We start from the raw sequence: 72,089 nt of genomic DNA on the forward strand, positions 1-72,089 counted from the left end.
GGAAGGGGGACGGGGAGGAGAGACCCCACAGGAGGAAGGGGGACGGGGAGGAGAGTCCACACAGGCGGAAGGGGGACGGGGAGGAGAGACCCCACAGGTGGAATGGGGATGGGGAGGAGAGACCCCACAGGAGGAAGGGGGACGGGCAGGAGAGACCCCACAGGAGGAAGGGGGATGGGCAGGAGAGACCCCACAGGAGGAAGGGGGACGGGCAGGAGAGTCCCCACAGGAGGAAGGGGGACGGGCAGGAGAGATCCCACAGGAGGAAGGGGGACTGGGAGGAGAGACCCCACAGGAGGAAGGGGGACGGGGACGAGAGACCCCACAGGGGGAAGGGGGACGGGGAGGAGATACCCCGCACGGGAAAGGCGACGGGGAGGAGAGACCCCAAAGGGGAAAGGGGGACGGGGAGGAGAGACCCCACAGGGGGTAGTGGGACGGGGAGGGGAGATCCCACAGGGGGAAGGGGGACGGGGAGGGGAGATCCCACAGGAGGAAGGGGGACGGGGAGGGGAGAACCTACAGGAGGAAGGGGGACGGGGAGGGTAGATCCCACAGGAGGAAGGGGGATGGGCAATTGAGACCCCACAGGAGGAAGGGGGACGGGGAGGAGAGATCCCACAGGAAGAAGGGGGACGGGGAGTAGATCCCACAGGAGGAAGGGGGACAGGGAGGGGAGATCCCACAGGAGGAAGGGGGACGGGGACGAGAGACCCCAAAGGGGAAGGCAGACGGGGAGGAGATATCCCACAGGAGGAAGGGGGACGTGGAGGATATACCCCAAAGGAGGAAGGGGGACGGGGCCGAGAGACCCCACAGGCGGAAGGGGGACGGGGAGGAGAGATCCCACAGGAGGAAGGTGAACGGGGCCGAGAGATCCCACAGGGGGAAGGGTGACGGGAAGGAGAGACCCCACTGGAGGAAGGGGGACGGGCAGGAGAGACCCCACAGGAGGAAGGGGGACGGGGAGGAGAGACCCCACAGGAGGAAGGGGGACGGGGAGGAGAGTCCACACAGGCGGAAGGGGGACGGGGAGGAGAGACCCCACAGGTGGAATGGGGATGGGGAGGAGAGACCCCACAGGAGGAAGGGGGACGGGCAGGAGAGACCCCACAGGAGGAAGGGGGATGGGCAGGAGAGACCCCACAGGAGGAAGGGGGACGGGCAGGAGAGTCCCCACAGGAGGAAGGGGGACGGGCAGGAGAGATCCCACAGGAGGAAGGGGGACTGGGAGGAGAGACCCCACAGGAGGAAGGGGGACGGGGACGGGAGATCCCACAGGAGTAAGGGGGACGGGGAGGGGAGATCCTACAGGAGTCAGGGGGACGGGGAGCAGTGACCCCACAGGAGGAAGGGGGACGGGGAGCAGAGACCCCACAGGAGGAAGGGGGACGGGGAGCAGAGATCCCACAGGAGGAAGGGGGACGGGGAGGAGAGACCACACAGGAGGAAGGGGGACGGGGAGCAGTGACCCCACAGGAGGAAGGGGGACGGGGAGCAGAGACCCCACAGGAGGAAGGGGGACGGGGAGCAGAGATCCCACAGGAGGAAGGGGGACGGGGAGGAGAGACCACACAGGAGGAAGGGGGACGGGGAGGAGAGACCCCTCAGGAGGAAGGGGGACGGGGCCGAGAGACCCCACAGGAGGAAGGGGGACGGGGAGGAGAGACCCCACAGGAGGAAGGGGGACGGGGAGGAGAGACCCCAAAGGAGGAAGGGGGACGGGGAGGAGAGATCCCACAGGAGGAAGGAGGAAGGGGACGAGATCCCACAGGAGGAAGGGGGAAAGGGCCGAGAGACCCCACAGTCGGAAGGGGGTCGGGGAGGATAGACCCCACAGGAGGAAGGGGGATGGTGAGGAGAGATCCCACAGGAGGAAGGGGGACGGGGAGGGGAGATCCCACAGGAGGAAGGGGACGGGGAGGAGATATCCCACAGGAGGAAGGGTGACGGGAAGGAGAGACCCCACAGGAGGAAGGGGGACGGGCAGGAGAGACCCCACAGGAGGAATGGTGACGGGGAGGAGAGACCCCACAGGAGGAAGGGTGACGGGGAGGAGAGACCCCACAGGCGGAAGGGGGACTGGGACGAGATCCCACAGGCGGAAGGGGGACGGGGTGGATAGATCCCACAGGAGGAAGGGGGACGGGGAGCTGATATCCCACAGGAGGAAGGGGGACGTGGAGGGGAGATCCCACAGGAGGAAGGGGGACGGGGCCGAGAGACCCCACTGGAGGAAGGGGGACGGGGCCGAGAGATCCCACAGGGGGAAGGGGGACGGGGGGGAGAGATCCCACAGGGGGAAGGGGGACGGGGGGAGAGACCCCACAGGGGGACGGGGGACGGGGACGAGAGACCCCACAGGGGGAAGGGGGACGGGGAGGAGATACCCCACACGGGAAAGGCGACGGGGAGGAGAGACCCCAAAGGGGGAAGGGGGACGGGGAGGAGAGACCCCACAGGGGGTAGTGGGACGGGGAGGGGAGATCCCACAGGGGGAAGGGGGACGGGGAGGGGAGATCCCACAGGAGGAAGGAGGACGGGGAGGGGAGAACCTACAGGAGGAAGGGGGACGGGGAGGGTAGATCCCACAGGAGGAAGGGGGATGGGCAATTGAGACCCCACAGGAGGAAGGGGGACGGGGAGGAGAGATCCCACAGGAAGAAGGGGGACGGGGAGGAGATCCCACAGGAGGAAGGGGGACAGGGAGGGGAGATCCCACAGGAGGAAGGGGGACGGGGACGAGAGACCCCAAAGGGGGAAGGCAGACGGGGAGGAGATATCCCACAGGAGGAAGGGGGACGTGGAGGATATACCCCAAAGGAGGAAGGGGGACGGGGCCGAGAGACCCCACAGGCGGAAGGGGGACGGGGAGGAGAGATCCCACAGGAGGAAGGTGAACGGGGCCGAGAGATCCCACAGGGGGAAGGGGGACGGGGGGGAGAGATCCCACAGGGGGAAGGGGGACGGGGGGGAGAGATCCCACAGGAAGAAGGAGGACGGGGAGGAGATCCCACAGGAGGAAGGGGGATGGGGAGGGGAGATCCCACAGGAGGATGGGGGACGGGGAGGAGAGACCCCACAGGAGGAAGGGGGACGGGGCCGAGAGACCCCACAGCAGGAAGAGGGACGGGGAGGAGATATCCCACTGGAGGAAGGGGGACGGGGAGGAGATATCCCACTGGAGGAAGGGGGAAGGGGACGAGATCCCACAGGAGGAAGGGGGAAGGGGACGAGATCCCACAGGAGGAAGGGGGACGGGGAGGAGAGATCCCACAGGAGGAAGGTGGACGGGGCCGAGAGATCCCACAGGGGGAAGGGGGACGGGGGGGAGAGATCCCACAGGAGGAAGGGGGACGAGGAGGAGAGACCCCACAGGAGGAAGGGGGACGGGCAGGAGAGACCCCACAGGAGGAAGGGGGACGGGGAGGAGAGTCCCCACAGGCGGAAGGGGGACGGGGAGGAGAGACACCACAGGAGGAAGGGGGACGGGGAGGAGAGACCCCACAGGTGGAATGGGGATGGGGAGGAGAGACCCCACAGGAGGAAGGGGGACGGGCAGGAGAGACCCCACAGGAGGAAGGGGGATGGGCAGGAGAGACCCCACAGGAGGAAGGGGGACGGGCAGGAGAGTCCCCACAGGAGGAAGGGGGACGGGCAGGAGAGATCCCACAGGAGGAAGGGGGACTGGGAGGAGAGACCCCACAGGAGGAAGGGGGACGGGGACGGGAGATCCCACAGGAGGAAGGGGGACGGGGAGGGGAGATCCCAAAGGAGGAAGGGGGACAGGGAGCTGAGATCCCACAGGAGGAAGGGGGACGGGGAGGGGAGACCCCACAGGAGGAAGGGGGACGGGGAGGGGAGACCCCACAGGAGGAAGGGTGACGGGGAGGATAGACCCCACAGGAGGAAGGAGGAAGGATACGAAACCCCACAGGAGGAAGGGGGAGTGGCCGAGAGACCCCACAGGCGGAAGGGGGTCGGGGAGGAGAGACCCCACAGGAGGAAGTGGGACGGGGAGGAGAGACCCCAAAGGAGAAAGGGGGACGGGGAGGAGACCCCCACAGGAGGAAGGGGTACGGGGCCGAGAGACCCCACAGGAGGAAGGGGGACGGGGAGGAGAGATCCCACAGGAGGAAGGTGGACGGGGCCGAGAGATCCCACAGGGGGAAGGTGGACGGGGACGAGATCCCACAGGAGGAAGGGGGACGGGGAGCAGAGATCCCACAGGAGTCAGAGGGACGGGGAGGAGAGATCCTACAGGAGTCAGGGGGACGGGGAGCAGTGACCCCACAGGAGGAAGGGGGACGGGGAGCAGAGACCCCACAGGAGGAAGGGGGACGGGGAGCAGAGATCCCACAGGAGGAAGGGGGACGGGGAGGAGAGACCACACAGGAGGAAGGGGGACGGGGAGGAGAGACCCCTCAGGAGGAAGGGGGACGGGGCCGAGAGACCCCACAGGAGGAAGGGGACGGGGAGGAGAGACCCCAGAGGAGGAAGGGGGACGGGGAGGAGAGACCCCACAGGAGGAAGGGGGACGGGGAGGAGAGATCCCACAGGAGGAAGGAGGAAGGGGACGAGATCCCACAGGAGGAAGGGGGATGGTGAGGAGAGATCCCACAGGAGGAAGGGGGACGGGGAGGGGAGATCCCACAGGAGGAAGGGGACGGGGAGGAGATATCCCACAGTAGGAAGGGGGACGGGGAGGAGAGACCCCACAGGCGGAAGGGGGACTGGGACGAGATCCCACAGGCGGAAGGGGGACGGGGTGGATAGATCCCACAGGAGGAAGGGGGACGGGGAGGAGAGACCACACAGGAGGAAGGGGGACGGGGAGGAGAGACCCCTCAGGAGGAAGGGGGACGGGGCCGAGAGACCCCACAGGCGGAAGGGGGACGGGGAGGAGAGATCCCACAGGAGGAAGGTGAACGGGGCCGAGAGATCCCACAGGGGGAAGGGTGACGGGAAGGAGAGACCCCACTGGAGGAAGGGGGACGGGCAGGAGAGACCCCACAGGAGGAAGGGGGACGGGGAGGAGAGACCCCACAGGAGGAAGGGGGACGGGGAGGAGAGTCCACACAGGCGGAAGGGGGACGGGGAGGAGAGACCCCACAGGTGGAATGGGGATGGGGAGGAGAGACCCCACAGGAGGAAGGGGGACGGGCAGGAGAGACCCCACAGGAGGAAGGGGGATGGGCAGGAGAGACCCCACAGGAGGAAGGGGGACGGGCAGGAGAGTCCCCACAGGAGGAAGGGGGACGGGCAGGAGAGATCCCACAGGAGGAAGGGGGACTGGGAGGAGAGACCCCACAGGAGGAAGGGGGACGGGGACGGGAGATCCCACAGGAGTAAGGGGGACGGGGAGGGGAGATCCTACAGGAGTCAGGGGGACGGGGAGCAGTGACCCCACAGGAGGAAGGGGGACGGGGAGCAGAGACCCCACAGGAGGAAGGGGGACGGGGAGCAGAGATCCCACAGGAGGAAGGGGGACGGGGAGGAGAGACCACACAGGAGGAAGGGGGACGGGGAGCAGTGACCCCACAGGAGGAAGGGGGACGGGGAGCAGAGACCCCACAGGAGGAAGGGGGACGGGGAGCAGAGATCCCACAGGAGGAAGGGGGACGGGGAGGAGAGACCACACAGGAGGAAGGGGGACGGGGAGGAGAGACCCCTCAGGAGGAAGGGGGACGGGGCCGAGAGACCCCACAGGAGGAAGGGGGACGGGGAGGAGAGACCCCACAGGAGGAAGGGGGACGGGGAGGAGAGACCCCAAAGGAGGAAGGGGGACGGGGAGGAGAGATCCCACAGGAGGAAGGAGGAAGGGGACGAGATCCCACAGGAGGAAGGGGGAAAGGGCCGAGAGACCCCACAGTCGGAAGGGGGTCGGGGAGGATAGACCCCACAGGAGGAAGGGGGATGGTGAGGAGAGATCCCACAGGAGGAAGGGGGACGGGGAGGGGAGATCCCACAGGAGGAAGGGGACGGGGAGGAGATATCCCACAGGAGGAAGGGTGACGGGAAGGAGAGACCCCACAGGAGGAAGGGGGACGGGCAGGAGAGACCCCACAGGAGGAATGGTGACGGGGAGGAGAGACCCCACAGGAGGAAGGGTGACGGGGAGGAGAGACCCCACAGGCGGAAGGGGGACTGGGACGAGATCCCACAGGCGGAAGGGGGACGGGGTGGATAGATCCCACAGGAGGAAGGGGGACGGGGAGCTGATATCCCACAGGAGGAAGGGGGACGTGGAGGGGAGATCCCACAGGAGGAAGGGGGACGGGGCCGAGAGACCCCACTGGAGGAAGGGGGACGGGGCCGAGAGATCCCACAGGGGGAAGGGGGACGGGGGGGAGAGATCCCACAGGGGGAAGGGGGACGGGGGGAGAGACCCCACAGGGGGACGGGGGACGGGGACGAGAGACCCCACAGGGGGAAGGGGGACGGGGAGGAGATACCCCACACGGGAAAGGCGACGGGGAGGAGAGACCCCAAAGGGGGAAGGGGGACGGGGAGGAGAGACCCCACAGGGGGTAGTGGGACGGGGAGGGGAGATCCCACAGGGGGAAGGGGGACGGGGAGGGGAGATCCCACAGGAGGAAGGAGGACGGGGAGGGGAGAACCTACAGGAGGAAGGGGGACGGGGAGGGTAGATCCCACAGGAGGAAGGGGGATGGGCAATTGAGACCCCACAGGAGGAAGGGGGACGGGGAGGAGAGATCCCACAGGAAGAAGGGGGACGGGGAGGAGATCCCACAGGAGGAAGGGGGACAGGGAGGGGAGATCCCACAGGAGGAAGGGGGACGGGGACGAGAGACCCCAAAGGGGGAAGGCAGACGGGGAGGAGATATCCCACAGGAGGAAGGGGGACGTGGAGGATATACCCCAAAGGAGGAAGGGGGACGGGGCCGAGAGACCCCACAGGCGGAAGGGGGACGGGGAGGAGAGATCCCACAGGAGGAAGGTGAACGGGGCCGAGAGATCCCACAGGGGGAAGGGGGACGGGGGGGAGAGATCCCACAGGGGGAAGGGGGACGGGGGGGAGAGATCCCACAGGAAGAAGGAGGACGGGGAGGAGATCCCACAGGAGGAAGGGGGATGGGGAGGGGAGATCCCACAGGAGGATGGGGGACGGGGAGGAGAGACCCCACAGGAGGAAGGGGGACGGGGCCGAGAGACCCCACAGCAGGAAGAGGGACGGGGAGGAGATATCCCACTGGAGGAAGGGGGACGGGGAGGAGATATCCCACTGGAGGAAGGGGGAAGGGGACGAGATCCCACAGGAGGAAGGGGGAAGGGGACGAGATCCCACAGGAGGAAGGGGGACGGGGAGGAGAGATCCCACAGGAGGAAGGTGGACGGGGCCGAGAGATCCCACAGGGGGAAGGGGGACGGGGGGGAGAGATCCCACAGGAGGAAGGGGGACGAGGAGGAGAGACCCCACAGGAGGAAGGGGGACGGGCAGGAGAGACCCCACAGGAGGAAGGGGGACGGGGAGGAGAGTCCCCACAGGCGGAAGGGGGACGGGGAGGAGAGACACCACAGGAGGAAGGGGGACGGGGAGGAGAGACCCCACAGGTGGAATGGGGATGGGGAGGAGAGACCCCACAGGAGGAAGGGGGACGGGCAGGAGAGACCCCACAGGAGGAAGGGGGATGGGCAGGAGAGACCCCACAGGAGGAAGGGGGACGGGCAGGAGAGTCCCCACAGGAGGAAGGGGGACGGGCAGGAGAGATCCCACAGGAGGAAGGGGGACTGGGAGGAGAGACCCCACAGGAGGAAGGGGGACGGGGACGGGAGATCCCACAGGAGGAAGGGGGACGGGGAGGGGAGATCCCAAAGGAGGAAGGGGGACAGGGAGCTGAGATCCCACAGGAGGAAGGGGGACGGGGAGGGGAGACCCCACAGGAGGAAGGGGGACGGGGAGGGGAGACCCCACAGGAGGAAGGGTGACGGGGAGGATAGACCCCACAGGAGGAAGGAGGAAGGATACGAAACCCCACAGGAGGAAGGGGGAGTGGCCGAGAGACCCCACAGGCGGAAGGGGGTCGGGGAGGAGAGACCCCACAGGAGGAAGTGGGACGGGGAGGAGAGACCCCAAAGGAGAAAGGGGGACGGGGAGGAGACCCCCACAGGAGGAAGGGGTACGGGGCCGAGAGACCCCACAGGAGGAAGGGGGACGGGGAGGAGAGATCCCACAGGAGGAAGGTGGACGGGGCCGAGAGATCCCACAGGGGGAAGGTGGACGGGGACGAGATCCCACAGGAGGAAGGGGGACGGGGAGCAGAGATCCCACAGGAGTCAGAGGGACGGGGAGGAGAGATCCTACAGGAGTCAGGGGGACGGGGAGCAGTGACCCCACAGGAGGAAGGGGGACGGGGAGCAGAGACCCCACAGGAGGAAGGGGGACGGGGAGCAGAGATCCCACAGGAGGAAGGGGGACGGGGAGGAGAGACCACACAGGAGGAAGGGGGACGGGGAGGAGAGACCCCTCAGGAGGAAGGGGGACGGGGCCGAGAGACCCCACAGGAGGAAGGGGACGGGGAGGAGAGACCCCAGAGGAGGAAGGGGGACGGGGAGGAGAGACCCCACAGGAGGAAGGGGGACGGGGAGGAGAGATCCCACAGGAGGAAGGAGGAAGGGGACGAGATCCCACAGGAGGAAGGGGGATGGTGAGGAGAGATCCCACAGGAGGAAGGGGGACGGGGAGGGGAGATCCCACAGGAGGAAGGGGACGGGGAGGAGATATCCCACAGTAGGAAGGGGGACGGGGAGGAGAGACCCCACAGGCGGAAGGGGGACTGGGACGAGATCCCACAGGCGGAAGGGGGACGGGGTGGATAGATCCCACAGGAGGAAGGGGGACGGAGAGCTGATATCCCACAGGAGGAAGGGGGACGTGGAGGGGAGATCCCAGAGGAGGAAGGGGGACGGGGCCGAGAGACCCCACTGGAGGAAGGGGGACGGGGAGGAGAGACCCCACAGGAGGAAGGGGGACGGGGAGGAGAGACCCCACAGGAGGAAGGGGGACGGGGAGGGGAGATCCCAGAGGAGGAAGGGGGACGGGGAGGAGAGACCCCACAGGAGGAAGGGGGACGGGGAGGAGAGACCCCACAGGAGGAAGGGTGACGGGGAGGAGAGACCCCACAGTAGGAAGGGGGACGGGGCCGAGAGACCCCACTGGAGGAAGGGGGACGGGGAGGAGAGACCCCACAGGAGGAAGGGGGACGGGGAGGAGAGACCCCACAGGAGGAAGGGGGATGGGGAGGGGAGATCCCAGAGGAGGAAGGGGGACGGGGAGGAGAGACCCCACAGGAGGAAGGGGGACGGGGAGGAGAGACCCCACAGGAGGAAAGGGGACGGGTAGGAGAGATCCCACAGGAGGAAGGGGCCGAGACCCCACAGGAGGAAGGGGGAAGGGGCCGAGAGACCCCACAGGCGGAAGGGGGTCGGGGAGGAGAGACCCCACAGGAGGAAGGGGGACGGGGAGGAGAGACCCCAAAGGAGGAAGGGGGACGGGGAGGAGAGACCCCCCCAGGAGGAAGGGGTATTGGCAAGAGAGACCCCACAGGAAGAAGGGGGACGGGCAGGAGGGACCCCACAGGAGGAAGGGGGACGGGTAGGAGAGATCCCACAGGAGGAAGGGGGACTGGGTGGGGAGATCCCACAGGTGGATGGGGGATGGGGAGGAGAGATCCCACAGGAGGAAGGGGGACGGGCAAGAGAGACCCCACAGGAGGAAGGGGGACGGGCAGGAGGGACCGCACAGGAGGAAGGGGGACTGGGAGGAGAGACCCCACAGGAGGAGGGGGGACGGGGAAGAAAGATCCCACAGGAGGAAGGGGGATGTGGAAGAAAGATCCCACAGGTAGAAGAGGAATGGGTAGCAATCTCCGAGGAGGAGGATGTGAAATGTGGAAACCATAGACAGGGTGCAGAGGAGATTTACAAGGATGTTGCCTGGATTGGGGAGCATGCCTTATGAGAACAGGTTGAGTGAACTCAGCCTTTTCTCTTGGAGTGTACAAGATAATGAGAGGCATTGATCATGTAGATAGTCAGAGTCTTCTCCCCAGGGTTGAAATGGCTAGCACGAGAGGGCATAGTTTTAACAATGGGCTGCTGGAGGCGAAAACTTTAAACTCCAGGATGGCTACATGGAGCTTAGAAATATAGAGCACTATGGGTAAAACCGAGATAATTCTAAGGTAGAAAAATGTTCAGCACGGCTTTGTGGGCCGAAGGGCCTGCATTGTCCTGTATGTTTTCTGTGTGTCTACTGATCACATTCATTCTCAGTGTCAGACACCCAGTGACTGTAAACACAATCTCCCACAGTCTGGTACTTACCACAGTGTCTGTATTTTACACTCCGGGTTCCTCAGAGCCGCAGACACCAGTTTCACTCCTGAATCTCCCAGGTCATTATGCCCAAGTCTAAACACAAACAGACAGATTGATAAACAAACTGATTCAAACTGTGGGTCTGGGGGAATTTCTGTCACTCGGATATTTCAGGAAACATTAAACTGTCCAGTGAATCACTGATCGGAGTTCCCATCACTGTCACTGTCCCTCACTGCCCAGCTCCAGTGTATTTACCGAATGTCGGTAATTTCGTCTGTCGGTGTGACCCTCTAAACCCCACATATACTGTCCCATTCCCCAATGGAGAGAAAAGTGTTTCTGACCGAAATGCAGAAATGTCAATGGGACACAGCGAAATAGACCCACCCAAGCTAAAGGAATGGGGAAGAGAGATCCCACAGGAGGTAGGGGGTTGGGGAAGAGATCCCAGAGGAGGAAGGGGGATGGGGAAGAGAGATCCCACAGGAGGAAGGGGGAGGGGGGGAAGAGATCCCAAAGGAGGAAGGGGGATGGGGAAGCGAGATCCCACAGGAGGAAGGGGGTTGGGGAAGAGATCCCACAGGAGGAAGGGGGATGGGGAAGAGAGATCCCACAGGAGGAAGGGGGTTGGGGAAGACAGACCCCACAGGAGGAAGGGGGATGGGGAAGAGAGATCCCACAGGAGGAAGGGGGTTGGGGAAGACAGACCCCACAGGAGGAAGGGGGATGGGGAAGAGAGATCCCACAGGAGGAAGAGGGATCGGGAGGAGAGATCCCACAAAAGGAAGGGGGATAGGGAAGAGATCCCAGAGGAGGAAGGGGGATGGGGAAGAGAGATCTCACAGGAGGAAGGGAGATGGGGAAGAGAGATCCCACAGGAGGAAGGGGGATAGGGAAGAGAGATCCCAAAGGAAGAAGCGGGATGGGAGAGAGAGATCCCACAGGAGGAAGGGTAATGGGGAAGAGATCCCACAGGAGGAAGGGGGATGGGAGAGAGAGATACCACCAGAGGAAGGGGGATGGGGATGAGAGATCCCACAGGGTGAAAGTGGATGGGGGAGAGAAATCCCACAGAAGGAAGGGGAATGGGGAAGAGAGATCACATAGGATGATGGGGCATGGGGAAGAGAGATGAGACAGGAGGAAGTGGGTGGGGAAGTGAGATCAAACAGGAGGTTGGGGGATGAGTAGGAGAGATCCCATTGGAGGAAAGGGGATGCTGAGGAGAGATCCAACAGTTGGAAGGATGGGGGAGTGGGAACAGAGAGCCCAGAGGATGAAAGGGGGATGGGAAAGCGAGATCTCACAGGAGGATTGCTACCTGTGCCACGTGCTAGTGAGGCTAGAAATAGGAAGATAATGCAGCTAAATACATGGCTGAGGGGATGATGCATGAGGGAGGGGTTCACGTTTCTGGACAATTGGGCTTTCTTCCAGGGGAGGTGGGACCAGTTCGAATTGGACAGTTTGCACCTGAACTGGAGGGGAACTGGAGGACTAACATCCTGGCCGGTAGGTTAGCAAGTTCTGCTCCGGGGGTTTTAAACAAGGTTGCAGGGGGAGGGGAACCAGAGTGTTAGAGCAGATAGTGAGGTGGTGGAGGATAAGGGTCATGCGAGGACTGCTTCTATAGACAGATATCAATGGTTTGTATGTGATAGAAATGTTCTCAGGTGCATCTATTTCAATGCAAGGAGTATTGCAGGTAAGGCAGATGAGTTTAGATCGTGGATTGGCACGATGATATCGACATTATTGCTATTAGTAAGACTTGGTTTGCAGGAGGGTCAGGACTGGCAGCTTCATGTTCCGGGTTTCCATTGTTTCAGATGTGATAGAGGGGAGGGATGAAAGGGGGCGGAGTGGCATTACCAGTCAGGGGAATATCACAGCTGTGCGTAGACGGGACAGCCCGGAGGGTTCATCTACAGAGGCCATATGGGTGGAGCTGAGGAACGGGGAAGATGTGACCACACTAATAGGGTTGTATTATAGACCGCCCAGTAGTCAGAGAGAATTCGAGGAGCAAATCTGTAGAGAGGTAGCACACCAATGTAAGAAACAGAAAGTCATAATTGTAGGGGATTTTAACTTCCCACATATTGACGGGGACTCCCATTCTGGGAAAGGGTTAGATGGCGTGGAGTTTGTCAAATGTGTCAGGAAAGTTTTCTAAATCAATACATTGAGGTATCAACGAGAGAGGGTGCAGTACCTAATCTCCTATTAAGTAACCAGACAGGTCAGGTGACAGAAGTATGTGTCGGTGAACATTTTGGGTCCAGTGACCATAATGTCATTAGTTTCAAGATAATGATGGATGAGGATAGGACTGGTCCGCCAGTTAAGGTTCTGAATTGGAGAAGGGCCAATTTTGTGGAAATGAGAGAAGATCCGGGAAGAGTGGATTGGGATAAGTTGTTTTCTGGCAAGGATGTGTTCAGTAAGTGGAACGCCTTCAAGGGTGAAATTTTGAGAGTGCAGAGTTTGCATGTTCCTGCCAGGATTAAAGGCAAAGTTAACAGGCAGAGGGAACCTTGGTTTTCAAGGGATATTGGCGATCTGCTTAAGTAGGTGTTTAGCAGCTATAGGAAACAAGGAACAAATGAGGTACTTGAAGAGTATAGAAAATGTAAGCAAATACTAAAGAAGGAAATCAGGAAGGCAAAAAGAAGACATGAGGTTGCTTTGGCGGATAATGTGAAGGTAAACCCGAAGGGTTTCTACAAGTATATTAAGAGTAAAAGGATAGTAAAGGACAAAATTGGTCCCCTAGAAGTTCAGAGTGGTCGTCTCTGTGTGGAGCCTCACGAGATGGGGGAGATCTTAAACAGTTTTTTTGCGTCAGTGTTTACTCAGGAAACTGGCATAGCGGATATGGAATTAAGGGAAACAAACAGTAGTGTCATGGAACATATAGAGTTTAAAGAGGAGGAGCTGCTTGCTGCCTTACAGTGAATAAAGGTAGATTAATCCCCCGGGCCTGACGTGATATTCCCTCGGACCTTGAGAGAGACTTGTGTAGAAATTGCAGGGGCCCTGGCAGAAATATTTAAAATGTCCTCAGCCAGGGGTGTGGTGCCGGAGGATTGGAGGGTAGCTCATGTTGTTCTGTTGTTTGAAAAAGGCTCCAAAAGTACACCAGGTCATTACAGGCCAGTGAGCCTGACATCAGTAGTAGGTAAATTATTGGAAGGTGTTCTGAGAGATCGGATATACAAGGATTTGGACAGCCAAGGGCTGATAAAAGATAGTCAGCATGGCTTTGTGTGTGGTAGACCATGTTTAATGAATCCTGTAGTGTTTTTCGAGGATGTTACCAAGAATACATATGAAGGAAAGGCTGTGGATGATGTCTACATTGACTTTTGTAAGGCCGTTGACAAAGTTCCACATAAAAGGTTAGTTCTAAAGGTCCAGACACAAGGTATCCATGGAGAGGTTGTAAACTGGATTTGAATTGACTGTGTGGGAGAAGACAGAGAGTGGTAGTGGATGATTGCTTCTCAGACTGGAGGCCTGTGACTAGTGGTGTGTCTCAGGGATCTGTGCTGGGACCATTGTTGTTTGTTGTCTGTATCAATTATCTAGATGATAATGAGATAAATTGTATCAACAGGTTTGCGGATGACACTAAGATGTAGGCATTGTGGACAGCGAGGAAGGCTTTCAAAGCTTGCAGAGGGATCTGAACCAACTGGAAGAATGGGCCAGAAAATGGCAGATGGAATTTAATGCAGACAAGTGTGAGGTGTTCCATTTTGGAAGGACAAATCAAGGTACGACATACACGATAAATGGTAGGGCACTGAAGAGTGCGGAGGAACAAAGGGAGCTGGGGGTTCCGATACATAATTCCCTGAAAGTGGCATCACAGCTAGACAGGGTTGTAAAGAAGGCTTTTGGCATCCTGTCATTCATAAATCAAAGTACTGAGTATAGGAGTTGGAATATTATGGTGAGGTTGTATAAGACATTGGTGAGGCAAAATTTGGAGTATTGTGTGCAGTTCTGATCACCTAACTATAGGAAGGATATCGGTAAGTTTGAAAAAGTGCAGAGAAGATTTACTAGGATGTTGCCAGGTCTTCAGGAGTTGAGTTACAGGGAAAGATTGAACAGGTTACGACTTTATTCCTTGGAGTGCAGAAGAATGAGGGGAGATTTGATAGAGGTTTACAATATTATGAGGGTATAGACAGGGTAAATGCAAATAGGCTCTTTCCACATAGATTAGGAGAGATAAATATGAGAAGACATGGCTTCAGCGTGAAAGGGGAAAGGTTTAGGGGGAGCATTAGGAGGAAATTCACTCAGAGGGTGGCGAGAGTGTGGAACGAGCTGCCATCTGATGTGGAAAATACGGACTCACTCTTAAGCTTTAAGAATAAATTGGATAGATACATGGATGGGGGAGGACTGGAGGGTTATGGACTGGGAGCAGGTCAATGGAACTAGCGGAATAAGGTTTTGGTACAGACTAGAAGGACCGAATGGCTTGTTTTCTGTGCTGTAGTGTTCTATGATTTTATGATTCTATGGGGAGGAGAGTTCCCACAAGCAAAAGGGGAATGGGGATGGGGAAGAGATCCCACAGGAGGTCGGGGGATGGGGAAGGGAGATCCCACAGCCGGCATGGGAGTGTGGAAGAGAGATCCCACGGGAGGATGAGGCATGGGGAAGAGAGATCCCACAGGAGGAAGGGGGATATAGACAGAAAATAAACAGGATGAAGGGGGAAGGGGTTAAGAGATCGGCCAGGAGGAAGAGGGATGTGGAACAGAGTTCCCACAGGAGGATGTGGGATTGGGAAGAGAAATCTCACAGGAGGAAGGGGGTCGGGGAAGAGAAATTCCACAGGACAATGGGGCATGCCAAAGAGAGATCCGACAGGAAGAATTCGATGGGGGAGAGAGATCCCACAGGAGGAAAGGGTATGGGGAAGAGAATTCCAACAGCAGGAAGGGATAGGGAAGAGAAATCCATAGAAGGAAGGGGGATGGGGAAGAGCAATCTCACAGGAGCAAGGGGGATGGGGAAGAGAGATCCCACAGGAGGAAGAGGGATGGGGAGGAGAGATCCCACAAAAGGAAGGGGGATAGGGAAGAGAGATCTCACAGGAAGGGTGGTGGGGTGTGTGGACAAGACATCCCACAGGAGGATGAGGAAAGAGTAATAGAGAGTCCACGGGAGGAATGGGGATGGGGGCGAGATTCCAAAGAATGGAAGGGAGATTGGGATGAGAAGTCCCACAGGAGGATTCCAATGGTAAACGATAATCCTACAAGACGAGAGGACGCAGACATTTTTTGTACGTGTGTGTTGGGTCTGAACAGAGGCCCAGAGGAGATGCGCCCTCGCTCTTTGTGTATCTGGAAGTGAGCAAAGTCACACACGGGGAAGGGCAGTGGGAGGACAATCTCACAATGGTATTTCTTTCCTTCTCACTGGGACAGTCTGCTGACGGTCTCTTGTCCCTCACCGGGAAGGGGTTGTGCATCTCTGACCCACCTGCTACAGTCAGTGTCGGTCTGGGTGTCAGTAACAGTGAGAAGGAACATTGTCAATGGACGTGCCACAGGCAGCGAGAAACACGGCCATTCCTGTGATTTACTACCATTCAACCAATGGTAGTTGTTCACTGATCTGATGAAGTCTCCAACATCCCTTCACAAGGAACCACAGAACCCTCCCGTCCTTGGGGAATTACTGACTGATCCCCTGGGCATTTGTCACAATTCTTCACAATCTGATTTACTACAAATTTACCAAAATTCCTTTACATTGAAACAACACAATGGAACAGTTTCACAGATCAGAGTGAGAGATAAATCAAGTTACCTCAACTCCTGGCACTTATGCAACCCGGGTCCCAGCCGCTGTATTCCCTCATACTGAATGTGGCAGTTCTCCAGGTCGAGCTGTTTTATTGTATCACAGAGTCCGATGACATGAGACAGGACCGCGCAGTCAATCGGGGTCAGTGTCATTCCACTGAGTGAAATCCTTTCCACAGATCCCAGTGCGGCCTGAGCCAGTCCACGATTCTGAGACTCAAACAGATAGTGCAATGTGTTCAGGAGGCTCCTTTTACCAGCTTCACTCCTTGTGTTTCCACTTCGGCGTTTAACCTCCTCCTTCACCCAGTCAATCACCCGGCAGGTTGTTTCATGAGGAAATGGACCCAGAAACTCCACCAGACCCCGAGCTGTCATTGGGGAGGAGAGACCAGCAACAAAACGGAGAAATACCTCAAATCGCCCATCCCTCACGCAGTGGGCTTCAGTGAGGAGTTTCATGATATCTCTGCCATCTGGGATCAGGAATTGTGCGACTGCAGCTACAAACTCTTGGATGGTGAGGTGTGGGAATGTGTACACCACGCTCTGGGCAGAATCCTCTCTTTCCAAAAGCTCCATCAGGAACCCGGACAGAAACTGGGAAGGCTGCAGATTGTAGTTGATCAAATCTCCACCTGTAAACACAATCTTCTTCTCCGACACTCCTCTGAAGGCCATCTGACCAACTCTGAGTAACACATCACGGGGGTTCTCAATCTCACGGCCATGGTTTTTCAGGATGTTGTAAATATAGTAGGAGTACAGTTGGGTGATGGTCTTGGGAACTCGCTGCGGGTCCCTGACTCTTTGTGTGAAGAAGGGGCCCAGTACCAGAGCAAGGATCCAGCAGTAGGAGGGGTTGTAGCTCATGGTGTACAGGATCTCGTTCTCCTTCACGTGTTTGAAAACTGCTTCTGCCTCCGTCTGATCTTCAAAATACCTGATGAAATATTCCTTCCGTTCCTCACCAACAAATCCCAGGATTTCAGCCCAGACACTGATATCCGCCTTTTCCAATAAATGTAACGCAGTGGGGCGGGTGGTCACCAGCACTGAACACCCTGGGAGCAGCTTGCCCTGGATTAAACTATACACAATGTCAGACACCTTGCACTTGAATTCAGGATCTGTGCACTGTGATTCTGTGTCTCTCCGACCATCAACAAAGTTGATTTTGTCCTTGAATTCATCCAATCCGTCGAATATGAACAGCAGTCCCTCTGTCTGTTTCCAGATCTCTCCCAGGATATTCCCAAAGTAGGGATAATGATGCAGAATCAGTTCCTTCAGGTTTATTCTGCAGTTAATGGTGTTTAAATCCCGGAATTTGAAACTGAAGACAAACTGGAATTGTTGGTATATCTTCCCCGTGGCCCAGTCGTAAACAATCTTTTGTACCATTGTTGTTTTCCCGATCCCTGGGACTCCGGCCACTGCTGCGGACATCCCTGATTTGTTTCCAAAGAAATATCTTTGCAATTTTTGAACAAAGCTCTTCTTGAATAACTGATCAGTACGGATTTTTTCCAGCTTACCACGGAGATCTTTTTCTCTCCACTCCTCGTGGTCTCTGCCTCTTGCCAGCAGCTCATGTTCCACCAGTCTCCGATCTCGAACAGTAGAAATGACCGTGAGCTCAGCGTATCGATCAACCAGCTGGAAAACCTTCACCTTCTCCCTCATCAGGATCGTGTTCACTCTCAGTTTTTCAGTCTCTGTCCGCAGAGTCTCCTTGTGTTTCTGTTGAACATCTTAGGACGGACAGAAATAGGTTGTCAACGCCTGATCTGATGAACATGGAGCTCACAACATATACTGGTTAAACACACTGTTTGGGTGAAATCGGGTGATCAGAGATTAGAATGTTTGAAAGTGAACGACGGCCCAGAAACAGTTCTGATCTGACTCTGATCCGCTGTTAAAGGCTCCACTCTCCCCTCTGTTGGTAGTTTGCAGATTCCCCGGTGTTCCAGCGAGCACCAAGTGCACACGTGATTCTGGAGAGGAGAGTGTTGTGTGGAGAGGGTGGTTTCACTGCTTTCACTGCTCAGCTTCTGCTGAACTGTGCAACCCTACAGAGGGTAACAGTGGGGGAGGGGGGCATTTACTTGTTCTACTGACTTTTACTTCTCTCACAATGGAACCCATGTTCTTGACACTCCTTTAGGATTAAGCTGTCTGTACTGCGCCTCAGAAAAGGAACATAATTTCTGTTTCCTTTTCCAGGCTGAGCCAGTCACGATGTGACACACCCCGCACTGGTCTACAGTCTCTTATTCTCCGAGGAGCTGGTACATGAACCCAGGCAATTTCCCGATGATGTGTGGAAGAGCTGGAAGCTGAAGAGGATGGCAGTGGTAATAGGAAGAGAATGAGGTGGCAGAAAAATGTGTGGCAGAGCATTTGGAGCAGGGAGCAGGAATTCAGATTTCTGGATAATTGTTACCACTTCCGGGGCAGGTAGGAGCTGTACAAAAGGCACGGGTTGCATGTGAATCCGATGAGGACCAATACTCTTATGGGCAGATTTACTGGAGCTGTTGGGAGTGTTTTACCCTAAAATGGCCGGGGGACCGGAACTAGGACAATAGAACTGTGGATGAACCAGCAGTTTCACAAGTAGATGATGGGTTTAAGATGAATGTTAGGGTGGACAAGCCAATGAATGTTTTCAAATACAGAGAGAGCAAACTGTTAAATTGTACTGCATAGACAGCATTCAAAAAGGCGCAGATGCAGGACTGAACGCCTTGTGTTTAAATGCACGGAACATTCAGAATAAGGTGGACGAACTTTTGGCGCAATTAGAGATTGGTCATTATGATGTCGTGGGCATCACTGAGTCATGGCTGAAAGAAGACCATAGCTGGGAGCTTAACGTTTAAAGATTTACGTCTTATCGAGAGGACTGGCAGGAAGGCATAGGCGTTCGTGATGTGGCTGTGCTGGTTCAAGGTGGAATCACATCTGTAGAAAGAGGTGACATAGGGTTAGAGAATGTTGAAGCTTTGTGGGTGGAGATAGGAAACTGTAAGAGTTAAAAAAAAAGCTTTATAGGGACCCTATATTGGCCTGAAAATAGCGAATGTGTGGGGTTGAGATTGCAAAGGGAGTTGGAAAAGGCGTGTGTTAAAGCCAATGACGCAGTTGTAATGAAGGACTTCAATGTGCACGGGGAATAAGAAAGTCAAACGAACGTCAGGAATCAGATTGCAAGAGAGGGAATATATTGAATTCCCACGCGATTGCGTTTCAGAGCAGCTTGTGCTTGAGACAACTCAGTGAAAGGCTGTCTTTGATTGGGTGTTGTGTAATAACCCTGATCTTATGAGGGAGCTTAATGTAAAAGAACCATTAAGAGATAGTGATCATAATATGAGTGAATTCATAATACCATTTGAGAGGGAGAAGCATAACTTACAGTATCAGTATCGCAATGGAATAAAGCGAATTACAGAGGCACGAGAGAGAAGCTTTCCCAGGTAGATTGGAGAAGGATACTAGCGGAGATGGCTGAAGCTTTTTGGAATAGGTCTCAAGTTGCAGGATGGATACGGCCCACGGAGGAAGAAGTTCTAAAGTGACACGTGCAGGCAACCATGGGTGACAATGGAAGTTAAGGATTGCATAAAAGCCGAGGAAAGGGCGTACAAGATAACAATAGTCATCTAAAAAAACTATAAGTAGGGAAAAGATGAAATATGAGGACAGCAAAGCCAATAATATAAAGCAGGATAATAAACACTTTCTTTCAGTTACATAAAGATTAAAAGGGAGGTGAGAGTCCATGCTGGAACACTGGAGAATGTGCACTCTGCATATTTCTTCACTGTTCTAGACGCTAGCAGTCTGCGAGTGACAGGCAGTAGGAGTGAGTGCCATTGCTATCACAAAAGAAAAGCATCTCGGCATACTGAAAGCTCTTCAGGTGCAAAGTCACCTGGGCCAGATGGACTGCATCCCAGAGATCTGAGAGAGGTTGCTGAAGAGATGACGGATGGATTGGTCATGATCTTTGAAGAATCACTTTATTCTGGCATGGTCCCGGAGGACTGGAAGATTACAACTGTCACTCTGGTCTTTACGAAGGGAGGAAGGCAAAAGAAGGAAAATTATCGGCCAGTTAGCCAATCCTCAGCGACTGGGAAAGAGTTGGAGTCTCTTATTAAGTTTGAGGTTTCGAGGTGCTTGGAGACTAATGACAATATAAGTTTGCATGGTTTCTGTTGGAATTCATCCTGGAAGTAAGAAGCAGGGTGGACAAAGGAGTCAGTGGATCCCATTTACTTGGATTTTCAGAAGGCATTTGATAAGCTGCCGCACAGGAGTCTGCTTAACCAGATAAAAATCTATGGCGTCACAGGAGAGATACTGGTTTGTGCAGTGGAATTGCTGACAGGCAGCAGACAGCGAGTGGGAATAAAAGGGGCCTTTTCTGGTTGGCTGCCAGTGTCCGGTGGTGTTCCGCACGGATCAGTATTGGGACCGCTGACTTTCAGATTGTTTATCAATGATTTAGATGATTGAATGTATGTATTTGTGGTAAAGTTTGCGGATGATACAGAGATAGGTGGAGGGGTCGGTAGTGCAATTGCAACAGGACTGAGACATATTGGAAAAAATGGCTAAAAGGTGGCAGATGGAATTCATTGTTGGAAATGTATGATAATGCATTTTGGTGAAAGGAGCGGACTATTAACTAAATAGGAAGAAGTTCCAAGAATCAGAGGTGCAGAGCGACTTCAAAGGGACATCGGAGCCTCGAGCAAAACTCACAGAAGATTAGTTTAAAGGTCGAGTCTGTGGTAAAGGTGGCAAAAAAGGGAATCGAATATAAATGCTGAGCCTTTACAAGACTGTATAGTCAGGCTGCACTGCAGGTGTGTTGTCAACAGCTTTTCAGTACCTCTGAAAAGATGTGTGGTCATTAGAGAGAGTCCCGAGGAGATTCAGGAGGATGATTCCGGGAATGAAGGAGTTAACATATGGGGTGTGTTTTGGCAACTTTGGGCCTGTACTCATTGGAATTTTAAGGAATGCAAGGGAATCTCTTTTAAACCTGCAGAATGTTGAAAGGACCAGATAGGGTGGATGTGGAAAGGATGTTTCCTGTGGCAGGTGCATCCAGAACTAGGGGCCAGGGCCTCAAAATTGAGGGGCGATCCTTTACAACAGGTAAGGAGGACTCTTTGAGCCAGAGAATAATGACTGTCTGTAAGGCTCTGCCTCAGACTGCAGTGGAGGCCGAGTCCATGGATGTAATGAAGGCAGAAGTTCCTGATCGGTCAGGGCATCAAAGGATATGGCGAGAAGGCAGGTGTATGGTGTTGCGTGGAATCGGGGATCAGCCATGATGGAATGGCGGAGCAGACTGAATGGCTGAATGGCCGAATTCTGCTCCCATGTCATGTTCGTATGGAGGAATAACAACAAATCTCGGCTCCACTTTGGATCAGAGGTGCGAGATTTCCCTTGCTGGAGTTGGATGTTCCAATTGGAATCGTTTGGCTTCAGTTTTGTCAAATCTCCAGATACTCGGCCCCACAGAAAAGGTGTTGTGACAAATGCAAATTGCTTCGTGTCCTCCAGCCACAGCAACAAAACCTGTCTCTCAGACTCTAACAGTCACTAAACAGGCCTCTAAAGAGATGTATTCAGACTCTCAGAGTGAAATAACAACAAAAACCTGTCTCCCAGACTCTGACAGTCTCTAAACAGGCCTCTAAAGACACGTATTCAGACTCTCAGTGTGAAATAACAACAAAACCTGTCTCCCAGACTCTGACAGTCTCTAAACAGGCCTCTACAGACACGTATTCAGACTCTCAGTGTGAAATAACAAGAAAAACCTGTCTCCCAGACTCTGACAGTCTCTAAACAGGCCTCTAAAGAGATGTATTCAGACTCTCAGTGTGAAATAACAACAAAAACTGTCTCCCAGACTCTGACAGTCTCTAAACAGGCCTCTAAAGATACGTATTCAGACTCTCAGAGTGAAATAACAGCAAAAACCTGTCTCCCAGACTCTGACCGTCTCTAAACAGGCCTCTAAAGAGACGTATTCAGACTCTCAGTGTGAAATAACAACAAAAACCTGTCTCCCAGACTGACAGTCTCTAAACAGGCCTCTAAAGAGACGTATTCAGGCTCTCAGTGTGAAATAACAACAAAAACCTGTCTCCCAGACTGACAGTCTCTAAACAGGCCTCTACAGAGACGTATTCAGACTCTCAGTGTGAAATACAGACTTTCAGATTTCCGTTCCATCACTTACCTTTCAGATGTTTGGGCACTTCAGAGAAATCCCGTTCAGTGTCCATGTAGGCGAACTGGCCGTCACCTGTTCAAACAGATTTACCTGCATGAAGTCTGTTCTGTGTAATACTGTAAACTCATCAGCATTTACATCTGTAACACACAGTGTATTGTACACCGTACCTCGCTCCCGTATTTCATTCAATATTCTGCTCAGCTTCGGTAAATGGTGGTGCAGTTTCACAAAGGATTCCCACATCACCTTCCGGGCCCCGGAGCCTCTCTCCATCACCAGATCCAGGAGGAGTTTGGAAGCGCCCGCTCGGTTTCCCTTCTTCGCGAGCTCAGTCACGCTCTGTAATGAACAATGGGGAATATATTGAGGAACGGAGGGATGGGTTCAAATCTACCCTGAACATGGACAGACCCAGCACATTCTGCTCGTCGCAAATCACTGACAGCAATTGTTTGTAGCAGGAAAAAGAAATTAAAAGAAGTTAGCATGGCCAATGATGACTTTCTGAACGCCACAGATTGCGGGGTACTTATCCACTTGGCAAGGTTTAAACAGAGCAGTCATAGTGTGAGTGAGCCAGAGATAGAGTAGGTTATTGATGCTTTGTGTCAGAGAGGGTTCATTGAGGAGAGGCGGAGGCTTGGGTTGATCTTGGGTAATACTTCCCTTCTCTTTTTCACGGTTAGAACAGTGGGAAAGCCAGGCAGGATAGTGGGATGTTCTTCCTACAGGGTGCGGCAAGACAGGGAGACGTTCAGTGTCTCCGATAACTACACCTTCAGGAATTTCATCCAGCTGCAGCTTAATACAGAATGTGCTGAGGAATCGGAGCTGGAGCTGGGTGAACTCAGGATCATTCCGGAGGCTGAGAGATTGACTCAGGCTATACAGGGAGGGAGCTGTACACAAGGCCCGGAACACAGGGAACTGGGTGACTGTCAGGAGGGGGAAGGGAACAGGCAGCCACTACAGGAAACTCTTTGTAACAGGGATACGGCTTTCTGTTTCGGGGTATGGCCTCGCAGAGGAAAGCCACGGTGATTATGCCTCTGGCTCTGAGTTTGGCTTTGTGACTCGGAAGGGATGAGAAGTGCTGAGATTCACTGACGGGGAATAAAATGATCAGGAGAATAGACTGGAGATTCTATTTACGAGAACAGGATTTTTGGATGGTGTGTTACCAAGGTCAGTGATATCTCGTATCGACTCTGAAACTTCCTTAAGGGCAGGATGAGCAGGTCTTGGTCCACGTTGGTACCAATGACAAGAGTAGGAAGTGTGATGAGATACTGCAAAGTGATACAGATCCAAAATTTCTTGAAAGTATTATCGAAGGTAGATGGCGTTGTAAAGCTTTTTGGACATGGGGCTTTGTAAATCAAAATATTGAATACAGACGTTGGGATATTATGTCGAAGTTGATGTTTCAGAGGCTAAATTGAAGCAATGTGTACATCTACCTCCTGAAAGGATATCAATAAGATTGAACGAATGCTGAATTAAATACAGATTGTTACCAGGAGTTGAGGATCTAAGATATAGAGGAAGTGTGAATAGGCTAGGACATTATTCCATAGAGTGTCGGAGGACCATGAGAGATGTGAAAGAGATATACAAGTTTATAAAAGGTATACAGAGAGTTATTGCGAAAATGCATTTATTACTGAGGTTGAGTGAGACTGGAATTAGAGATCATAGGGTAATGATGACAGGTGAAAGGCAAAGTGAAGGGGAACCTGTTCACTCAGAGGTTGCTGAAGAGCGCGGAGCGTGCTGCCATCTTAATTAGTCGATGTACATTCAAGTTGATTATTTAAGATCAGTTTGGATAAGTTCATTCAATGGGGGAGTTTTGGACGTCTCCAGTCCGAGTTCAGATCAATGGGACTCAGATAATACGTCGGTGTGGACTAGGTGGGCAGAAGAGCCTGTTGCTGTACTGTAAGGTTTGATGACTATGACTAGGTGAAACTATGGCCGGGCCACTGTTGAGTTTTGCCAGGGTAATCCCTGGTGAACCGCAGCAGCTTCACCCTTCACTGCCAGGATCCATGAGGGGTCCAGTGCCAGCCAACAGCTGGGAACTGGCAGTGAGGAGCAGCCAGCAAACTCAGGACTATTGTGTATGTGTCACAGACCAAAGCCGACCGGTGGTAATGTTGAGTAAGAAGTTTGGACTGAAATTCTCAGCTGCCTCATGTGGAATGCAATGCTCAGTATGGTGTCTGGCTCTTCACTAATATTCATTCTAGGTGGTAAAAGGTGAACGCAGTCCAGTAGCACGTGGACCATTGGAAAGCTGTTTCCTTGTAATTCTATGTTAGCTGTAGATGTTTGGAATATTTTCAGTGGCACTAATGTTGCACTTCCCATGTTAACAGTATATGCTATGGTAATTACAAACTCAAATTGGAAGTCACAAGGAACAGAAGTAACAGAACCATGAGGCATGTTGGGATATTGATCAAAAAAAGGGTCAGCAGTTCAAATGAGAGATGACAGTCAGTGTTGAACTGACGATGGGGTTGAAGGTCGACCGAGAATGAGCTGAGAAATAAGTCACTATATATTTGATTTGTGGGAGACCCGTGGGTCATCAGGAGAACACAGATTGGTCAGTGGCCATTAAGGTCGACCATTGGGAACATGATGTGATGAGTGGTGTAGAGTGGTTATCTGTCCACTTGCAATGTCCGTCAAGTGTCACATCACTAAATTCACCAGTCAATCATTGCCTGTATACTAATCTGTCTATAAATGAATGTGATCAGAAAACTGGAGAGAGGATTGTGTTGGTTAATAAAAGTTCAGGGTTTTTCGCAAATGAAAACTCTTTTCTTGATGTTGACCACAAGCATTACAGGATTTTTACAGCCCAGAGGTGTCGTTACACCGGTTCTGTCGGTTTGTGATAGATTCAGTAGAATATACAGTCAGTGTATGTCCCTTCCACTTACGTGATACTCCTGCCCAGTGAAGTGATTCTCCCTCATTAGCATGAAGCTGACTCCCTCCACACCCTCCTCAATCGCCTGCTCCAGTCGCTCCTTGTAGAATCTCGTCAACCGAAACAGTTGGTGATCGTCACAATTTGACAGGAAGGCGGAGATGGCGGAGTTCAGATCTGTAGTCGGTCATAGAACGTAAAATAGTAGATGTACCATGCGTATGCAGACATGATGCCATTTTAAACTAATCGCATCTTCAGGAACACAGTCAATGTCCCCCGTTCCCGGCCGACTCATGAGTTCAAACGCCTCTCAGAAGCTGCTGAGTATCTGTTTCCAGTCCCTCCCACGGCAGCTCATTCCAGACACCGATCACTCTCTGTGGAAAACCTGCATCGTAAATCCCCTTTAAACTTTACCATCTAAACAGACCTGTTACCTCAGGTTTTTGTGGTGAAACTCGTCTACACCCTCTACAGACCCTCCACATCATTCTCGATTTGTGCACAATACTGAAATAGTCTCTTAACCAACGCGTATCCAGTTACAGTCTAACTTTAACAAATACCTCAACTCATCGTTAGCACACTACTAATTGTGTTGCCACCTTCAGGGAGCTGGGCACATCCATCACAAGACCCGACAGTACATCAATCTTATTATCAGTCCCAACATTCACTGTGCACATTGCTCGCGAATATGACCTCTCAAAATGCAACTTCTCACATTTGCCTGAATTATCTGTACTTGGTGACTCTCTGTTCATATTTCTAATTGGATTCTGAACACATTGACAACAGTCCCAAATTTATTCAACTCCTCCAACTCTGTAAATCAACGAATAAGTCCACCTAGTATATCATATGATTAACCTATTTGATTCACACACACGATGCATGGCGAAACAGTGATCCTTGCGAACACTACTGGTCACAGACCTTCAGCCAGAACAACGCTCCTCTCGTGCTGACTCCATTTTGTGTACCTAAGACGACTTTGAAATCAACTTACAGATTCTCAGCCCGAAACATTGAAGGTTATTTTTTTCACTATAGGTGCTTCCTGACCTGCTGAGTTCCTCCAGCATTTTGTACGGTGCCCTCTCCACTTATTATTTTATTTTACTTTAATCCTATTCGCCAAGGACATTTCATTGCTTCAGTAGCCACCCACCCCCCATATTCCCTGTGTACAATTTCTCTTGTTCACTGTCTCCTGCACCCAGCCCGTCCTCCCTCAATATAACGACCTTTAACTCGGCCACAGAAAACAAACACCGGGAACTCCCCTCACCTCCATTGTACAACAACCCGTTAATCTGGGGAGAATTCACCATTGCCCTTCCAAACAGAAAACACCTTCTGTTTCTCTCACTGGCTGTCGGAGGCATTTCCCACATCAGGGCGTACCGAATGCTGACGGAAATTCTATCTGTTCTCTCGACTGTTACATTGCCCGCTGTTGTATTCCTGTCTGAGTGTTACCCACAGCCACCTTATTTAGGGGCTCCTTCTCCTTTCACTCAGGTGAAGATTTGTGTGGTGAGGGGAGCGATTCGATCATTACCCTCGTTAGGTCCCAGCGCTGGAGCTAGTGAATTGTTCCAATGCTCATGGACTCTTTACCAGTTGGAACAATGATGGTACTTTCTCTCTGCCCCTTTATCGCCCAAGTTTATCCCTCTGAATTATTGCCGATTTGACGACACGTGTACCATGACGACAGAGTTTTAATGAGAAAGAGCCCAGTGAACATACCTGTGTCCATTCTGACTCTGACTGACGTTGGTTGATTATCGTCTGCTTGTCCGACGTCCGGGTGGAAGAAAGCCCCACCTGCTGGCAATGACCTGAATTACACAAATAAAAAAGTATGAGTCAGTTACTCTGTCCTTCAAATTTAAAACACTTTTGTAACGTCACTGCTCACTCTCCGACATTCCAGGGAGCAAATGGAGATTGGAGCAAAGACCTCCAACTGAACACAAATTTCAAGAAGATAGCAAGGAAATATAAGGAAACTTACTTAAAGGAGCGATGCATTGAAGCTGAAGAAGCCAACAGAATTGGAAAAAAGAAGAGATCTGTTGCAGAAGAATTGAGATATCATAGGAACATTTCATGTAAAATGAGCATAGGAAAAGACAAAGAAGGGAAGGACCTTACAGAAGCAAAGGGCATCAAAGGGAGTTGGCAGGAACACACAGAAGAATTGTAAAAAGATCCAACAGTGAAGACATTAGCAATGACTCCCTCATCGATCTAGAGCCAGACATTCTGGAAAGCGAAGTCGAATGGGTGTTAGAAAACATTGCCAATAATAAGGCTGCAGGTTATGACAGGATTTCAGTAAAATTGTTGAAATTTCTAAAAGGTGATGCTGTAAAAGTGTTGCATGCAATTTTCCAGCAGATCTGGGAAAATATAAACAACAAGGACGCTTTCTTCTTTTTTTGTAATCTTGTCCTCAAGTGGACTGCCCAGTTCCCCCCTTTTTTTTTGTTTTAGTTTTTAGTTTGTTTAGTGTTTTATTTCTCTCCTATAAATTGAACATTTCCAGACTTTTTTTGTATGAATTGTCAAGAGGAGTTGTGGTTCTCTGTTTATATATAATAGCCTAATATTATATTACACATGATTTAGACAGTGTATATCATTTTCTTTGTTTGTACGTTTATTCTATTATGTATTTGATATAACTTCACCTCTGATTCGTATCTATTCATATAAATTTTTTAATCAATAAAGAAAGATTGAAAATGATGGTAAATGCAGCGTATTAAACGGCGCTTACTTCTGGGGAGGGTAGCAATGGCAAATTTAGATAAAATACTGAAGTGCAGAGACATAACATTGTCTGCGAAGGACCGGAGAGTCAAGTATATAGTATTTCCAGTTGTGATGTAAGGCTGTAACAGCTGGAGTATTAATAAGGCTGAATACAAAATAATCAACGCCTCTGAACTTGGATGTTGGGGGAAAGTGTTCGCTGGACAGCAAGAAGATCCAACAAGTCAATACTTGGAGAAATACGCCAGACTGCTCACTGGGAAGCTTGAAAAGCTCAATTATTTTGACCACATCATGAGGGGACAGGATTCCTTGGAGAAGACTCTCATGTTCGGTAAAACAGAAGGCAAAAGAAGGAGAGGATGGCAGAGGCTACGATGGATAGATAATAATATTCAGGAAATGCCTATACCCTTGGGGCATCTTAGAGAGGCAGTCTCCAGTAAAGAGGCTTTGTGTGCAGTAATGCTGTTGTATTTGGCTGTGTTCATGTGTTTTCATGTATGTTTTGAATGTCTACTAAACTTGAACATAAATTGGACAATGATTGTATCATAAACAAAAAAAAAGAATGAATATAGATGTTTTCAGTCAGTAACAGACTTGTAAGTGTTGCATTTTGTCCCTAATGCAGACAGGGAGCAGCCATACTCCAAGCATCTGACCACAGAACACCCACTGGGGCAGCCTGCTGGTCCAAGGTGTGTCTGTTTACTCCATTGTTTAAACCCAGACACCTCAAACAAAAAGCAGCCACCGGGTCCCTCCAGCCCAACGTGTCAGATAGTAAGATCCTGACTTGCTGTTAAAATCACCCGACTCCGCACTTGCAGGCAACACTTTATCGGTGTGCACTAAAAATATGCTGAAGCCTTCTCCATCCGAGCTCATTCTGAGGAGATAAATCCCCTGAACTCCCACTTCAGTCCATTGCCCTGACAGCTCCGCCAATTCCTTGTTAAGGAAACTCCTTAATGACGAAGCCCATATCCCTATTGGTTGGTATGCTAAATTGGTATTTGGTTTCACCAATGAGAGACAAGTAAATGTCACGTCACTTCACGAGAGATACCGGTCACGCGCAGCATGCTTAAATCTTCTCAACGTCAGCCCGAGGGTGACGAATTTCCGCGAGAGGGCGCGCGTGGGCGGTGAGCTGGTGCGTGCGGTAGATGGGGAGACTGTAGAGTCAGTAACAGGGAACGGGGAGCGCGTCCCTCGGTCCCGTACCGTGCGGACCAGCTCACCGAGTGTGTCATGGTCGATCTGCAACCTGCTGGGATACAACATTAACACACATATCTTGATGTATGTACTTAATCAATGTATGGTTTCTTTTCACTTGAACTTATATTGGCTTACACTAATTAAACTGTCAGAACTTTTCTAATCAACACACCAAGTACATAAGTGGACCACTCGGCCTACCGAACCTGCTGCTGATCTGATTTAAACTTTCGTTACGCATTCTCCCATGTTCATTTCGTTAACACTTCAAACCCACTCTTCATAAACAAACAGAGCTTTGAATGGAATAAAAGGCTTTAATTTCTCTGGGCAGTGAGCAGAAAGAGTTCCTAACTCCCGCGATCAATATTGGCAAAAGAATAGGAGGGTAAGAGGGTGAGTGGGGAGGGGGAGGGGAAACTGTTGCTGCGATGCCCTCTCCACAGCCAATCTTTCCACAGTTTCTCTGAACATTGCATCTACCTTTATATCAACTCCTCCATCATCTGACCCAACACGCTGCTTCCCATACTGAGTTTAAACCGACTCCGGCAGCTCCAGTAGTCTTGGCTGCAAGGACATTCGTTCATCTCAAGTACAGGTATAACCCATGGCTTTGGTACAGGATCAAATGGGAACATTGCAAAACCTATTTCTGCTTAATCACAGATTCATAGGTTCTGACAATTTATTGGTAGAAAAACACGATGACGACAGGGTATGTAAATTTAAATTATTCGTTGGCATTTGCTAGTTCAGACTGAATGAAATGTGGTGCTGGGACATTTGGCTTCAAGATGGTTTGCTCCTAGCAGAGGCTTGCACGACGATATACTCGAGGGCAAGTATATCATTGCAGCTTGCAATAGACAGAGGAGTCAATGACATGTTCCTGTAGTTCATGGTAACTCCACATTTCTGCATTCACTGGAGCCGGAAGCGCTGCGGTGTCTTCTAAAGGGAGAAAATTTTCAACGCATTTTGAGATGATTGGGACCTAACACAGACAAGCAAGGAAACATCAGACCAGATAAAGAGTTTGAAATGAGCAAATAATGTGAGGAATATGCATGGCTTCACAGAGCTGATGCTGACAGCGCATCAGTAGATCTGGAATGATTGCAACTGGCACTGCTACATTTATTCCGCATCACTCCAGCTATTTCCTCTTTTCCTTGGTACAGAAATGTAATTTCTAAAGGAGTAGTGTTTGAGTAAATGAGACACACCAAACTTTCTCCTGACTTTCAATGGAAACTCTGAGTCAGAAGGGTTCTGTCGAATTGATGATCTCCGTCCTCGGGCTGGTTCACTTGTTGCTGTTGCCTCGTTTTCAGTTCTGGTTCACTTCCAGTTGTGGGCATTTCTTCCAATAACCCTCTCACCGGAGATCTAACTTCAATAAAAGAAGTAATGAAGTATGTTACTAAAACAAACGAGAACAAAGCGTTAACCTGACATTTAAATTTTGAGCGCATATGTCATGATCCGAGTGAAGAAATCTGTAACTGTTCCTCAAACTTTACAAAGCCTGATACGGGATACAAAGGAACACAGACAAAATGCTGGAGGAACTCATCAGGCCAGGCAACATCTGGATGTCAATGCTCCTCTCTTCCAGCTGCTTAGTTCCTCCAGTATTTTGTGGGTGTTGCTTGGATTTCCAGCAGCTGAAGATTTTCTCTTGCTTGTGATGGAATACAAGGAAGTCATCATTCAGTCATAGTATAAGATACAAGTCATAATATATAACAGGAGAATTATGTGATAAAGTCATTCTAGTCTTCTCCATAATCAATCATGAAGGATTATTTTCCAACACCGTATTCCTGCTTCCTGCTATAATTCTCAACCAATTTAGAAATCCAGAACATGAATATACCCAACGATAGCCTCCACCACTGTTCGTGGTGACAAATTCCACAGATCAAACAACCTTTGACTGAAGTAATGTCTCTCATCTCAGTTTTAAAGTGACGCTTCTTTATTCTGAGGCTGCACTCTCAGATCCCAGACTCTCCGTCTAATCCAGACACCCTCTCCATTCCCACTTCATGCAGGCTTGTTGTTATTCAGTTGGAAAATATTCATCCGCACCGTAACTTCAACCCCCACCCCCCAACCAACCCTAGATATGGGGGGGGGGGGGGGTGATTTACTTTTCAGCTGGTTTGGCACACCATTGTGGCCGAAGGGCCTGTTCCTGTCATGTTCTGTTCTATCTTCAGCATCCTGAGTTTCTGTTTGACTCCCACTGGCCGATAGACAGGTGAGAGTGAGGGGAAATTTCCAATTGTGAATTGATTTCCAAAACCCCGGTCTATTTCTACTGGTGCAAACACAAAACAGCCTATTTAATCACAGCCTCTTCCTGTGAGGGATGGAATGGGAACTCATTCTCTGCTTTGCTTCCAAAGAGACTTCAGAACTAAACATCTGGGCACAGAACAGAAATACTCACTCAACATCTCATAAACCCTGACAACTTGATTCCCTGATTCATTTTATCTGGTTCAAGACATGTGTGGTATTCCAGGATCCAACCTCAGAAGGTCACAGCCCGCACATCTTTTCCACATCTCACACTGGGTGTTCCCGCATCTCACTCTGAGAGATTCACGCTACTAATATCCAGCCACCTGAGACGTCTGCTTAATTACGGAAGGAGTAACATCCAGCCGCATCTGTAAAAGCACCAACGTGGACCGAAGCCCAAACACTGCCAGTCCCATATTCCTGGAAACCACATCCCAAGATTGCATCGCAAGCACCAACTCTCCCAGGGCTCTTTGCTGCCGGTAATATGCGGCAGCGTCTCAGCTAATCCCAATTCAAAAACTTACACTCCCACACCAACCCGTGACAGAACTGGAGCCTGATGATCCTCTTTCTAGACGGGGATTAGCTGTAAAACATGGGCCTTGGACCACAAAGAGGGTGCTGATACATTTTAGCTTGTTCCCACAGTTACATTGAACACAGTTGTTCATTATTTTATTGAGTGTGGTGTAGCACAGGTCAATTAGCAGCCACTTTCCCCGTCGTGTAACAGGAAGAAAATGTTTTAAATATAAAATTGAAAATATAGCATTGGTAACTCAGTACAGCAGATTTAATTTTGTTCTTTTGATGCAGAAATGATTGACTGACTGCAAGATGTTTGACACACTGAACAGAATTGCATAAATACAATCCCTACAATCTTCTTCATTCCATCCCGGACAGTAAACGCTCGAAGCATCCTCGTATCTGAGGCCACTCTCTCTCCGCTGGGAGTCAGCAACCAGAGAGCGAGAAACATGTTCAACACTCTCTGCAGCTCTGGTGAGCTGTTGCCCTGGTGACGGAGGAAGTGACTCGCAAAGATAACCGAGCGGGGAAACAACAAACTCAGTGTGACACGTTCTCGGTTTCATTGTGAAAAAGGTGAACTGAACATTCAGCCTTTTTGTAATGGTGATACTAAAATTCCAGTGGTTGTATTCACCCTTTCTGGGTGCATTCAGTAGTTTCATGGTAGTTTCAGCTCTACAGAGCTCTCAGAAGTGCAGACGCTGGTCCAAAATAAAATCACATTGTTGGATTCGACCTGTCGATTGTGTGTAGAAGTTTCAATTGAGATTCACAGAGCCCTTGGAGCACAGACACAGGACTGTTAGCCCATCCAGTCCGTGCCATGTTCGGTGTGGTTCCATCTCCCTGCACCCAGACCATAGCCCTCTATCCCTCCCTCATTGATATACCCACCCAAACATCTCTCAAATTCTACAATCGAGCCTCCATCTCTTACTTCTGCTGGGAGTTGGTTCCGCATTCGCACCACCCTCTGATTGAAGTAGTTCCCCTTCAGATTCCCCATAAATGTGACACTTTTTGCCCTAAATCCATGATCTTACCCAACCTGAGGGGAAAAGTCCTACCTTTATTCACCCTATTTATACCATCATAGATTTCTATATCTCAAGCGGGGGTTCCCAACCTGGGATCCATGGACCTCTGCTTTAATTGTAGGGGCAAATGACATAAAAAAAGTTGGAACCCTGCATATACCCCATCATTTCTCTGTATTCCAGGTAATCAAGTTCTAACCTGTTCAACCTATGACTATAATGATATTCTGAAAAACCAGCAATGTCCGTGTAATTTTCCATTCTCTTTTTCACGCTTATCGATATCTTTCTTCCCAGCAACTGAACGGAACTGCACACAATTCCGCAAATTTGGAAATCACGGTGTCTGTTACAACTTTAGCATTAATATCCCAACCACTCTTCTTAATAACCTGCGTTATAAAGGTCAAGATGCCCAAAACTCTCTTTACGACTCTGGTGCTACCTTAAAGGAATTGTGGATCTGTAACATCCACGCCAGGACAATTAGGCTCCAAACAGTCATTTCCCCCAAGTAGTGAGCCTGATCAACACCTATACCCATAATCCACCCTCCACACCCTACCCACTACTAGTTTCCTGACAGTTCTAGGCACTTCTCTGCCTAAAGTAACTTTATGGACAGACAATCAATATCAGTCTCCATATCTTCAGATTCTCCTGTGCCTATCGTCACTTTAGGGACATACAATCAATGTTTTAAGCATTCATACTTTATTTGTATTATTGTGGTCTCTGTCATTTTGTTGTTGTTTTTTTTTCTCTGTGTCCTGCTTCGAACACAGAGTAACAATTATTTTGTTCTGCTGTACTGGAGTGACATTATGCAAGCTTGAATCCTGAACCCTTGGAAAAATAATGTGACCAACCACATTATCTATACTCCCTCTTGATTTCCTAAACTCCTACAATGTCACCTCCATTCTCCTCTGGAATGAAGATCCAGCTCGGCCAACCACTTCCTATGACTCGGCCCTCTAGTCCAGGCAGCATCTTCAGCAATCTCGTCTGCACCCTCTCCAGACTGATAATATCTGTACTACAGTAGGGTAAACACAACTGTACGTAATACTTTGTGTATCCGCACCAAAAAATTATATAAACACAATATAATGCCCATAATCCAGAACTCAATACCCTAACTAATGGCCAGCATTATTAAAACCCTCTTGTTCACCCTCTATACTTGCACGTCCACTTTCAGTGAACTGTACTCTTGCCACCCCGGTCGCTCTGTTCCACAACACCCGAAGTCCTCCTGTTCACTATACCAATCCTACCTAGTTGACTGTCCAAGATGCATCATCTCTCACTTGACCAAGTTCAAAACCATTTGCCATTCCTCAGCCCATCTCAAAAGCTGACCAAGATGTCTTTGAAATTCAGTGTCAGCTGTTGCCATAACAACCAGTCTCCCGAATTTAGTCTCCCTGTATACCCATGGCTGTGTCGCCACCCACAGCTCTAATCTGCTAATGAAATTTATCGACGACACCGCATAGATTGGCCTCCTCTCAAGCAATAACGAGGTGGCCTACAGGGAAGAGGTCATCTCTCTGACACAGTGGTGGCAAAGTAACAACCATCTGCTCAATGTCGCAAAAACAAAGGAGCTGGTTGTGGATTACAGAAGGAATGGAGGCGGGTAAACCCCTATTGACATTAGTCGATCTGGGGCTGAGTTAGTGAACAGCTTTAAGTTCCTCGGCTTCCCCATCACCAAGAATCTCACACTGTCTGTTCACATCAGCTGTGTGGTGAAAAAGGCACAAAAGCGCCTCAGACGGTTGAGGAAGTTCGGTATCATAGAACATAGAATAATACAGCACATTACAGGCCCTTCGGCCCACAATAATGTGACGACCATCAAACCCTGCCTCACATATACCCCCCTCCAGCTTAAATTCCTCCGTTTACCATAGTTGTCTCTTAAACTCCACTAGTATATTTGCCTCCACCACTGACTCAGGCAGTGCATTCCACGCACCAACCACACTCTGGGTAAAATACATTCCTCTAATATCCTCCTTGAACTTTCCTCCCCTTACCTTAAAGCCATGTCCTCTTGTATTGAGCAATTGGTGCCCTGGGGAAGAGGCGCCGGCAGTCCACTGTGTCTATTCCTCTTAATATCTTGTACACCTCTATCATGTCTCCACTCATCCTCCTACTCTCCAAAGAGTAAAGCCCAAGCTTCCTTAATCTCTGATCATAATCCATACTCTCTAAACCAGGCAGCATTCTGGTAAATCTCTTCTGTACCCTTTCCAATGCTTCCACATCCTTCCTATAGTGAGGCGACAAGAAATGGACACAGTACTCCAAGTGCGGCCTAACCAGAGTTTTATAGAGCTGCATCATTACATTACGACTCTTAAACTCTATCCCTCGACTTATGAAAGCTCACACCCCATAAGCTTTCTTAACTACCCTATCTGCCTGTGAGGCAACTTTCAGGGATCTCTGGACATGTACCCCCAGATCCCTTTGCTCCTCCACACTACCAAGTATCCTGCCATTTACTTTGTACTATGCCTTGGAGTTTTTCCTTCCAAAGTGTACCATCTCACACATTTCCGGGTTGAACTCTAATCTGTCACTTCTCAGCCTACTTCTGCATCCTATCAATACCTCTCTGCAATCTTCGACAATCCTCTACACTATGTAGAATATCACCGACCTTTGTGTCGTCTGAAAACTTGCCAACCCACCCTTCTACCCCGACATAAAGGTCATTAATAAAAATCAAGAAACGTACAGGTCGCAGAACCGATCCTTGTGGGACACCACTAGTCACAACCCTCCGATCTGAATGTAATTGCTCCACCACGATCTCTGCTTTCTGCGGGCAAGCCAATTCTGAATCCACCTGGCCAAATTTCCCTGGATCCCATGCCGTCTGATTATCTGAATAAACCTACTGTGTGAACTTGTCAAACGCCTTACTAGAATCCATGTAGATCACGTCCACTGCACTACCCTCATCTATATGCCAACACCCCTAAATCAGAAGAAGTTTTTTTTTATGGGGGCACAACTGAGAGCATCCTAACTCGCTGCATCACTGCTTGGTATTGGAACTGTACATCCCTCAATCGCAGGACTCTGTAGACAGTGGTACGGACAGTCCAGCACATCTGTAGTTGTGAATTTCCCATGATTCAGGACCTTTACAAGGACAGGTGTGTAAAGAGGGCCCGAGAGATCATTGGGGACCAGAGAAACCCCAACCACAATCTATTCCAGCTGCTACCTTCTGAAAAAATGCACCGCAGAATAAAAAACCAGGACCAACGGGCTCCGGAACAACTCCTTCCACCCGGCCATCAGACTAATTAACTCACGTTGATCTGTGGTAATCTATATTATATGGAATGTTCAAATGATTTTAAATTATAAATTACTTTGTTTGCACATCGCACATTTAGAGACGTAACGTAAAGATTTTTACTCCTCATGTATGTGAAGGATGTAAGAAATAAAGTCAATTTAGTACAATTCAATTCAAATTTGCTAATCGTGCCTTGTACATTCATGTACAAATCAATGGCATGAATAATGAATTACAGAGGTGTCGACACTGACACACACATTCGACTCGCTACAGGCCTCCATTCGCTAAAACCATCTTCAATCATCTCCCTCTGTTTCCTGTTCTCGATCCCGGTGTGAATCCACCTCGCCAGCTCCCCGTGAATCCCACGTGACTGAACCTTCCCGATCAGCTGCCATGCGGGATCTTGTTACAGACTTTACCAAAGTTCAGATGAACAACATCACTGCCCAACTTCACCCAACTACCTAGTTAACTTTTAAATAATCTCCAAAATACTTCACAGATGTGATGGCCTATTGGGCAGTGTTGATGGTGATTTCCCCATAACCAATGTCCAACATCCCGGGATTTCAGCTTCACTGCAGACTGAGAAAATTCCGATCCCAGCTGCAGAATTACCAACCTGGACAGAAGCCCGTATACTGCCAGTTCCATATCCTCAGAGTCACCGGCCCAATATCATCACCCATGCAAAGACGCTTTGGTGCCGGCGATTTGCCGTGGTGTTTCTGCCATTTCCCATTCACAAACTGAGGTGGAATTGGAACCTAATGACCCTCTGCCGGGGCCGGTGCTCAGGCTGGTTCCCCGGTCTGTATAGAGAATGCGGGTACACTTCAGCCTGACACCAGAGGCTAAACCGAACACATTTGATCACAATCTTCCTGCTGTGTGGGATCTTGCCCAGCACAGCTGGCTGCCATGTTTCCTGCAGTGTAGCAGGAACAAAATGTAAAATTATAAAGTAGGAAATGCTGGGAACTCAGTACATCAGACTACATCTCTGAAAGGACAAATGGTGGAAGACCCAGTTCCAGAACTGAGACTGTCCAAAATGCGGCCGATCTGCTGAGCGTTTCCAGTATTATCTCCTTAAATTTCCTGCAACTGTAGTATTTTCTCCATCTTCATTTTAATGCACAGATAGTAACTGATTGCCACCCTAGACTGTAAATACCACCCCACCCCAACTAATTTGTTAGTTCTGAGTTCATTCTGACCCTGGTGTAACACATCCCATACAGTCAATAGTCACAGCATCCTTTCCTCCCACTATCATTCTGTTACATTTGCTCCCGAGGCCACTGTCTCTACGCTGAGAGGCGGTGACCACAAAGCGATAAAAAGTGCAACACTTGCTTCAGCTCTGACGGGCCGTTACCCTGGAAACAGAGGAAGTGGCTCCCTGAAAATAACCGAGAAAGGAAATAACAAACTTAACATCAGATGCTATGAGTTCAATTATGACAAAGATTAACTCTGCAGCCATTTTGTAACGGTGAAACTAAAATTGAAATGGCTGCAATTACCCTGCCACGTGCTGTGTTCAATTAAACTTCTGGTAGTCCTGTCTATATAAAAATATCCTGGAAAAGATGCAAAACAAAATTTCACAATGAAGACAAAGTTTGAAAGAGAGATTGCTGAAATCTATCATTGCGGCATTGGGATACAGACTGGACAGAGGTTGAACAAGATGGTTGATATATATCATTGAGGTGATGGGATACAGGCAGGGCCGATGTTGAACAAGTTGGTTGATATATCTCACTGAGGAGGTGGGATATAGGCTGGACAGAGGTTGAACAAGATGGTTGATATATATCATTGAGGTGTTGGGATACAGGCAGGGCAGATGTTGAGCAAAATAGGCAGGGGATGAGCAGATTGAGCCTGATGGGAGAAGAGGATCAAGGGCAATCTCTGATGGTCCTCCAGCAGTACACAGATCCTGAGATAATAGTACATGCTAGGAGATAACAGATTCCAATATAACAAAGCCAGAACAAACAATAAGAATTTTGGTATACTTTTCAACTCTACACACTTTATCAATGCACCGCAGAAAGTATCCCATCCTGATACTTCACATCTTCATATGGCTACTGCTCTTCCTTTAACTGAACGAAATAGCGGAGAACTGTGGACACAGCTGTGTACAACATAGAAACCAACCTCCCCTCCATGGAGTCAGCCTATACTTCCCACTGACGGTGTCAAGGGCGGTGTCCATTCTGCTGTTATAAGCAAACTGAATGTTCCCCAGTGTGATGAGATGGACTCCTGACCCCACAGTCTAACAAGATGTGACCTTGCATCACATATCTACCTGCAGTGCAGTTTCTCTGTAACCAGAATGAGTTATTACATTCTATTTTTGTTTCACCTTATATCACCTCAATGTGTTGTTGTAATGTATTGATCTGTGGGGATGACACCAAAGACAATGTTTCACTGTACATTGGTAACATGTAAAAAGAAGATTCCCCATTTTAATCGTGGGGAAATATTAGACAGCCTGGGTTGCTCCTTTAGAAATTCCGGAAGGAGTGTACAGATTTCTGGGAAACTCAGATACATGAAAAAAAACTTAATTCTCCCATTAATAGGGCCACACATCGGGAAACATTGGCTGCATGCTGTCAAGTCGCAGAAATAGAAGAAGATGATGTAAACTTCCCAGTTCTCCCCAGAGGACGTGAGAGATCTGGATCTCACTGTCCTGTCTGAACGGGGAAGATGAAACTACCCATACACGAGGAGCAGTGTCCCGAGGGTGCGATTACTCTGTTTAACCCTCCGTCTGCAAGGACACAATGTACCGAACGTCCGCTTCCAGTGTGCTGGAAATATGTAAAACAATTATCGACCCCAGACATCGATCCAGGTGAAGACTAGATCCACTACCGGAGGTAAAGTTCCCCAGGTACAACTTAACGGATGGGCTTAGTCCTGACATCGCTCCTGGGACCAGAACACCAGGGGCTGAGCGGCAGTTCATGTCAGACGGTTTTGTGTGAAGGTCCCATAACCAGAACGACCACAACAGGTTGTATCCAGGAAGTGGGACGAGGCCGCCAGTTCGAGGAAATTTATGGGACTCACTTCCTAACATCAGGTTCCCCCCTGCCCCAGTAGTCACCGATGGGAAATTGTCAGTCGCGTTCACCCCGAGTGACCAGCCTCAATACTGACCGATGAGAACTTGATCAATTTGTCCCGCAGACAGTGATCGGTTCACTGGCTCCCAGTCGACGATCCCCTTCAACAGAGAACGGAAAGAAAACCCCAGCCCATCCGGAGACTGTGAGAGTGGGGGCGGGGCCTCGGAAGTGAAAACCTCAGATGCTGCAGATCTGCATTTGAAATGGGAGCGAGAACCTGGATTATGTGACGGGTGGAGGGTCTCCCGTCTGAACTGGCGACTACGTTCCTAGCCCCTCACACACTGCCCGACCGACCTGCCGCATTTTACACGTTATTTCATATTTACACCAGTTACATTTTTAATTTTTCCCTCTGTATCTTCCCGTCCCCATTGCTCCACCTCCCGGTTCTCAGAGTTACGGGCTCGATTCCCATCCCGGTCCGACGTAAAATTCCCACCCGAACAGGAATTGTGCAGGTTTCATTGGAATCACACTATTTTCTATCCACATCCATCCGGAGCTTCACTGGACAAGAACACTGAAACATCAAGTGAGAATCCGCTGGAGGTGGTCATTTAGCCCCTCAAACCATCAACAAGATGATGGCTGCTCTCCCATCTCAGGCAAATGTTTCTGCCCGATCCTTATTTCCTTGATCCCTTCAGTCTCCACACATTTGCCAGTCTCTGTTTTACGTGAGGATGATCATTGAGTCTTCACCGCCCTCTGTGGTGGGGTTTTTCAGACATTCACCACCCTCAGAGTGGAGGCATTTCCTCTCATCTCAGTCCATCCCCTTTTTCAGAGACTGGGCCAGATGGACTGCATCCCAGCTCACTAGGTTTTTTAATCCTCCATGGAATTAATTTCCATCTTCTGCAGCCCCGTGTTGTCCCAACCACTCACCTTCCACTCATGTCATTATTTCCACCTTCCCACCTCCCCCTCACCTGGATCCACCTCTCACTCCCCAGCTCTTGCCCCATCCCCACCCCTCACCTCTTTTCTCTGACTATTTCCCGTCCACTCTCAGTCCAGAGGGAGGGTCTCGGCCCGAAATGTTGACGGTCCATTTCCCTCCACAGATGCTGCCCGACCCACTGAGTTCCTCCGGCAGTTTGTTCTTTGGTCTGTATAACCCGTGTTAGTATGGGGAGCGGGATTTTACACCATATTCCAGGTACAATCTCAACAAAGTCCAAATAATCGTTAAAGTCATTTTCACTCTTATACCTAATAACTCTTACAATAAATACAATGTCAAGACAAGTCACTTTTATTGTCATTGCGACCATAACTGCTGGTACAGTACATAGTAAAAATGAGACAACGTTTTTCAGGACCATGGTGTTAATTACAAAAACTAGACTGAACTACGTAAAAAAACAACACATAGCAGAAAAAAAAAACAAACACAACAACGACACCAGACTACAGACCTACACAGGACTGCATAAAGTGCACAAAAACAGTGCAGGCATTACAATAAATAATAAATAGGACAATAGGGCAAGGTGTCAGTCCAGGTGCTGGCTATTGAGGAGTCTGATAGCTTGGGGGAAGAAACTGTTACATAGTCTGGTCGTGAGAGCCTGAATGCTTCGGAGCCTTTTCCCACACCTTCTACCCAATGTACCTTCTACCTCCCTCCCTACCCACTGCACCTCAGTCCCTCACCATTAAACACACAGTTTCTGTTTCTCCTACAGAACTGGGTGATCTCACACTGGGCTCCAGCTGACCTGTTGCTCCCACTCACTCCTTTTGCCTCCGTCTGCCTGAAACCTCTCGACAAAAGACACAGAACATTGAACAGTACAGTACCTGAACATGCCCTTCGGCCCAAAATGTTTTGCTCAGCTAATTAAATTAGGAATCAAATGGCCAAATAATCCCTTCTGCTGACATAATGTCCACAGCTTCCTCACATCCAGGTGCTGATTTAAATATCTCTTAATATTGTGTCTGCCAGAACCATCACCCCGGGCAGCACATCATAGCAACCCTCCACTCTGTCTGGTAAAAACACTTGTACCTCACATCTCCTTTCAAACTAGCCGCTCTCACATCAAATACATGGCCTTTTGTATTAGACATTTACAACCAGGATAAAAAAATATTGTCTGTCTTCTCTATCTATGCCTCTCATAATTTTATACACCTCCATCGTCTCACCCTAGCCTATGTCACTCCAGAGAAAACAACCCAAGTTGTTATAGCTCATGCCCTCGAATCCAGGCAATATCCTGGTAAGCCTTTTCTGCACGCTCTCCAGGGACATTGACATCCTCCCTGGAATGAGGCAGCCAGAAATGTATGAAATACTCCAGATGTGGCCAAACTCACGTTTCATGAAGCTGCAACATAACTTCCTGAATTTTGAATGCTATATCATGACTAATAAAGGCAAGCATGTCATTTGCCTTCTTAACCAGCCTGTCAATCTGTGTAGCCACTTTCAGGGGGCGATGAACTTGGGACTCCAAGATCCCTCTGTTCATCGACACTGTTAAGGTCTTGTACTTGACACTGTAGTATCTCTATCATTGGCCTAGCGAGCTGCCAAGATGATCATCACTAATCAAATCTCACAGAGATTTCTCAGGTCCTGTTGAATTTATTGCCAAGTGCACAAGTACGGGAAGGTACAGGTACAAAGAGACACCGATTTGTGGCAGCATCACAGGCAAGTACATTCAGATAACACACGGAACACAAATTATACGATTCTCTGTCAGTAACAATCTGTAAATATAAGTTTTATATCATTAACAATATGGAAACAAAAATGTATCAATAATCATAAATATACATTCTCTGTCATTAACATTATACAAATATACATTTTTTCCAAGAGCTGACTTGGAAATGTTTAATTTGGTCCCTCAGCCAAATTGTTGACACAGTTTGGGAACAACTGAGCTCCAAGCACTGGTCGCTAAAACACCAACTGGGACATCCTGTAGGGCCAAGAAGGGTCTGGTTATTCTTTCTCTTTAAACACAGGACCAGGAACAGGCCACTTGGCCCATCATGTCCATCCTGTAATTTAATAATACCCAACACCAGTCCATCCTTGCTCCCATCACCAATCCAATCTACTTTGCCCAGACCATTAGCCCCACTTGCAGGTCAACAGTCTGCCAGCAATTGTCCCCCAAAGTGGTGAATATCTCTGCTCGCCACCACCATGGCCTCAGACATTTCCACAGACGAGCCCCCTTGTCCCTTGTGTCATTGCTTCACACCAATGGGAAGAGAGTAATTCCTCTGTTGACTGTGGGGTGGGGTGGGTGGGTCAGACCATTGTTACCTCAGCCAGTAAAGTTCAACTGTTTCTGCGCCAGTGTGATGTAAGGAATTGCACACGCGATGTCAGATCCCAATGTGGGGAACCCACACATGACATCAGGTATGTGGGGGCGCAGAGTGACAGCACATGTGGGTGAGAACTTGTTTTCAAAAGTTGTTTACTGGACATTTTTAATGATTTCATGGGGATAATGAAGAAAGCATAACAGATGTCATCGCTGAACCCAGTGTTGTGTGAGGAAAAGTCCCCTGCCACATGCCCGGATTTGCCATGTTGTTGACGGAGTGGGCAGCATGGCCATTTTCTTGAATTGGGTCACAAAACCCCAAATGTTTCTGGGGAGGACTTTCCAGGGTGATCTGGTTTGGGTGGTTCAGCCAGTGCAGTAATCTACTGTTTACTATTTTCATAAACAATGGCTTGACTGATGTAAACCGGATTCGGCTGCAGTGTAAACACAGGAGTCTTTGTCTCCTGGTAAACCAAACACCCTGACAATGAGAACCACAGATACCCCTTCCTGTAAGTCAGTGTATCATTCAAACAGCTGTTTGCTGAGAGGAATGGTCATTGAAGTTCTCCCAGATATAGTTGAATAGAGTTGAAGTGGAGTTCAGGGGTGTCACATTAAAAGGACAGGTCAGCCAGACCCTCTGTTTGGTCCATCTGACTAACCTTCCTGAACATTGTGTTTGTGACAGAGCCCCAGAGTCTGGGAACAGCTGAATGGCAGGAAGCAGGGGGTGATGCTGAGGGCAAACACGAGGAAATCTACAGATGCTGGAAATTCAAACACACACAAAAGGCTGGTAGAACACAGCAGGCCAGGCAACATCTATAAGGAGAAGCACTGTCGACGTTTCAGCTCGAGACCCTTCATCTCCTGACCCGACGAATGGTCTCGGCCTGAAACGTTGACAGTGCTTCTCCTTTTTGATGCTGACTGGCCTGCTGTCTTCCACCAGCATTTTGTGTGTGTTGTTGAGAAAAGCTCAAGCAAGTTTGCAGCAAGTAATTTCAAAGTATTTTTTATTTGGAAAGATATTAAGTATAAACTCTCCCCTTCGTTTCCATCTCCCCACTCAGAAGTGACCAAAAGCTGCTTCACAGGATGGAAGACCTTGAAATGAACAAACACTGAGGGAATGTGAGTGAATTTAAAGAGCTGGGATACTGACAGCACATCACCAGAGCTGGAGTGATTGCAGCTGTTCTGACAGAGGCATAACTGGTACTTTTGGGCACATTCGGTCTCACTCCAACTATATCCTACCTTCCTTTGTACAGGTATGTAATGTCTAAAGGACCAGTGTTTGAGTAAAGGAGACTCACCAAACTTTCTCCTGACTGAATTACTGGAGTCTCCGAGTCAGATGGGTTCTCTCCAGTTGATGATCTCCGTCCTCGGGCTGGTTCACTTGTTGCTGTTCCCTTGTCTTCAGTCGTGGTTTGCTTCCAGTTGTGGGCTTTTCTTCCAATAAATCTCTCACCACAGGTCTAACTTTAACATGAAAGATAATGAAGTATGTTAACAATACAAAGGAGGTCAAAACATTTCTGCTCACTGAAATCTAAAGATTGAAGACAAATATAATGATCTGAATGTTCCTAAATAAAAACTCACTGAAAGACATAAGTCACAGGAACCGAATGAGGTGATTTTATCCATTGAGTCTGCTCCACCATTCAACCATGGCTGATTTTATTCCAAAACAATATTCCTGCCTTCCTCCTGTAACCCTGAAGCTCAACTCAAGTCAAGTCATTTTTATTGTCATTTCGACCACAACTGCTGGCACTGTACATAGCAAAAATGAGACAACGTTTTTCCAGAACATGGTGTTACAGGACACAGTACAAAATCTAGATGGAACTACGTAAAAAAAACAACACAAAGAGAAAAAAAAAACACACACAAACAACAACTACACTAGACTACAGACCTACACAGGACTGCATAAAGTGCAGGCATTACAATAAATAATAAACAGGGCAATAGGACAGTAAGGTGTCAGTCCAGGCTCTGGGTATTGAGGAGTCTGATAGCTTGGGGGAAGAAACTGTTACATAGTCTGGTCATGAGAGCCCAAATGCTTCGGTGCCCTTTCCCAGATGGCAGGAGGGAGAAGAGTTTGTATGAGGGGTGTGTCGGGTCCGTCATAATGCTGCTTGCTTTGTGGATGCAGCGTGTAGTGTAAATGTCCGTTACGGTGGGAAGAGAGACCCCAATGATCTTCTCAGCTGACCTCATTATCCGCTGGAGGGTCTTGCGATCCAAGATGGTGCAATTTCGAACCAGGCAATGATGCAGCTGCTCCAATACTCTCAATACAACCCCTGTAGAATGTGATGAGGATGGGGGGTGGGAGATGGACATTCCTCAGTCTTCACAGAAAGTAGAGACGCTGATGTGTTTTCTTTGCTAGGGAGCTGGTGTTGAGGGACCAGGTGAGATTCTCCGCCAGGTGAACACCAAGAAATTTGGTGCTCTTTATGATCTCTACTGAGGAGCTGTTGATGTTCAGTGGAGAGTGGTTGCTCCATGTCCTCCTGAAGTCAACAACCATCTTTTTTGTTTTGTTCACATTCAGAGACAGGTTGCTGGCTCTGCACCAGTCCGTTAACCGCTGCACCTCCTCTCTGTAAGCTGACTCATCGTTCTTGCTAATGAGACCCACCATGGTCCTGTCACTGGCGAACTTGGTGATGTGGTTCGAGCTGTGTGTTGCAGCACAGTCGTGGGTCAGCAGAGTGAACAGCAGTGGACTGAGAAGGCAACCCTGGGGAGCCCCTGTGCTCAGTGTGCTGGTGTTGTAGATGCTGCTCCCGATCCGGACTGACTGAGGTCTCCCAGTCAGGAAGTCTAGGATCCAGTTGCAGAGGGAGGTGTTCAGACCCAGTAGTCACAGCTTTCCAATCAGTTTCTGGGGGATGATTGTGTTGAATGTTGAACTGAAGTCTATGAACAGCGTCCGAACGCATGTGTTTTTTTTGTCCAGGTTGGTTAGGGCCAGGTGGAGGCTGGTTGCAATGGCGTCATCTGTTCAGCAGTTGGTACGGTATGCAAGCTGCAGGGGGTCCAGTGAGGGGGGCAGCAGGGTCTTGATATGCCTCATGACGAGCCTCTCGAAACACTTCATGATGATGGATGTAAGTGCAACAGGGCGGTAGTAATTTAGTCAGGACGCTGAAGACATCTTCGGCATGGGAACGATGGTGGCGGCCTTGAAGCAGGTTGGAACGGTGGCGCTGCTCAGGGAGATGTTGAAGATGTCAGTGAGAACATCTGCCAGCTGGTCTGCACATCCTCTGAGCATCCTCATTCTCTCCTCAGATTATCACTCATTGCCTCCAAAGGAACCCCAAAAACAAACAACTGAGACCAGACCAGAAACACTCTGTCAACACCTGATGAGCCCGAGCAGCCCGATCTCCAGATCCATTTCACCAAGGCCACAATCTGTGATCGGGTCACACAGCTGAACGTGTCACTTACCGACCCCAGAATCCTCACACATCGTCCCCACATCAGGGATTCCCCCACAACCAATGTCCAGCAACCCGAGACTTCTGATTCATTATGGAAGGAGGAACATTCAGCCCCAGCTACAGAAGTACTGACCTGGTCAAATCCCAAATACTGACTATTCCATCTTCCCGGAGTCTACACCCCAGGTATACAGTCCAAACACCAATTTTCAGAGGACTCCCTTACTGCCGGTAACATGTGTCCGCCATTCAGAGTTCAAAGGCTGACACTCCTGCATCAACCGATGGCAGAATGGGAACCTGATAAACCTCTGACTGGGCCAGATATCGGGCTGGAAAACCTGGGCGTGGGTCACCAGCAGGCAGGGATACGTTTCACATTGTCTCCACCAGCTAAACTGAAAGCATTTTATCATTATCCGATTGTTAAATGAGAATTTGCCCAGTACAATTTGCCGTCGCATTTCCTGTAGGCTAACAGGAACAACAGGCTTTTCATTTCAAATTGAAATTAAATGCTGGAAACTCAGTACATCAGATTGGATCTATGGAAAGAGAAACTGTGGAAGACTCACTATCAGAATTGACGCTGCCCGATCTGCTGAACGGTTTCAGCATTTTCTCTTTTGACTTTAAATGATGCACAACTATTGACTGATTACAAGATGTTTGTGACGGCCTGAACGAAGTTGCACAAATTTAAGTCCCACATTCATTAGTTTTCTCTGCATTCCAACACAGGGTTAATGCATTCGACACAGTGAATGCTCACAACATCCTCCCCACCCACTATCAGTCTGTTACATCTGCTCCCGAGGCCACTAACTCTCAATGAGAGGAAGTGACCAGAGAGCGATAAAACTGTGCTCCACTCCCTGCAGATCCTGTGGCTGTTCCTGGCAACAGGGAATTTGCCTCTCCAAACATGACCAAAACAGGAAATATCGGACTCAACTTTAAATACTGGGAGTTTCCGTCTGGCAAAGATTAACACAGCGGCCGTTTGGTAACTTTGAAACTAAAATTGTAGTGACTGCCTTTATCCTCCCTCATTCTGCATTAAATAAATCCTCTGGCAGTTCCAGGTAACAAACACTGATTTCAGAAATAACTCCGTGAGGCAAAAGACTTCACAATGAAGGCAACGGTAGAAGAGAGATTGTCGACATTTATCATCGAGGTGGTGGGATACAGGCTGGACAGAGGTTGAACAAGATGGGCAGGGATTAAGCAGATGGAACGGGGGGGGGGGGGGGGGGAGCAGGGATCAAGGACGATCACTGATGGCCCTCCGGCAATACACAGATACAGCATTAACAGTACACACTACTATGTGCTAAAATGACAAAGATAGAGCAACAGGAACTTTGGCATTTACCCTTCTCCCTGAACCAACTTTTATCAACACATCGTAGAAAATATCCCCAGGTTCGAGGTGAAGGTCTCACAACCCGGACAGACCCCGGTAGGTTTTGTTCAGGAAGCGGGGTGAGACCGCGAGTTCGGGGAAGTTACTGGGACTCACTGCCCAGCATCGGTCGGGACCGAACTCAATACTCACCGCATGGATCTTGTCGGTCCCGCTCCGCAGAGAATGATCCGACCGGCCCCCCCGGCTCGCCGCCCGAGGGGGCGAGGACCCTCTCCCGATCCGGATCCCGTGGACAACCCACCGCTCCAGACCCGCTTCAACACAAAGAAAAAAAATCACTGCCCAGCCCGGGAATGTGAGCATGCGCAGTGTGCTTATTGCGTCATCAGAGCGTGGGCGGGGCCTCGGAGACAAATCCGCAGATGCTGCCGATTCAAGTCAAGTCACTCTTATTGTCATTTCGACCATAACTGCTGGTACAGTACACAGTAAAAATGAGACAACGTGTTTTTTTTTCCAAGACCATGGTGTTACATGACAGAGTACAAAAACTGGACTGAACCACATAAAAAATAACACAGAAAAGAAAAAAAAACTACACCAGACCACAGACCTCCCCAGGACTGCATAAAGTGCACAAAACAGTGCAGGCATTTCAATAAATAATAAGCAAGACAATAGGGCAGTAAGGTGAATGTCCAGGCTCTGTGTATTGAGGAGTCCGATAGCTTGCGGGAAGAAACAGTTACATAGTCTGGTTGTGAGAGCCCGAATGCTTCAGTGCCTTTTCCCAGAGGGAAGGAGGGAGAAGTGATTGTATGCGGGGTGCGTGGGGTCCTTCATGATGCTGTTTGCTTTGCGGATGCCGCGTGTTGGGTAAATGTCCGTGATGGCGGGAAGAGAGGCCCCGATGATCATCTCAGCTGACCTCACTATCTGTTGCAGGGTCTTGCTATCCGAGATGTTGCAATTTCCGAACCAGGCAGTGATGCAGCTGCTCAGGATGCTCTCAATACAACCCCTGTAGAATGTGATGAGGATGGGGGGGTGGGGGGGAGATGGACTTTCCACGGCCTTTGCAGAAAGTAAAGACGCTGCTGGGCTTTCTTTGCTATGGAGCTGCTGTTGAGGGACCAGGTGAGATTCTCCGCCAGGTGAACACCAAGAAATCTGGTGCTCTTAAAGATCTCCAGCGAGGAGCCGTCGATGTTCAGCGGGGAGTGGTCGCTCCGTGTCTTCCTGAAGTCAACAACCATCTCTTTGTTCAAATTCAGAGACAGGTTGTTGGCTCTGCACCAGACCGTTAGCCACTGCACCTCCTCTCTGTAAGCTGACTCGTCGTTCTTGCTGATGAGACACACCACGGTTGTGTCATTGGCGAACTTGATGATGTGGTTCGAGCTGTGAGTTGCAGCACAGTCGTGGGTCAGTAGAGTGAACAACAGTGGACTGAGCACGCAATCCTGGGGAGCCCCCGTGCTCAGTGTGATGGTGTTGGAGCGGCTGATCCCGATCCGGATTGACTTAGGTCTCCCAGTCAGGAAGTCTAGTGGACTGAACCATAAGAGAAAGAGAGAGACTGGAAAAGCTGATCGCTTCAGTTAGTCGCAGCTGAGGCTTGGAACTCTCCTTTGCCCACAAGAGTGGGTTGATCATCGGTACACGGAACCACAACGAATGTGTGTGGCTGTCACTTCGCATAATCCATAGGAGTGGCGTTTGGAATACATTGTGTTAACCCTTGCCTGGGTATGTTGTGTGGTAACCCCTGGAAGACGGTATTCCGTGACAGGTCACTTTCGCTGTAAACTGGTATGTGGACGGATTCAACGAATAAGAACATCGTCGACGGTTATTTTGATGTAACGGTCTTTTCTATACGTTTCATTCTGGATTACAAATATCTCTCTATTTGTTGTGTGCTAATCCGTCCACATACAAGTTTTTATATATTTTTCAAAATATACCTATCTTTTTAACTAAAAAAATTTCGATCAAATTGACTCACTTATTTCTTCCTTTATTTGGAACAATAAGAGACCAAGAATTAATAAGTATCATTTACACAAATCTGAAGAAGATGGTGGACTTGCACTTCCTAATTTAAGAGTATTATTGGGCTGTGAACATTAGACAATTCTGTTTTTGGTTATATTGTCTTGATAAGAACCAAAATCCATTATGGGTTGATTTGGAATTAAAAGCAGTTAAATAATTTCATTTAACTTCAATATTAGGAGCTCCATTACTTTTACATCTCTCTAAAATTCCAAATTTAAATCTTTACCCGGTTATTAAACAATCCCTACGGATTTGGGTTCAGTTTCGTTTCTTTAAAAAATTTAAACAAATTAAGATGACTAGTTTTTTACATCGAAATTTCTTATTTATACCTTCAACAACTGACCCCATTTTTCTCCGATGGAAAAATAAAGGGATCCATTCTTTTACAGATTTATTTTGTGATGGTCCATTATGATCTTTGAAGAGTTCATTAACAAATTTTCTCTCGCTCATACACATTTTTTTGCAATATGTTCAGTTTAGACTTTTTTACAACAATATTTACCTAAGATTCCATGTTTACAAGAATCTGATTTGTTGGATACAATTTTGAAAGTGAATCCCTTCGTGAAAGGTTCCATTGGCAGAATTTATAATTTATTTTTGTTACAAAACGAGAACCTATCACTAAAGATTAAACAAGATTGGGAGAGAGAACTTATTATGACCTTTGTTAATGAAGATTGGCTTCGAGTTTTGAAAAACATAAATTCTTCTTCTATATGTGCCAACCATTGTTTAAGTCAATGTAAAACTAGTCATCGTTATTATTTAACAAAGGAGAGACTATCTAAAATATTTCCTAGTATAGACAATTGCTGAGATAGATGTAGAACTGAAGTAGCTACTTTGTCACATATGTTCTGGACATGTTCTTCATTAAAATAGTTCTGGAAATCTTTATTTTCTACAAGTTCTACAGCTCAGAAAATAAATTTACAACCTAATAGATTGACTGGTCTATTTGGAATAGTTCCACATCATATTCAGGGTATTTCATCTTCAGATCAACATGTAATTGCATTTGTTACACTACTGACAAGAAGGGCTACTTTATTAAAATGGAAAGATATTTCTTCCCCTACATTAATTGAATCGTTTTCTCAAGGAATGTTATGTCTTAGTTTGGAAAAAATAGAAGTAGAACCTTTGATCCTCGATTCGAATTTGAGAGTTCTTTTGCCAAATATCATAATTTGAATTATGCTATATGGTTTCCTTCCATTATTTTATAAATATGAAATGACGGTTGATAGACAATAGACAATAGATGCAGAAGTAGACCATTCGGCCCCTCGAGTCTGCACCGCCATTCTGAGATCATGGCTGATCATTCACTATCAATACCCAGTCCCTGCCTTGTCCCCACATCCCTTGATTCCCCTATCCATCAGATATCTATCCAGCTCCTTCTTGAAAGCATCCAGAGAATTGGCCTCCACCGTCTTCCGAGGCAGTGCATTCCACACCTCCACAACTCTCTGGGAGAAGAAGCTCTTCCTCAACTCTGTTTTAAATAACTGACCTCTTAGTCTCAATCCATGCCCTCTGGTACTGGACTCTCCCAACATCTGGAACATATTTCCTGCCTCAATCCTATCAAATCCTTTAATTATCTTAAACGTTTCAATCAGATCCCCTCTCAATCTCCTCAATTCCAGCGTGTACAAGCCCAATTTCTCTGCGTAAGACAGCCCTGCCATCCCAGGAATCAACCTAGTGAATCTACGCTGCACTTCCTCAATTGCCAGAATGTCCTTCCTTAAACCTGGAGACCAAAACTGTACACAATATTCCAGGTGTGGTCTCACCAGGGCCCTGTACAAATGCAAAAGAACATCCTTGCTCTTGTATTCAATTCCCCTTGTAACAAAGGCCAACATTCCATTTGCCCTCTTCACTGCCTGTTGCACTTGCTCATTCACCTTCATTGACTGGTGAACTAGGACTCCTAGGTCTCTTTGCATTTCTCCCTTACCTAACTCGACACCGTTCAGACAATACTCTGCCCTCTTGTTCCAGCTTCCAAAGTGGATAACTTCACATTTATTCACATTGAATGACATCTGCCAAGTATCTGCCCACTCACTCAGCCTATCCAAGTCTCCCTGTATTCTCCTAACGTCCTCTTCGCATGTCACACTGCCACCCAGTTTAGTATCGTCAGCAAACTTGCTGATATGGTTTTCAATTTGATCGAAATTTTTTTAGCTAAAAAGATAGGTATATTTTGAAAAATATATAAAAATCTAGGTAAAATCATTTTCACAGCATGAATACGACCTATTAAAGAAAAAGTAAGTGGATTCCATCTAGAAAATTGTTTCATGAAGTCCATTAAAGGAACTATATTCGCTTTATAGAGATCTTTATATTTTTTAGTAACTATAATACCTAAATATCTAAATGTATTAACAGTTCTAAAAGGAATATCATTATATACACTAACAGGGACATTTAATGGAAAAATACTCTTTTATTCAAGTTAAGTTTAAATCCAGAAAATTTAGCGAAATCTTTAAGTGTTTCCAACAGATTAGGAATTGATTCCTCAAAATTTGAAATAAAAACCAAAAGATCATCTACATAAAGAGAAATCTTATGTATGGTTCCATTCATAGAGATACCAAGAATACTTTTAGCTTCACGTAGTGTTATAGCTAGAGGCTCCAATACAAGATTAAATAATAAAGGGGTTAATGGACATCCCTGTCTAGTGCCACGAGAAAGTGAGAAAAAAAGAAGACCTGCAGTTATTAGGAATGACAAGCTCGATGGCGGCTTCCTGTCTGTGTTTAAAAGCCAAATGAATGATAAAATGGACTCGGCCTCACAATGTAACTCGACGTGACCCGGCACCATATGTCTGTCTGCACTGCACTTTCTCTGCAGCCATAATGCTTTGTTACAGTTATTGTTCTGTCGTATATCAACTCAGTGAACTGTTGTAATGTATCGATCTGTGTGGATGGTCCGTCAGGCAAGATTTTCACTGTAGCTCAGTACGTGATGATAATAAACGAATTCCCCATTTTAATTGTGTGGAAATATTAGACAGACTAAGCTTCTGCTCTGGAACCACAGAAGGAAACTGAACTGTTGTCATTTCTGTGGAAAGGAAATAAATGGAAATGGATTCAATCTCTCATTACGATCTGCGGTAACTGGGATCAGGTGACCGGTGGTGGGTCTCCCAGATCAATATCAGAATCAGGTTTAATAGCACCGGCATTTGTCATGAAATTCGTTGTCTCTGCGGCAGCAATAGAACCTAATTCATAACTATAGATTTTAACAATTATGATTTAATATAAGAATATAAATATTACATAGTTAAATTATATAAATAGTACAAAATGAAAAAAAAAACGATGTAATAAACTATTTTAATTGTGTGGAACTTTTTGACTGACCGGGTTGTTGCTTTGGAAGTAGTGGAGTGAAGCTTAACTGAACTGTACACATTTATGAGAAGCTCAGAGAAATAGAAAAGGCTAAATTCTCACATAAGTGGGTCAGACACCCAGAAACATCGGCTGTACTTCAGCAGGTAAAAACAGTGGAATGAAACATGCTGCAAATATTGCAGAAAAAAGCATACTGTCCACCACAACGAGAGGACGTGACAGATCCGGATCTCACTGCCGTGACTGAACGGGGAAACATGAAGCTGCACGTCACGTAGAGCAGTGACCCGCAGATGCTGCAGATCTGCAGAGAAACGTGAACAGGAAACGGGATCACGTGACCGCTTTGGTCTCCCACCGCAAGCAGACACTCCGGCTGCCCAATACTCTGTGGAAAGAGGCAAACTTGCCGCTCAGATCTCCTCTCACCTTAAATGTATTAGACATTTCAACCCCAAGGAAAAATATGTCGTCTGTCCACTCGATCTATTCCTCTCGTAATCTTGTAAATGTCCATCCACTCTCACCCCAGCCTGCGCCGCTCTGGAGAAAACAACACAAGTTTGTCCAGCCTCTCGTTCTCGCTCATGCCCTCTAATCCAGGCAGTGTCCTGGTAAACCTCTTCTGCGCCCTGTCCAAAGCCCCGACATCCTTCCGAGAATGGGGGCGACCAGAACTGTATGAAACACTCCAGATGTGGTCTAATCGAGTTTTATAAAACTGTGTTACGAGCTGTAACGTTTTAGAACCGAACCAGCAGCAATAGAGTTCACACTGGAGTCTGGTTTTGATGTTAAAACCACTCTCTTTATTAGTATCTATTTATAATATAGTAACTTAACGAAATAAAGGAAAGTTAGCAGTGTTATGTGAATATATGTGTAAATATAATTCCCAGACTATCGAGCCTGAGGGAACAAAGCTTAGAGTCTTACAGGGTGAAAAGGCCGTTACTTCAAAATACCGTTGACGAAGATCTTATCCGCTGAATCCGTCCACATACGATTAACGAAAATGACCTGTCACAGGAATACCGTCTTCCCGGGGTTACCACACAACATACCCAGGCAAGGATTAACACAAGACATTCCAAAAACCACTCCTATGGATTATACGAAGTGACAGCCACACACATTCGTTGTGGTTCCGTGTACCGATGATCAACCCACTCTTGTGCCATAGGAGAGTTCCAAGCCTCAGCTGCGACTAAATGAAGCGATCAGCTTTTCCAGTCTCTCTCTCACTCTTTAGACTGGCCGACTGCCTGTCTGCAGATCGGTCTCTCTCTCTCTCTCTCTCTCTCTCTCTTATGGTTCAGTCCACAGTCAGCGCTGTCAGCCTGTGACTGACGTCATAGTCCCGCCTCCTCACGCCGGCGCTCTTAAAGAAACAGTCACAGTACGACCGCAGGCTCGTAACAGCCGCAACAAAACTTCCCGACTTTTGAACTCAATGCTTCATCTAATAAAGACAACCATGCCATTTGCCTTCTTAACCACCCGATCAATCTGTGCAGTCTCTTTCAGGGAGCGATGAACTTGGAGTCTAAGATCCCACTGATCATCAACACTGTTCAGGGATTTGCATTTAACAGTGTACTGTCGCATACATTCGACCTACCGAGCTGCCAAGATTATCATCACTAATCAAATCTCACTGAGATTTCTCAGGTCCTGTTTAATTTATTACCAAGTGCACAAATACGGGAAGGTACAGGTACAGAGAAACACTGTCTTGTGGCAGCATCACAGGCAAGTACATTCAGATAACACACGGAACACAAGTTATACGATTCTCTGTCAGTAACAATCTATAAATATGTTTTATGTCATTAACAATGTATAAAATACATTGTGTCATGATCACTATTAAAATGTGCATTTTGTGTCAATAACAGACTTGGAAATGTTGAATGTGCTCCCTGTCTCCATTCCTCCTGTAATCCACAACCAGCTCCTGTGTTTTTGTCACAATGAGGGAGAGGTTGTTTTCTTGACACCACCGTGCCGGAGTGATGACTTCTTCTTCGTAAGTTGTCTCGTTGTTATTTGGGATTCGGCCAATCAATGTAGTGCCTTCAGCAAATCTAATTAGCAGATTGGATCCCGCCACTGCAGCCCCACAGTGCACTATGTACTGATTGCAAAGCTACGAGATTGCATGTGAATAGCCTCCCCTCCCCCAACTCCACTCTTTCTGCCTCACCAGCAGACTGGGACATCTCACATCTCGTTGCCTCTCCAGGACATTAAACTGTGAACAACTGTGGTCAGGGACTGATCTCTGGGGAACTCCAAACGCTACCTCCTTCCAGTCTGAAAACGACCCACTCATCCAGACACACACTACCGGCAGTTTATCGATCTCCAACGAAAAAGCCTAATCACCTACTCCTGAGGGTCAATACCATTACTGACTCTGAGTTTACCACCGTCAAATGCCGGGAGGGACATAATAATCAGAAAGTCTCTAGTCACAGCCGTGTAAATAAAATGTGATCTCAGTGGGTGTGTGGCGCATGCTCAGAATGCGAAGGAGACAGACAAACTGAGCCAAGTCACAGACTGATGAAGGGGAGGAATGATCCATTTTGACACAGAGAGGGAAGCAGAGAGTTTGATGTTGACCCTGATTCCGGAACTGTGGCCAGTTAGAAGATGAAATCTTGTTCCTCTAAATTGTTTTGAGATGTGACAGTGTTTTAATCAGAAGGCACCATGGAGACTAAAATTATTTCAGTTGAAATGTTGTCCTTCACCCACTGACGTGCTTTGTAAACTTTTAACAGTGTAGAAAATTAAAAGGATTTGTGTATGGGAATCTCGAACACAACAGCACGTCAGTTCCGCTCTGTCTGTCAGTTCACCAGCGCTTGAACACAAAGTACACTGCAGATGCTGTGGGGAAAGCAACACGTACAAGACGCTGGAGGAACTCAGCAGGTCGGGCAGCATCCGTGTAAATGAGCAGTCAACGTTTCGGGTCAAGACCGAAGACCGAGATCTACAGCTTTGCACTGGGAAGTGGCCGTTCACCTGCTCCGTGTGTGCGAAGAGACTCATTCAGTTAACCCACCTTGTGATGCTCCGGTGAGTTCACAATAAATAGAGGCCACATTTCTGTCCGGAGTGAGCAAAGAGTTTTACTCAATCATCCCAGATGCTGCAACACCAGCAACTTCACATCAGGGAGGAAGTTCAAATCAGCTCCGTGTTAAATGTTTAACCATCACGGTGACTGAAGGCAGCTGCAGGTTCATGAGGGACTGTTACTGTCAGATTCTGCAGTTCTTGCGGCTGCTCATCGCACCGAGGACTGAACCCTGGTCACTGAGCATTGGAGGAGTCCGTTCTGCTGATGTTAGCCTTAAACTAGACTGGTGTTTAATATTGTGGATCTGTGAAAGATAAATCAGTTTGTATCAAATCCCGTGTCTCACTGGAGAGGCCACTCGGCCCATCTTGTCCCTGCCCATGTTTCTGTTCCATATCGGTATTTGAAAATATATCCCTGCCGTTCCCCTCTTGCTCTCCCTGACATGACAGGTTGCAACTGGTCACCACTCTATGAGATAGGAGATTTGTTACGTACCCCGTAACTGGGTATTTAAACAGCAGAGAAAGAAGAATCTGTTGGAGTCTGGTGGTACCAAACTAAAGGTGTTTATTAATAAAAATAAGCAAAACCATATCAATAATGCGAATATACATATAAAACAAGTTAGCAGTAATAAACCTAAAAGTGTAGGAATAATAACAAGCAATAATAAAGAAGCTCTATCGATGTCTAGGGGTAAATGAATTGTCATAGAAAAGTATATAGTTCAGTTCTGTTCATGAGTGCTGATGTAGTTATGGTTGTTGTATAGTAATCATTGGAGAGAGAGAGAGAGAGAGAATGAATTATGGTTTATCTGCAAGCTTTTTTACACTTTTACAAGGACACTGTCAGCTTCTGTGTTCTTCCAGAGAGAGAAGGGAGGAACTGTTTGATGGACAGCTGGGGCTCAGCACGGTGAGATAAGTAGGAGGTCCGCTGACAGACCTCCAGACACATGGTTTTGGACACTGAATGAGCTTTGTTGTGTCCACAGAAAAAGGTGGGTTTTGGAGGATCGATCAGGAGCATCGATCAGTGGCTCTCGCAGTGTGAAAAGGCTGTGACCAGTGGGGAGTTATTCGTGTGTCCATCCCTCGCCTGGGTTAATAACTCCACCACTGAAGAACGGTCCCGTTTGTAGTGTCACAGTCGGTGACATCCAAAGGATTTCGGAGGACGACGGGACTATCGACGGCGTCAGCTTACCTGAAGACACAAACCTCTCCTTCTCTCTCTCTCCATCACTACCCGACTCAATCCCACGAACTGAACCGAACTTCACTCATCACCGTCAGACGGTCTCCATTCACCCCGAGGCGTGAAGAAGCTTGGCTTTCCTATTTCCACACACACACACACACACACACACACACACACACACACACACACACACACACACACACACACTCACACACACACACACTCACACACACACACACACACACACACACTCACACACACACACACACACTCACACACACTCTCTCTCTCACACACACACACACACACACTCACACACACACACACACACTCACACACACTCTCTCTCTCACACACACACACTCACACACACACACACACACTCACACACACTCTCTCTCTCACACACTCTCTCTCTCTCACACACACACACACACACACACACTCACACACACACACACACTCACACACACTCTCTCTCTCACACACACACACACACACACACACACACACTCACACACACACACACACACACACACACACACTCACACACACGCACACACACACACACACACACACACACACACACACACACACACACACACACACACACACACACACATATAATCATTGCTAACCTGGTTGATATATCTGCATGTATATTGCTGTATCGCGTAGTTACTAATAAACAGCATTAGTTTACAGCAATACCAGACTCCACGGTGTTTTCTATTTCTGCTGGTTCTTTGACCCGTCACGGGGTACCTAACAGTATCTACTCCAAATATGAAAGATTAAAGGAAATAAACAGAAGTTAACAGTGTAATGCGGATATATAGCTCCCAAACTATCAAGCTTGAGAAACAATGCTTAAAGTCTTCAGATGGTAAAGTTGAAAAGTTCAGTAATCCACGGAATAAGCGAGTGAGAGGAGAGATTTGTAAATCCACACGAACATGTAGAGAGAAGGCCATTACGAAGAATTCCACACACATTCCACGCTGGGTAAACGAAATCACAGTCGCCGAAGATCTTATCCGTCGATTAGCTCCGAAATCCACTTAGAAATATCACCAGGTGACAGTGACAGGAATATCGTCTTCAAGTGGTTCCCACAGAACACCCCGATTCCAGGTAAGGGCCAACAAAAGTGATACCACCGGATACTCCAGCAAATCCACACATATTGATGATACGAAGTGACAGTCACACATCCATTGTGCACTGCGTGCCGATGATCAGATCAACCGTACCTTTTGGGCATGGAAGAGTTGCAGCCTATAGCAGTCACACGCTGAAGTTCCAACAGCTTCTCTCCCTCTCCCGCTCCCTCAGGCTGCTGCAGCTTGTGTCTGACGTCACAGCCCCGCCTCACTCAGGCACTTAAAGTGACACTCACAGTAAACGGTCTCGTAACACAATGCACCTCTGAAGTTTGACAGCAGACTAGCGAGTGAATCTTCGATGGTGCAGAGTCAGAAACAAAAGAGTTGCCAGCTTGATTCAGGGGCTCCAGAGAGAAATGGGGTCCAGAGGAGGAGGACGAATAAGACCAGCAGGATGTGGTTAAAAGTGAAAGATTAGAAGTATTTGGAAACTGGTTGGTCGAAAAAAAAAGGTGGTTAATTTCTGCAAAACACAGGTGGAAATCAACAGATCAGGCAGAAATTTTGGAGAGGAATAAATAGAAAACTTTTAGGCAGAGCCCCTTCCGCATCCCTGGCCTGTGTACTCCGCTGCTTAGTTGCTCTCTGAATTGTTTTGTGTGTGTGCGTCTCTGTATTTCCAGCAACTGCAGAATCTCCTGTGTTTTATATCTGCATTTTACTTTGGCATTAGATATACGTTGATATTGAGTATATTGCTTATGGGAGCCGCTTTCTGCGTTAAAACAGCTGCAGATTTTTTCTATACCCATAAAAAAAAATGAGATATGGACATTGAACTGGTGCTTGCAGAAATGTTTAATGGCACCGTGATTACCCATAGGGCCATGCGTTAAGAATTTCGGCGGCGCTGAAGCGCCGATGAACTGCGCAGGCGTCAGGCTGAGGCCGTCCCTGAGTTTCACGCATGCGCGCAGTACACCGAAGCCTTTGAAAATGTCGGTTCCAGGTAAGAGTGATTCTCCGTGTTTTTATCTTAAACACCGATTTCGGGATAATTCCTCTGAATTTCGGACACCGTGACCAGCAACCCCGGGACAGTCCTGCTCTCTTCCCTCTCTCTCAGCCCCACGATCCGTACACGGACCCCGGGGAGCTCCCGGCTGATGAGGGAATGGGAACCGATGGATCTCTCAGCCAGAGCTGAGCTCCAGCTATCGAAATGCAAGGATTAGGAACTCGGAGAAAGGGAACAAAATCTTTTACGTCACCAGTTGAGAAAATCGGCATTAGGACACTTTTCCGCAGATGCTACTTGGCCTGCTGAACTCCTCCAGTATTTTGTATGTGTTGCTTCCTCTACCTCCTCTTGCTCTGGACTATTCTACCGGTGAGAACATGTTTTGTCCCATTCTCTCTGGGTACGTAATGATATCAAACACCTTTGCCCTGGGCAACAAGTAGCTTTCACATCACAAATGTGCCAGACTCCAGTGAGACAGACGACTGCCCTTCCCTTCATATTCATTGGGATTTCATTCACTGAGTTCACCACCGTCAGTCATTGGGGGAGGATTCAGGGGGAATATTTATGTCGAATACAGAAACTAGTAATGCCTGTTTGCATTTTGGTGATTGAAAAGTTACTGGAGTATTTGCAAATGGGAAGAAGTGGAGTGATATTTGGAAATCTGACTTTTTAAAGCGTAATTTAGCAAGGAAATCGCATATGGACAATGTGCAAAAGCTTTGGTGAGAAAATCCTCCATTTCCTGTTACAGGCCTGCTATATCGGTTGTGTGAGAGTGCAGATGATCTCAATCAAACCCAGAGGAGATCAAAGTTCCTATTGACAGTGATTTGCCAGCTGTGAACATGAATACCTCTCTATATAAAATTCACTGTGCACATCTTGTCACTGGGTAAAAAATGCACAGTGCAAAATATATCTGCACACTGGTTATTACAAATTAGAGGGGAGATTATTACAAATTAGAGGGGTAGTGGAGGGAAGGAGGGGAGACCTCCAGTGTCCCTGATGCCCTCACCTACAAGATGTGCAGCTTGTAACCCAGCACTTCAATGAGCTGCAACTTGAAATGGGTGAATTCCAGGTCATCCAGCAGTTGGAGGAGGTGATAGATATGACACGAAGAGAGGTGAGTTATACCCAAGGTGCAGGACACAGGAAACTCGGTGAGAGTCAGGAAGGGGAATGAGGTTAAATAGCCATCGCAGAGTACTGCAGTAGCCATCCCCCACAACAACAGGTGGACCACTTTAGAAGCTGTTGGGGGGAATTACCTGGCAGAGGAAAGTCAAAAGGCTGATAGGGGATTCGTTAGTTATAGGAACAGAACAAGAGGGGACGAATATCCTAGTGGTAAGGCTTGCTAGTGGTAGTGAGCAGGGGAGGGGGTGATGTGGTTAAAATAAGTTGTAGGGGGAATGGGAGCCAGAATGACAGAACAGATAGTGGAGAGGGTGAATTGAATTGACTTTATTAGATACATACCTCATAAACATGAGGAGTAGAAATATTTACCTTATATCTCCATCTAAATGTGCAATGTGTAATTTATAGTAATTTATAATAGCTAGATTGTGCATTGGACAGTCAATATAACATTAAAATGCAAATGTATCAGTGTGAATTAATCAGTCTGATGGCCTGGTGGAAGATGATGTCCCGGGGACTGTTGCTCCTTTGGCTGTGGTACCGTTTCTTGGATGATAGCAGCAGGAGCAGTTTGTGGTTGGGGTGAATTGGGCCTGTTGCTCCCTGATATTCGTTGGGCCCTTTTTACACACCTGGCCATGTAAATGTACTGAATCGTGGAAAGTAGATTGTGCAATGTATAATTTCCTTGTTTATATTTAGAGACATTTTTTGGTGTATAAAATGATGAGGGGTATTGAGCGTGTGAGTGGCCAGAGGAGTGTTTTTTCCCCCAGGGTTGAAATGGTTAATGCCACTTTTCCACACTCCCATAGACCCTTTGTCCATCTCCTGAGTAAATTGAGTTTGAAAAATATTTAAGATCTCCCCCATCTGCTTTGTTTCCACACGTGGATTGCCATTCCGGTCTTCCAGAGGACCAACTTTGTGCCTTGCAATCCTTTTGCTCTTAATCTATCTCTAGAATCCCTGAGGATTATCCTTCACCTTTTCTGTGACGGCAACCTCATGCCATCTTTTAGCCATCCGGATTTATTTCTTATGTGTCCTCTTGCATTTCTTATACTCCATAAGAAACTGACTGCCTATCCCTGTTATGCAATTCCATTTTGCGCTTTACCAGGGTCTGAATATCTCTTGCAATCCGAGTTTCCCTACAGTTTCAATCTTTACCTTTTATTCTGACATACCCGCTTTGTACTTTCAAATTTTCGCTCTGAAGGCCTCCCATTTAGCAAGCACACCTTTGCCATAAAGCAGCCTGTCCCAGTCCACAGTTGCCAGATCCTAGTGTTGATTCCAGGTGTTGATCCATGTCCTGAACACATCCACCTTTCCGACGCTGCTCCTTGTATTGAAATATACAGGGCTCAGCATATTCACTGCACCATGCTCAACTTTTTCATTCCTGACTTTGTCTGAGGCCTGAACAACATCTGTCTCCACAACCCCACCACTATCTGTTCTGTTATTCAGACTCCCATTCCCCCTGCAACTTTAGTTTAACCCTCTTTACCCCCACCTCCCACCATGCAGATCTATCACCCCTTTGGCTTTCCTCTCCCAGATCAATAAAAAGGAGGTGCATACCAGGTACAGGCAGATAGGAACAAATGGGGTACTTATGAAATACAGGAAATTCAAGTGAACACTTATGGAAGAAATAAAGGCATGAGGTTTCCCCAGCAGACAAGGTCAAGGAGAATCCTCAGGGATTCTGCAGATATGTTAAGAGCAAAAAGATTGCAAGGGAAAAAAATAATTCTCTGGAAGATCAGAATGGTAATCCATATGAAGGGATAACATAGACTTGGGGAGATTTTTTTTGCATCCGTATTTACTCAAGAGATGGACACCGAGTCTATAGAAGTGAGGCAAAGCCGCATCAACTTCATGGACCCTGTACAGATTACAGAGGTGGAGGGGTTTGCTGTCTTGAGGCAAATTAGTGTGGATCAATCCCCAGGGCCTGACAAGTTGTTCACTAGGACCCTACGGAAGACAAGTGCAGAAGTTATTGGGGCCTTAGCACAGATATTTAAATCATCCTTAGTGACAGGTGAGGTACTGGAGGATTGGAGGACAGACAATGTTGTTCTGCTGTTCAAGAAAGGCTGTAAAAATGAACTAGGAAATTATACGTGGGTGGGCTTGACATCAGAACTGGGAAAGTTATTGGAATGTGGGTGCAGGATCCAGGTATATACTGTAAGTATTTGGATAGGTGTGGACTGATCAAGGATAGACAGCATGGCTCTAGCCAATCTTTCAGAGTCTCTCGAGGAAGTTATCAGGGAAGTGGATGAAGGCAAGGCAGTGGATGTTGTCTACATGGACTTTAGCAAGGCACTTGACAAAGTCTCATATGGGAGGTTGGTCAAGAAGGTTCAGTCACTCAGCATTCGAGATTAGACAGTAAATTGGATGAGACACAGTCTTTGGGAGAAGTCAGAGTGTGGTAGCAGATGGTTGCCTCTCTGACCGGAGGCCTGTGGCTAGTGGTTACCACAGGGATCAGTGCTGGATCTGTTGTTGTTTGTCATCTATATCAGTAATCTGGATGATAGTGTGGTTAACTGAATCAGCAAATTTGTGGATGACAACAAGACTGGGGTTCAGTGGAGTGCAAGAAGACTATCATGGCTTGCAGTGCGATCTGGACCAGGTGGGAAAATGGTTTTAGAAATGGAAAATGGAATTTAATGCAGTCCAGTGTGAGTTGTTGCACTACCAAGGGAGATCTTTCAGAGTGAATGGTCGGGCACAGAGGAGTGTTGTAGAAGAAAGGGACCAGGGAATACAAGTCCTTAATTCACTGGAAGTGGTATCACAGGTAGATAGGGATGGAAAGAATGATTTCAGCCCATTGCCCTTCATGAACCAAAGTACTGATAACAATAGATGGATGTTCGGTTGACTTCTAGAAGACATTGGTGAGGCCTAATTTGGAGTATTGTGTACAGTTTTGGTCACCTACCTACAGGAAAGTTGTAAAAGAAGTTCAGAGATTTCAGAGAAAATTCACAAGGATGTTGCCATGTCTGGAGGATTTGGGTTAAAGAAAATATTGAACAAATCCGGACTTTATTCCTTGGAATGCAGATGATTGAGGGGAGATTTGATTGTGATAGAGAGGCACAGATAGTGTTAATGCAAGCTGGCTTGTTCCATGAAGATTGGGTGGGACAACAACCAGAGGCCATGGGTTCAGGGTGAAAGGTGAAATGTTAAGGGGAACATGAGGGGAAACTTCTTCACATAGACGGTTATCCGGCTGTGGAATGAGCAGCCAGCACAAGTGGTGCATGTGAGCTCGATTTCAACATTTAAGAGGTTTGTGTTGGTACCTGGATGGCAGAGGTGTGGGAGTGGGCTGTTTAAATAGTTCAGCACAAACTAGATGGCCCAAAGGGCCTGTTTCCATGTTGAAATTTTCTATGATTGTGACAAGAACCTGAAATAATACAAAAATTCACTCTAACCCCTTTTGACAGCTGTGTGAACCAACCAGTCATATCAGCAGGAATTTTTATGTGGCGTTAAAACTGTGACACTTTAAGTTAATAATACATAAAAGAAGATCCCAGCTGCAAGTCAAGAAAAACTATTTGCGTGCGAGTGTTTCAGTTACTGAGGGGCCAGGAACCCATGCAGCTCAGTGGGAACAGGGAATAATACCAACGGAGATAGTCAAACTGAGCCAGGGCACAGATTGGAGACGGCAGAAATGCCCCATTCTTATAGAGACAGGAAGAGAATCAGAGAATTAATGGTCATTCCAGATACCAGCACTCTGACCAGTCAGGAGATGATTTCTCTGTCCAGCTTGGGTAGAACCTCACTGTAACAGTGTGATACCAGATCAAGCCTTGGCAACTCAAGTAATCTCATCAGAAATGTTGTCCTACACCCATTGATGGAGTTTGTAAATCTTTTTACAGGTTAAAAATGAGAAGGAATTCGTCTTCAGGAAGCTCAAACACGGCACAACAGTTTTGATGTCTCTGCCTAGATATTTAAGAAGTGGAGCAAGGGATCCAATTGACCACCCTTCCTGCTCAGACTGTGGGGAGGGATTCACTCAGTCATTTGACCAACTGGCACGCCTGTAATTTACACAGGAGAAAGGCCTTTCACCTGCTCAGACAGTGGGAATTGATTCACCCGGTCATCGCAACTGAAGGTACATCAGCAAGTTCACACTGGACAAGGCCATTCACCTGTTCTGTGTGTGAGAAGGGATTCAGTCGGTCTTCCCACCTGTGGACACACCAATCAGTTCACACCACACCGGGCAGAGGCTGGTCAACTGCTGAATTTCTGGGAAAAGGATTCACTCAGTCATCTGACCTGATGGCTCACCAGCGAGTTCACACTGGGGAGAAGCCGTTCACCTGCTCAGAGTGTGGGAAAGGATTTACACAGTCATCTACCCTACTGGTACATCAGCGAGTTCACACTGGAGAGAAGCCGTTCACCTGCTCAGTCTGTGAGAAGGGATTCACTCAGTTAGCTACCCTACAGAGACACCAGCGAGTTCGCCCGGCGGAGAAGCCATTCACCTGTTCAGAATGTGGGAAGAGATTTACTCAGTCATCCCACCTACAGAGTCATCAGCGAGTTCACACTGGGGAGAAGCCGTTCACCTGCTCAGTCTGTGAGAAGGGATTCACTCAGTTAGCTACCCTACAGAGACACCAGCGAGTTCACACTGGGGAGAAGCTGTTCACCTGCTCAGTCTGTGAGAAGGGATTCACTCAGTTAGCTACCCTACAGAGTCACCAGCGAGTTCACACTGGGGAGAAGCCATTCACCTGTTCAGAATGTGGGAAGAGATTTAATCAGTCATCTAACCTACTGGTACATCAGCGAGTTCACACTGGGGAGAAGCCGTTCACCTGCTCAGAGTGTGGGAAAGGATTTACACAGTCATCTGCCCTACTGGTACATCAGCGAGTTCACACTGGGGAGAAGCCGTTCACCTGTTCAGTCTGTGAGAAGGGATTCACTCAGTTAGCTACCCTACTGAAACACCAGCGAGTTCACACTGGGGAGAAGCCGTTCACCTGCTCAGTCTGTGGGAAGGGATTCTCTGACTCTTCCACCCTTCTGATTCATCAGCGAGTTCACACTGGGGAGAGGCCGTTCAGCTGCTCCGAATGTGGGAAGGGATTCACTCAGTCATCCCACCTACGGAGTCACCAGCGAGTTCACTCCGAGGCGAAGCCATTCACCTGCTCAATTTGTGGAAAGGGATTCACTCAGTCATCTACCCTGCTGGTACATCAGCAAGTTCACACTGGGGAGAAGCCGTTCACCTGCTCAGTCTGAGGGAAGGGATTCACTAATTTATCCAGCCTTCAGAGACATCAGCGAGTTCACACTAGAGAAAGGCCATTCACCTGCTGAGAATGTGGGAAAGGATTCACTCAGTCATCCCACCTACTGGCACACCATCAGTTCACAATGGGGAGTGGCCATTGTTATGAATCTCTAGGTTTTGTTTGCTGTGGAGAGAGAGAGAGAGAGAGAGAGAGAGAGAGAGAGAGAGATTAAGAAGGCAAATGTGTCTGACTTGCAGCTTGTTTACATCGCGTGCAGCTTGTTTAGTTTTAACCGAGGACACAGACACTCAGAGACAGATAGAGACAAAGGAGGAAAAATGGAAGAATTGAAACCAGGGAACTAGTGGCCAAGGGTCACTGTTTGGAACCTTCCTTCGCCCACAAGGGTGGACAAATTATCGATTCACCATACATCGAATGTGTGGTTGTCACCTCATTTGATCCATAGCAGAGGATCTGATTTGGGGTATCCTGTGGAGACCACTTATGTGTTAACCCTTGCCTGGCTGTGGTGTGGTAGTTCACTTGAAGATGATACCCCTTATGACAAGTCACTTCGGGTGATAATTAGTATGTGGATTTGGAAGGATGACAGATAAAATCTACAGCGACTGTTGGTCTCGTTTTACCACCATGGAACCTGTGGAATATGACATAATGGCCTTCTCTCAACATTTACCCTGGATTACAAATATCTCTCTCTCATCACTTATTCTGTAGTTGAACTGAACTTTCATACTTTACCATCTCAAGACTCCAAGCCTTGTTTCCCCCGAGCTCAATAGTTTGGGAGTTTTATTTCTACAGATTTATACACATAACACTCATGAGGAAATCTGTAGATGCTGGAAATTCAAACAACACACACAAAATGCTTGTGGAACCTAGCAAGCGAGGCAGTATCTATAAGGAGAAGAAATGTCGATGTTTCAGGCTGAGACCCTTCGTCAGGATTAACTGAAAGGAAAGATACAAAGAGATTTGAAAGTAGTGGGGGGAGGGTGAAATGCGAAATGATAGGAGACAGGAGTTGGTGGGATGAAGCTAAGAACTGGAAAGGTGATTGGCGAACGTGATACAGAGCTGGAGATGGGAAAGAATCATTGGACAGGAGGCCTCAGGAGAAAGTAAGGTGCGGGGGAAGCACCAGAGAGACATGGAAAACAGGCAAACAATTAAATATGTCAGTGATGGGGTAAGAAGTGGAAGAGGGGCATTAACGGAAGTTAGAGAAGTCAATGTTCATCCCATCAGGTTGGAGGCTACCCAGCTGGTATATAAGGTGTTATTCCTCCAACCTGTGTTTGGATTAATTTTGACAGTAGAGGAGGCCATGGATAGACATATCAGAATGGGAATGGGATGTGGAAATAAAATGTATGGCCACTGGGAGTAGTCTGTTGCTGCTGGTTCTTTTTTAAAGCGTTATGGTTTGTAACAAAATGGGGCCTGCGTCTGGGATATGAACAAATTTATGGATTGATTTAATATCGATTTCATTGGATAAATCCCTTTTGATTTATTTGTGTGTGGAAAATCTGCAGCAATGGATGTTGATAGATATCTGGAAGTGTGAACCTCTCAGGCATTAGAAGACACCAGAAGGATTGAGTTATTGAGTATTGCTAAAGTGTTAATATTTGCTAAGGTGAAATTGACAATGAGGAGGGCACAGATGCAGAGGATAATAGCTGAACATTATGTATCTGAGGGGGTGTTTAAAGTGGAGGAGTTGGAGGTGTTTCCTGAACGTAAACCTAGTGAGCTTGAGCTCCAGTACAAGTGAGAAAAATTAAAGATGGAGGCAGAGGCAATTTCAGGCTGGAGAGACAGAAAAGCAGTAAGAAAATACTCTTACTAATTGTAATTAAGGGGAAGGCTGAGCAAGCCTATTCTGCTTTGACAGCGCTGAAGCAGCTTATTATTTATTTATTTATGCTTCCCCAATCATCGCCACTGGGCTATAAATGTGCAGGAGCTGTGTGTGGTTCAGTGCTTTGCTCAAGGACACACAAGCTGCCTTGGCTGAGGCTCAAACTCATGACTTTCAGATTGCTAGTTCAACACCTTAACCACATGGTCACGCACCACATATTATGACATAGTGAAACAGGCTGTGCTCAAAGCTTATGAGTTGGTCCCAGAAGCAGACAGGCAAAAGTTTAGAAATTTGAAGAAAACTGTGAACCAGACATACAGAATTTGCTTACGAGAAATTTGTGTGTTTTGACCGCTGGTGCACATCTGAACATGTAAATGATGATTTTAACAGCTTGAAAGAGTTGGTTTTAATTGAAGAATTCAGAAGGTGTGTCCCTGATGACAGAAAGATGTATTTAGATGGAAATGATGCTGCCACTATGGAGGAATCTGCTGGATTAGCAGATCAGTTTGCTTTAACTCATAAAGTTATGTTTACCCTGAATAAGAGTTTCCAAAAGGTACTTGTCAAGTTGTGGGTAAACCTAAAGAGCTCACCCCAGTGGCCTGTACCTGCATTCAGTGAACCCTTTTTCCAAAGTTATAGTGGATTGTGTTGGCCCATTGCCAAAGACCAAAGCTGGCCATCAGTATCTGCTAACTATTTTGTGTACCACATCCAGATTCCCAGAGGCAATACCTCTCATACATATTAAAGCTAAAACTGTGGCGAAGGCTCTCACCAAGATTTTCACATTATTCGATTTGCCTAAAGAAATCCAGTCTGATCAAGGATGTAATTTTACATTTGGATTATTCCAGCAGGTAGAACTGGGAGCAAAACAAATTGCATCACCTGCATACCATACAGAATCACAAGGGGCTTGAGAAAGATTTCATTCTACCCTCAAAACAATGATTAAGACATATTGTGTTGAAAATGGAAAAGACTGGGATGAAGGAATACATTTGCTTTTGTCCACAGAAAGAGAGTCAGTACAGGAATCACTGGGCTTTACTCCATTTGAACTTGTATTTGGTCGCCGAGTGACCTTTGACCTTGTTAAAAGAAACAGTGGATTGATGTTAACTCGTTAGACTATATTTTGAAGTTCAAAAATAAACTACACCAAACCTGTAATCCAGTGAGACAAAACTTAAAGATTTCTCAAAACAAAATGAAGTGTTGGTTTGATAACAGGGCTCGCGAAAGAAAATACCAGGTGGGAGATAAGGTACTTGCCTTATGTTGACGAATCCACTTCAGGCGAAATTCAATAGACCATATGAAATAGTCTCCCAAATTAATGATGTGAATTATGTTATTAAAACACCCAACTGACGGTGAACTAACACAGGTGGTACACATAAATATGATAAAACCTTTTTTGAACAAGTAGGTACCATCTGTGTGTGTTGTTGTCAAAACAAATGAAACTGGCAACCCTGAGAATGAAACAATTGACTTGTCTGAGACTTTTTACAAGCCAAACATGGTCCCAGTTAGGCTAATGAACTCGGTTGTTCCAGAAAACATTGCTAACAGGTTGTCTCATCTGCAGCCAAAGCAACAACAACTTGCTTGTCCGAGAAAATCTTATGGCGGTGCTTTGGAAGGATAGATTAGAGAGCTCTTCTAGGGAGGCCATTTGGGTGGAATTGAAGAATGGGAAAGGTGCAGTAACACTGATAGGAGTGTATTATAGGCCACCTAATGGGGCGCGTGAGTTGGAAGAGCAAATGTGTAAGGAGATAGCAGATATTTGTAGTAAACACAATGTGGTGATTGTGGAAGATTTTAATTTTCCACACGTAGACTGGGAAGCTCATTCTGTAAAAGGGCTGGATGGTTTAGAGTTTGTGAAATGTGTGCAGGATAGTTTTTTGCAACAATACATAGAAGTACTGACTAGAGATGGGGCAGTGTTGGATCTCCTGTTAGGGAATGCGATAGGTCAGCTGACAGATGTATGTGTTGGGGAGCACTTCGGGTCCATTGATCACAATAGCATTAGCTTCAATATAATTATGGAGAAGGACAGAACTGGACCTAGAGTTGAGATTTTTGATTGGAGAAAGCCTAACTTTGAGGGGATGCGAAGGGATTTAGAGAGAGTGGATTGGGTCAAGTTGTTTTATGGGAAGGATGTAATAGAGAAATGGAGGTCATTTAAGGGTGAAATTATGAGGGTACAGAATCTTTATGTTCCTGTTAGGGTGAAAGGAAAGGTTAAAGGTTTGAGAGCACCATGGTTTTCAAGGGATATTAGAAATTTGGTTCAGAAAAAGAAGGATGTCTACAATAGATATAGGCAGCATGGAGTAAAGGAATTGCTCGAGGAATATAAAGAATGTAAAAGGAATCTTAAGAAAGAGATTAGAAAAGCTAAAAGAAGATACGAGGTTGGTTTGGCAAATAAGGTGAAAGTAAATCTGAAAGGTTTCTACAGTTATATTAAAAGCAAGAGGATAGTGAGGGATAAAATTGACCCCTTAGAGAATCAGAGTGGTCAGCTATGTGTGGAACCGAAGGAGATGGGAGAGATTTTGAATGATTTCTTCTCTTCGGTATTCACTAAGGAGAAGGATATTGAATTGTCTAAGGTGTGGGAAACAAGTAAGGAAGTTATGGAACCTATGACAATTAAAGAGGTGGAGGTACCGGCGCTTTTAAGAAATTTAAAAGTGGATAGATCTCCGGGTCCTGACAGGATATTCCCCAGGACCTAGAGGGAAGTTTGTGTAGAAATAGCAGGAGCTCTGACGGAGATCTTTAATATGTCATTAGAAACGGGGATTGTGCCGGAGGATTGGCGTATTGCTCATGTGGTTCCATTGTTTAAAAAGGGTTCTAGAAGGAAGCCTAGCAATTATAGACCTGTCAGTTTGACATCAGTGGTGGGTAAATTAATGGAAAGTATTCTTAGAGATAGTATTTATAATTATCTGGATAGACGGGATCTGATTAGAAGTAGCCAGCATGGATTTGTGCGTGGAAGGTCATGTTTGACAAACCTTATTGAATTTTTTGAAGAAGTTACGAGGGTAAGGCAGTGGATGTAGTCTATATGGACTTCAGCAAAGCCTTTGACAAAGTTCCACATGGAAGGTTAGTTAAGAATGTTCAGTCGTTAGGTATTAATGCTGGAGTAATAAAATGGATTCAACAGTGGCTAGATGGGAGATGCCAGAGAGTAGTGGTGGATAATTGTTTATCGGGATGGAGGCCGGTGACTAGCGGGGTGCCTCAGGGATCTGTTTAGGGCCCAATGTTGTTTGTGATATACATAAATGATCTGGATGATGTGGTGGTAAATTGGATTAGTAAGTATGCCGATGATACTAAGGTAGGAGGTGTTGTGGATAATGAGGTGGATTTTCAAAGCTTGCAGGGAAATTTATGCCGGTTAGAAGAATGGGCTGAACGTTGGCAGATGGAGTTTAATGCTGAGAAGTGAGAGATTCTACATTTTGGCAGGAATAATCCAAATAGAACATACAGAGTAAATGGTAGGACATTGAGGAATGCAGAGGAACAGGGAGATCTAGGAATAACTGTGCATAGTTCCCTGAAAGTGGAGTCTCATGCAGATAGGGTGGTGAAGAGGGCTTTTGGAACGCGGGCCTTTATAAATCAAAGCATTGAGTACAGAAGTTGGGATGTAATGTTAAAATTGTACAAGGCATTGGTAAGGCCAAATTTGGAATATTGTGTACAGTTCTGGTCACCGAATTATAGGAAAGATATCAATAAATTAGAGAGAGTGCAGAGACGATTTACTAGGATGTTACCTGGGTT

The 72,089-nt window shown here is 47.9% G+C and overlaps 1 protein-coding gene across 2 annotated transcripts; it reads right to left on the reverse strand.

Moving 5' to 3' along the window:
- Positions 1 to 10,023: 10,023 nt before the first annotated feature.
- On the reverse strand, positions 10,024 to 44,487 carry LOC132386620 (NACHT, LRR and PYD domains-containing protein 3-like). Of its 2 annotated transcripts, none has more exons than XM_059958916.1 (7): positions 44,441 to 44,487; positions 27,161 to 27,252; positions 25,413 to 25,579; positions 22,623 to 22,794; positions 22,459 to 22,524; positions 16,186 to 17,935; positions 10,024 to 10,434 (listed from the first exon to the last, which is right to left on the reverse strand). In XM_059958916.1, exons 2-7 carry the CDS (start codon positions 27,168 to 27,170, stop codon positions 10,344 to 10,346), a joined length of 2,256 nt encoding a protein of 751 aa, XP_059814899.1. In that variant the 5' UTR covers positions 27,171 to 27,252; positions 44,441 to 44,487; the 3' UTR covers positions 10,024 to 10,343. The 2 variants fall into 2 exon arrangements, with proteins under 2 accessions (XP_059814899.1, XP_059814898.1); XM_059958915.1 differs by lacking the exon at positions 44,441 to 44,487 and adding an exon at positions 30,649 to 30,695.
- Positions 44,488 to 72,089: the final 27,602 nt, after the last annotated feature.

This window comes from Hypanus sabinus, unplaced genomic scaffold (genome assembly GCF_030144855.1).
Source record: "Hypanus sabinus isolate sHypSab1 unplaced genomic scaffold, sHypSab1.hap1 scaffold_1229, whole genome shotgun sequence".
NCBI lineage: Eukaryota > Metazoa > Chordata > Chondrichthyes > Myliobatiformes > Dasyatidae > Hypanus > Hypanus sabinus.

Excerpts from the sequence above, each read along its gene's own strand:
- LOC132386620 (XM_059958916.1), bottom strand. Across the intron at positions 17,936-22,458 it reads AGTGCCCAAACATCTGAAAG|ATGTTCAACAGAAACACAAG; the intron begins GTAAGTGATGGA and ends GTCCGTCCTAAG. Across the intron at positions 10,435-16,185 it reads CATAAGTGCCAGGAGTTGAG|ACTTGGGCATAATGACCTGG; the intron begins GTAACTTGATTT and ends GTTTGTGTTTAG.